Raw genomic sequence first — 72,089 nt, 5'->3', positions numbered from 1 at the left:
GTGTGAATTATTTCAATCAGAGCTGGACTACAAAAAGAACTCTCAATAAGCACCCATTCAATAATCATTTATTTGATACCTAATCTGTGCATTTAAATTTGGGAATATGGTGTTGTAGAAAGAATCAGAGAGGTCAGATTCCATTTTACAAGTGCATATGGAATGGCCAGCTATGTGACAAGCACTCTGGTAGGTGCTAGGGATATGGAGTTAAACAAGGTTTGCCCAGCTTCTGTCCCAGGAACTTTATCAGAGCGTACAGGCAAAAAACAAAACAAAACAAAAAACCCAGGTAATTCTACAATGCAATATGCGCTTTGAGAGGAGGCCAGTTTTCTGTGGGTCACTGAGGAAAACTTATTCCTCACAGAAGAATAGTTTATAAAGCTTCAGAGGTAAAGGGATAAATTACACACCTTAGAAATGAAAAATTTAAAAAGTTGATTATAGACTATACAGAGAAGGTAATGTGAGAGGAAGCTGCCTGAACCACATCATTCAGGACTTTGTAAACTCTGAAAAAGACTTAGGATTATATCAGAGGTCAGTGGGGAGACATTTAAAGGTTTCAGTTGGGGGAGTGATGGGAGTAGATGTGCTTTTTAGAATCACTCTGGCTTCAGTGTGAATATCTGAAGAAGGACAATACTAGATGCATAAAAACCAGCCAAGGACTTTATTTATAATTCTGGCAGGAAATTATAATGACTTGTACTAGCGAATGGTTATAGAGATGAAGAGCAATTTCTCACCTGGATAATTGGTTAGAGTGTGATACAATTCCCTGAGGGCAAAGAATGGAAATCAACTTTGCTCGAGCAAATATTAAGTTAAGTTTTGGAGACACTGAACTGAAGTTCTCTTGGTCTCTCAGATAGAGAGATCTAGAAGTAAAATACACAGGTTTTATGTAGGTTGAGGATTTGGGAATAGTACCTATTTAAATACTTATTAAAGCCCGGAAAGAAGAGATCACTTAAACAGAGGACATGGAGTGGAGAGAAAGAAAGGAACCAGGATAGCATTCCAAGAACGTTTATGTTTAGGTTACTGAGAGAGGAAGAAAAGACTGAGTAGAATACCAAAGAATGATGATAAAGGTGAGATTTGGGGAATAAGAGAAGGTAGAAATGTGGCTCTCAGTGGAGGAGAAAGTTGACATTAGCTGGAGGAGGAATGTGAGAATGAAAAATAAGAGATATTTTTAAAAGATGATTATCCTTACACACTCAAGAGAGGGATCCATTACAACAAAGACCCTGGAGATATAAGAAGGAGAAGTGGTGGTGGAAGAGTTGGTGATTGATGGTATTAACTTACCCAAACAGATGGAGAAGTTGGGAGCCAGAGCACAGGAAGTTCAATTTGTGCAAGAGAAATCATGCTACCTTCCTTGCAAAATTCCCAAAGGGAAGTAAAAAAAAGGTAGATTGGTAGAGGTAACTTGTGGTTGTAACTGCAAAAAGCTGAGAGAATTCTAATCTCATGTCTTCTACAGTCCCTTTCTATTAAGGGGCAAGGGGCTATGAGTAAAGTGGAAGTGGTAGGCTCAGAGGTTGGGGAAGCTTGGGAGATTTGAAATTGTCACTAGGGAAAACTGAGAAAGACTTGACTAAGAAAATATAAATTATTGCTGACCAGCATTAAGGGCCCAGTCAAAGTTAGAAGCCAACTATTTTCAGGGGCTCAGATATGCTTAGCATAGTGAATTCCTCAGCAGCATTCAGAATCACAGGATAATCAGATGAATGTAGATTTGTAATTTTGCCAGGCAAATATCACAGATGTACTATGAGGTAAGGTAGTGAAGCAAATATCTTGACCTTAGTGTGTTTAAAGTGATGGACTATTAAATCTAAGTTCTTTACAGACAGAAATTAATCCAAGAAGATATTCAAAACTTTAGGGAGAAAAGTAGGAGCTAGAGACCCTGTGAGGAGAAAAAACAGGTACAGAGAAAGAGATGGGGGGTGCCTGGGTGGCTCAGTCGGTTAAGGGTCTGACTCTAAACTCAAGTCATGACCTTGGGATCCTGGGATCAAACTGTACATTGGGCTCCACACACAATGGGGAATCTGCTTGAGATTCTCTTTCTCCTCTCCCTCTGCCCCTTCCCTCACTTGTGTGCATGCTCTCTCTCGCTCGCTCACTCTCTGTCTCTTAAATAAATAAATCTTTAAAAAAAAAAAAAGAAAGAAAGAAAGAGATGTAGTGAACAGGCAGAAAGGCTATGAGATCTGTTGATTTAAAAAAAAAAAAACAAAAAAAAAACCCCAAACAAACAAACAAACAAACAAAAAATTCTATATAAATGGTGGCATATTACATAGTTAAGAATATTTGACTTTATATCCAAAGATGTTATGGAGTTTGTCATGAGAGATACAAATAGATCAGATATATAAATAAATGTATTTACATAGAAAAATTTACTTAATAATGGTTTTCTTTCTAATTTTCTTTAGAAGTTCAGAGGATCATAGGGAAAGAGAGGAAAAACATAAAAGAAGATGAAACCAGAGAGGGAGACAAACCATAAGAGACTCTTAATCATAGGGAAGAAACTGGGGGTTGCTTGGTGGGTTGGGGGGGTAGAATGGAGTAACTGGGTGATAGACATTAAGGAGGGCATGTGATGTAATGAGCCTTGGGTATTATATAAGACTGATGATTCACAGAACTGTACCTCTAAAACCAATAATACATTATATGTTAATTAATTGAATTAAATTCAAAAACAAAACAACAACAAAAAGTTTGAGGTTTCCTGCTGAAAAATTGCATTACAAGCTCTCCATAATCCTTTGAAAAATTTCCCAAGTTTTAAAATCATCTTTATCTTTTACTTAAAGGTCATACTAACAAGAAGGTGTTATGGCAGGGGGTAGAAGGAAAATCTTCTGCTTATCTGAGCAAGAAGACTTCATTGAGTCATTTCTCAACATGTGGATCCTTTCATGAATGCAAAAAGAGAATCAGAACACTAACAAGAATTTTGGCACTTTACGAGCACTTGAAAAGTGTGGTAACACCTAACCAATTGCTTTTACTTTTTTAATATATATTGCACAAAATCCAACTTATTTGTAATGAGTTTCTGTATGGTGGAAGATTGCTATTGCTACTGACATCCATCAGTATCTGCTCATTTGACACTAATAGAAAAAGGATCAGGACATTAAATATAGGATAATTTATTTATCTACTTTACCACTGGTGGCATTCAGTGTGTTTCAGGTGGGGAGTGTTAAACTACTGTGTGGCTATGGACATTATTTTATACATCTTCATTATACATACAAGCAAGATTTTCCCTGGGGTAAATTTTTTTTTTTTTTTTTTTTAAATTTATTTATTTGTTAGAGAGAGAGAGCGAGCGAGCACAGGCAGACAGAGTGGCAGGCAGAGGCAGAGGGAGAAGCAGGCTCCCCGCCGAGCAAGGAGCCCGATGTGGGACTCGATCCCAGGACGCTGGGATCATGACCTGAGCCGAAGGCAGCTGCTTAACCAACTGAGCCACCCAGGCGTCCCACCCTGGGGTAAATTTTTAAGAGGGATGATACTCCATTTTGGAATATAAACATGATCAGCTTTCTAGTTAATGTCAGTTTTCCCTAATAGTTGCATGAGTTGCATCTCAACAATGAAGGCTCCTATTGCTCCTTACTCTTGGGAATCCAGTGTTTTAATTCAAGACATGGATCTGAATTTCCATCCTGCTAGAGCTAAAGGTGTTGCATCCTGTCACTTATTTGTAGTTGACAATTTAAAATACAGCTTCTTGTCTCTAGGGTTGGCTGGTGTCTCAAACAAAAACAGATTATATGGTTTACTACTTTGCTGTCATGCTTTCTTGTACTTTTTGGCCTCCTCTTGTTTCTATTATCTTACTGAGAGCCCAGGTAGGCTTTATAAAAGTTTTTAGTGTTGCTTGTTTGTTTTTAATACAGAGTTTTAGATGTTCTGGATGAGCAAATAAATAATGATCAACATGAGTACAAAGGATCATGAGAGACTATTATGAATAACTGTATGCCTATAGATTGGACAACCTAGAAGAAATGAATATATTCCTAGAAAAATACAACTCACCAAAACTGAATCATGAAGCAATAGAAAATTTAAACAGACCAAAGTGAGTAAGGAGATTGAATCAGTAATCAAAAACCTCCCAACAAGGAAAAGCCCAGGACAAGATGGTTTCACGGATGAATCTTATTAAACATTCGAAGGAGAATTAATGCCAATTCTCAAACTCTTCCCAAACAATCGAAGAGGAAGGAATACTCCCATTCTCTTTTTACAAAGCCAGGATTTTTCTGATGCCAAAGGCAGATAAGGATGCTACAAGAAGCAAACAACACACGCACACCCCCTACCCCACACACACACCCACCCCACAAATGACTATAGGCCAATATCCATGATTAATATAGATCCAAAAATTCTCAACCAAATACTTGCAAGCCAAATTCAACAGCATATTAAAAGGATCATACACCAAAATCAAGTGGGATTCATCATGGGAATGCAAGGATGGTTCAACATACCTAAATCAATAGATGGGATTCATAACATTAATAGAATAAAAAATAAAAATTATATGATCATCTCAATAGATGCAGAAAAGGCATTTGATAAAATTTGATATCCATTCATGATAAAACCTCTCAACAAACTGAGTATAGAAGGAACATACCACAACATAATAAAGGCTGTAAATGACAAGCTCTTACATCTAACACCATACTCAAAGGTGAAACGTTGAAAGCTTTTCCTCTAAGATCAAGAACAAAACAATCCTGCCCACAATCACCACTCCTATATAACATAATATTTGGAGCCCTAGTCAGAGCAATCAAGCAAGAAAAAGAAATAAAGTCTCCTGAATTGTGAGGGAAAAAGTAAAACTGTCCTGTTTGTAGATAAAATGATTTTATATAGAGAAAATCCTAGACTCCACCAAAACAATGTTAGATCAAATCAACATATTCTGTAAAGTTCTAAGATACAAAATCAATATAAAAAATCAATAGAGTTTCTATGTACTAATGAATTACCTGGAAAAGACATTTTAAAAAAATATTTATTTATTTATTTTGGATGAAGAGAGAACATGAGTGGGAGGGGAACAGGGAGAGGAAGAGAGAATCCCAAGCAGATTCTGCACTGAGCATGGAGCCCTTGAAGTGTTTGATCTCATGACCATGAGATCACAACCTGAGCCTAAACCAAGAGTGGGATGCATAACCAACTGTGCTACCCAGATGCCCCTGGAAAAGAAATTTTAAAAATCATTTATCATAGCAACAAAAACAAAATCTTAAGAATAAATTTAACCAAGGAGATGAAAGATCTGTACACTGAAAGCTATAAAATATTCATGAAAGAAATTAAGGGAGATGCAAATAAATGGAAAGATATCCTGTGTTCATGGAACAGAATTAATATTGTAAAATGTCTGTTCTACCTGAAGTCATTTATACATTCAGTGCAATTGCTATCAAAATTCCAATATCGTTTATTACAGAAATTGAGAAAAACAATCCTAAAGTTCATTTGGATCTTCAAAAGACCCTGCATAAACAAAACAATTCTGAGAATGAACAAGTCTGAAGGCATAACACTTGCTGATTTCAAACTATATTACAAAGCTATAGCAATCAAAACAGTATGGTATCGGCATGAAAGTAAGTCAGACAGAAAAAGACAAAATACTGAATGATCTCTCTTCCTGTGGAATATAAATAAACCAAATTCTTAGAAGAGACGGGTGAATGCCAGGGGCAGGCATAAGAGGTAGGAGAAATGGGTGAAGGTGGTCAAAAGGTATTAACTTCCAGTTACAAGATAAACTGGGGATTTGACATAGAGCATGACTACTTTAGTTAACAATAATGCATTATATATTTGAAAGTTGTTAAGAGAGCAGATCTTAAAAGTTCTCATCACTAGGAAAAAAACAATAATTATGTAACATGATAGATATTAATTCAAATTTTTTTCATAATAATTTTATAATATATATATTTAAAGTCATTATGTTGTATACCTTAAACTTATACAATATTATATGTCAATTGTATTTCAATAAATTGGAACAAAATAAAAATCTTCCAGGTAACTTTCATTTCAGTCAAGATTGAGAACCATATTCAATGTCTGTGACTACTTTGTCTGACTTCATTGTTCTCCAATTCATCTGACATTATCTTTTATTTACCGCTATCTAAAATATTTTATATTTATTCATTTGTGTATTTATTTTCTATTTCTGCTCCTTGTAATGCATGATACATGAGAGAGAGTTCTTAACTCATTATTCATTTATTTTATCCCTAGAGCCTGGAGCAATAAACAGCATAGTAGGTACTCAGTGAATATTTGTTGAATGAAGGAATGGGGAAATATATGTTAATCAATATTTCATGCATAAATAAGTGAATAAATGAATTTCCCTTTTGTCACTGAACAACTAACTCATGCTATTTCCCCTGTAAGCCTTCTGGATCTTGATATTTAAAATTAATTTCTTTCCATACTACTATTCTTCAGCACTATTTTTTTATTATTATGCCTCAAGAGGTGATTCAATTAGTACTATGTCTTTCAAAATATCTATCTATTGTGTGTCAATTTTACACACAATACTTTACACACAACTTTACACTTGTACTACTTTACAAAGCAGTCAACATGTTGTTTTGAATTTAATTGTATGTTACATTCAACTTAACTGGTACCTCACAAAATGAATTTGGAAGTTCAAATTAAATATTAATGTAGTTCTAAAACTTACAGATAATGCTAAAGGTAACACAGGGTCAAAAATATTCTCATGTTAACTGTGACTAGACTATAATACAAGAACCAGGGAAATCTAACATATTTAACATACCTCAAGAAAAAGACATTGAAGAAGAGAAGATTTCCATTGAAACATAATGTGATTGTATTGGATTCATGAACTTCTTGAACTTCATGGATTTATGATACTTCTTTAGGAACTGTGTTGTTTCATTTCAGAGAAACTGTAGGACTCTGGAAAATATTAGAGTTGGATGATAACAGCAGATGTGACTTGTACAAACTGAATGACCATGAGAAAAATCAATCTTTACTTAACCCAGTTTCTTAAGTGGTTTGTCTTATGAGATTTTTGAAGAATAACATAAATTAATATATGTGTGTGAAAATACTTGTAACTGCTAAGATGTTGACTTTAAAGTATTAATGAAAATGTGAGATAAAAAACAAAGATATATTTTATATCTTCAAATATATATTGATGATTCTTTTAGACTGGGCCTTATTTCAAGGATATATTCAAGAATATGTATAGAATATATTATAATGTCATTGTATAAAAGTAATGAATGCTACACATGATACCAAACAGGATTAGTTAATATACAAGTTTATTCACTCAATCCTGTGATGTAGTTAACATTATACTTATAACATTATACATTATAATTATGGATCACATTTTATAGAAGACACTGAAATTTAGAAAACTTCAATGACTGAACTAAAGACATTCAGTTAGGTTTGGATTCTGGATCTGCCTGGTAAATCTGCAGTGCCACAGGCAAAACCCGAAGGAGGGTTCAGTAGTGAAATTTTAAAACAGAGCTCACTAGTATTTGATGGTACTATTTCCATAAAGCACTTTCAACTGATATATGATTTACAGAGATACTTTAACAATGATGAACAAGAACTCATTATAAATATTGATATAATCAATTTATACAAATTATATTCAGTACTGTCCTATACAGGATTAGGATGGCAGAAACGAAACTCGAACAATTATGATTCACTAAGGGTGCTCTGGTTTGTTATAAATTTCTCTTTGTATCCTTTTAATATCATTCTTTTAGGGAAAAAACAGAAAGAGAAGCAATGGTAGAGTTGAACGATCGTGCTGCCCTACAAGTAAGCCCACTGTTCTCTACCGCTATGCTTTTCAGTTACCTAATCTGGTGTGTCAGAGAGATTGTTGAGCCAAAGATGTGTTAGGGATGGGCCAGTATACTGCTTCTTCCAGCCTTGGTGCACCTGGTTGGAAGCTGCAGCTCCTGGAGGAGCTCCAGCCCGGTCTCCACATGTGCCATATTAACAAGATAACTTTCTATGGGAGCTATGACATGACAAAAGGTTGTGCACGTTGAGCTAGACCTTATGTCATTCTTAACTTACTTAGAAGGCTGAACAAATTTCACAAATTAAACACAGGTTCCTGGGGATATTGCTTCAGTAGGTCTGAGGTTGGATAACACGTATTTTAAAAGAGCTCCCCAGATGATTCTGATTATCTTTCGAGTTTAGAAACATTAGACTAAATAACCCTTCCAAATTATGAAATTAAATTACCCTAAGCCTATTTCAATTCTTTTATGGGTTTACATCACATGGGAACATCACGTTTTAGAAATAGTTCACTTGAAGCTGACAAGGTTGTTAAAAGACGTGGTCCAGGTGATTCTTCCTTAGTTAGCACCCGCAGAAGAGTATTCCTGGTAGCCATGTGGGAATGTGACTATTGGGGATGGCATTGTATTTGGCATTGTATGCATTTCAAGAAGGATGAAGCAGTGAGGGGCTTCCCCATATAGTCTAATTTAATGCCTTTCCTTCGAAGAGGTATATTAGCAAGAAGGATGATGGAAGAAGCAAAAGATAAATAAAAATAAAAATAAGAGTTGCTGGCTACTTTTACTTGGAAACCTCAGAAAAAAACATTCCTGTTATGGTATTTTTTTTTTTCTTGTCAAAACATGAAGACAGAATTTATCATATTTTACTAACAAATGAGTCCTTCTTATAGTTCCAGTCTTTACTAAAAGAGAAAAATATAAGTCTGAAAAAATATCAGTTTCTTATACTATTTGGAAACTTAGATTGATTTCTGAGATCAAGAAAATTTGTGTCAGTGTTGAAGAGGTAGATTCAGTCTGACACATGAAATGTACAATGGCAAGCAGCCTGAATGAAAGATAGCCATCTTGGCAAAAGAATAGGTGTTGCAAGATTAAACACCAAAGCTCTTAGGGATGCCTCCTTCTTCTTCTTCCTCCACTACTACTACTACTACTACTACTACTACTTCTTCTTCTTCTTTTTGGAATAACTTCCTTTTGTCCAAATGGGTACTCCTAATGAAACATTGCCAAACAAGGTTATCTAAGGCATGGAATGAGGTTGCAAGTAATCTTAAAGGGCTATCTTTTATCAAAACTTCAAGTTATCAGATTCAAGTGAACCTAATTCAGTTAGACTAAGTACAAGTCAAAATATAACACCGATGAGAGATAATTAATTCCCTAGGGCAAGTACTTCAGAAGATGTCAAAGTGTTTGTATTTGAACTCTATAAAAAGAAGGCAATAATTCTTGGTGTTTTCAATGCCTATGTTAATTATTAATCAAAACCTCACAGTTTAACATAATGTTACTAATTAATTACTCAATGTTTAATGCAACATTAACAAAAACAACTTACTTCATTGTGCATATTCTGCCTATTGTATTTATGAAAACATATTATTAATGAGCTGAGAATCCTATATGTCATAAGTGCAGCAATGGTCAAGATATTAGCCCTTTAGCAATGCTTGATTTTATTGGATTAGTAGAAACAATAATGCAAATAAATAACCTTGAAGATCATGCTTTCCACAATAACAGCAAGTAAGAGCATATAAAAAAAAACCTGAAAAATGTCTTGTTAGGAAGCAAAAGCACACACATAATGAATTCCAAATTTCAGATTATATTAAGGCTTGGTTTGAAGAAAGGAGGTGAGGATTCAAAAAATTAGTCTTGAAGTACAATGTATGACACTAAAATGAGATATTTCACCATGTAACCGATATTTTTAATTTTTACTGTTTAAACAATACAAAAACTGAAATGTGTAGACAATCTGGTAGGTGCTGTGCAACAAACTTAGAATCTAGATAATATTTAACTTCTTAACAAACACACTTTGTCAATTAGACATCATCTTAACTAGGTAATCGATTTAATATCGCATCACCAATGATGGGTTAGATTGACATCATGTGCTTCCTGAATTAATGCACTGAGAAAGATGGCAATACCACTTTGGTAGGTTTCTGCCAGAAAGATTTAACCTGATGGTAATCAGGAGGAAAAACTCAGACAAATCCAAACAGCAAAACAATCTAGAATCATGAAGGTCATGAAGGTCTTTAAAAAAAAAAAAAGAAAGAAAGAAAGCAAGGAGAATTCAACTAGAAGCAAGAGGACTAAATAGAAATGATAACTAAAGCAATTTTGATTCTTGATTGGATCCTGAATTGCCTATGCTGTATACATCCTGTGTTTTATTTATTTTATAATTGGAAGATTGTACTTCTTAATTCCTGCCACCTATTTTGCCCATCCTTCCCATCCTTTCCCTCTGGCTACCATCAACTTGTTCTATGTATCTATGAGTCTCTTTCTGTTTTGTTTGGTTTGTCTGTTTGTTTGTTCTGTTTTTTTTAGATTCCACCTTATAAGTGAAGTCAGATGGTATTTGTCTTTCTCTGTCTGACTCATTTTACTTAGCATAATACCCTCTAAGTCCACCCATGTTCTCTCAAATGGCTGGGGGAAAAAAAAAAAAAAATATATATATATATATATATATATATATATATATATATATATATTTCACATACAATCCAACAATTGCACTTCTAGGTATTTAACTGAAGAAAAGGAAAACAATAATTTGAGAAGACACATGCACCCCTATGTTCATCAACATTATTTACATTAACCAAGATATGGATGCAACGATAGACCTTTATATCATAAAAGATTTGATAGTGAGAACAGGACCTGAGCTGCAAGAAGGGCAGGGGTTTTGAAGAGGTAACATAGTATAACTTGAGAGTCCAAGTTCAAGTTCCAGGTGAGCATTGGCCAACTGGGAGGTTATGGCTACTAATTTTATCTTTCTGACCATCTGCTTGCTCATGTCTAACATGGTGGAATTGGACCAAGATGAGTCCAGAAATCACATATAATTTAGGTTTAGTGATTCTCAGGCAGACTGACAGGAAAAAGACAATTCTATAAATGACTTGAAAGTAATCAGCAAGCTATGTAAGATACTAGAAAATGCTATAACTCAGGAAATGGGCAGGACAGTCTGGTGCTTAATCAGCTGGGAAACTGTGACGTTTCTATTCTCTATTATGATTCCTCAAAGAAAAGCAAAAACTGGAGTTAGAACATCACCAGTCTCATTAAGTTATCACTATTAGCATCTGGTAGAGTACCTGGTGCTGCTGGGATTTCTACAGAAATCTGAAAACAGAAAAACTAACAAATTACATAATAATTGACATATTCAACCATCCACACATGGCTTGGAAAAGCATATCAGTTGGACATTTTCACAAACTGCTATTTGAAAGCCATTGAGGCAGTTTTTTTTTTTTTTAATTCTTTTTGGGAAAGATTTTTTTAACATAGAATGAACTACATTCGTCAGATTACATATATGAATCACTAGCCGAGGATTCTGAATTGAAAAGTATGACAATTTTCTTTATGTCCATTTCTTTCTGTTTATCAAATCCACTTCTGGAAACTTTGAAAAAACTAACTGTTTTAAGACATTCTGAAATGCTGTAATTACCATAAGTAAATGTGCATATGAGATCTAGAAAAAGGGGAGATACTGAGTGACTTGAAATCCACCAAAAAGGATAATTTTAATACTGTTTTTTTTTTTTCCATATGAAAAGAGTCTTAATGTACATAGTAAAGTCCAAGCTTCCTTTTGGTACTTGAGTCTCTGCCAGTCTAGCCTTATTCTTTATACTGCATGTTAAGCATATACATTATTTGTCTTGCCCAAAGTCATTCACGTGACACTCTGAGCTTATTATACTGTTAGTATTTCCTAAACAAACACTGTTACCTCATACTCATGACTTTGGAGAACTCCCTTATCCTCATCTTTATATGAGGTTATAATTATACCATCTCCATGAAACTTTCCCCTAGGAGGCAGTATAGTGCAGTGTTTAAGAGGACCTTTTAAAGTCAGAAAAATCTGAGTGTGTGAGCTTTCCATTTGGAAAGTGTTACTTAACCCAACTGAGCCTCATTTTAAAAGGTTTTTCATTTTAAAAAATGATGTAACAATAGTGCTTATAACACTATTATTTTATTATTTTGTATTATTTAATTAATAAAATTAAATGAAAATTAAATGAAATAATGTGTATAAAATGTTTAACTCAGAGACTGCCCCAAAACAAAAGAATTCTCCATTCTCTTTCCACAATTTCTCTCTTACCATTACTTTTACTACTGTTTGTGATTCCAAACATTTTATTTGCCATCTTATGGGACTTATCACATTCTGCCTATCACTCAATAAGCTAAACATTCTGTCCCCATCATTAGATTGGAAACACAAATAGTATGTTTCCCATCTCTGTTTATCTATAGAAAAAAAAAGTGATTTATATAACACAGATGCTTAACAAATATTCACTTAAATGGATTGAATTATTGAATTTTTTTAACATGAACACTTTATCTTTTCTCTTGCTATTAACATTGAATCTACTAAATCTATTATATTAACACTGAATATTTAAAAGAGAATATCCAAGTTACCATAAATTGACATAAAAGCAAATTAACTTTTGAGATTCTTTAAAAGTATGCCTTCAATATTGCACGTCTTATTTCAAGTCACAGGAACTTACAGTTTTGTTAACTCTGTGTCCCAATAACTAGAGCCTGAAGAGCTATCTTTAAATTTCCTTTGAGACTTCCAGTCTTTCCTCCACTCACCTCACATTCTATCAAAATATTAGGGGGGGAAAGCCTACTAGGAAAGACCTGCCTGCCCATCATTTACTGATTTAATGATTTATCTTAGGAGATTCTGATGAGTCGGATTAATTTTGTGAAGCATCTTGTGTAATCATTGAAAATAAAACTCCAGTGTTCCAGAATGGACCCAGTTAAAAATGGCAATGACAAAAGACATCAAAAGATGTCTGCTCAAGAAGATAAGATTCAATTTTTTCCAACAAGATCACTCTTAAATATTAGAGTTTTCATAAATAGAAAGTTTTACAATAGTAAATATGATGAAGGAGTTACCCCTTTCCTTCTGCGAACTGTGTTTTGGGTTTTTTGTTTGTTTGTTTGTCAAAAAGTTTGTGAAATGCACAATCCAGCCTTTGTACACATTTTCAGTTACATACTGTAGTATCTTGCTTTCCTTTCCTTGATGGGCCCTCTACAGTCAGCGAAGATTACCTACTCATTTTATTTTCTCTAAACATATTCCTTCTCTCTTTGTTCAAGCTAAACTCCCTCATCTGACAATTATTTCCTTTATTCCAGGCTTTTCTTCCCACCAATATATGTCCTTCAAGACCTAGCTAAGGTCCAAATGATCTCTCAGTATTCCCAGGTTCTATTGTACTTCTTTCTACATTTTGAACCTTGTATATTATTTGGTATTAAAATTTTCTTGTTCATTTCAATTTGCTGTTTCTGCTGTAAGTGTAAGTATGTGCAGATCAATACTTTTTTTTTTCCTTCACAACTCCTAACTGAGGACTGTGAGCATAGTCAGTATGAAATATATTTCTAGTATAAGCATATAGAAAAGTGTGTGAACATGGGCTAGAGGAGCACTCTGTGGATTCTGGTCTAGTTTAGAATAGAATTATAGATACAGGTTAAGAGTCTTGTAGAAACAGAACAATGTAGGAAACTGAGGGTGCATTTGTCAACTTTACCTTCCGTTCATATGTTTCTGATGATGATTATTGTTTTTTAAAGGTAAGAGTCTGAGATGATAAGGCACAATAAAAATATTATCAAAATCATGACTTGTAGCTTTATGTGGAAGGAAATAAAGAATACTTTCATTTACAAAACAAGGGAAATAAGTTTGAGATCAAAGGTAATGTTAGGTGGCAAAAAAGTTCTGCGTTTATTGGATGAATCTTCCTCCAGAGTTTGGATATTTTTTAACAAAAATAATTTTTGTCATAGTTAAATATTTAATAATCAAACTAAAAGGGAAACACATTCAAAGCTCATTTTGTACAACTATTTGATTCTATCTAATAATTTATGTTATGTCTTTTGAATTTCTTAGAATTCTGTTTTAGTTGCCATAATTTGTTTAATAATTTGTTTTCTACAAGGAAAAGATATCTTTTTAAAAATCTCCACTCAAAATGCTTAACAAAGGAGATATAAAACCTTGCAGTATTTTGCATTATAATTTCACTTTTTATAATTAGTTACAAAATATATATTTTGTAACTAGAACTTGTTTTGCTAATAAATGAGGGCAATGATACATAATACAACTTATTTATTTGAAGTTACTATATTTGGATTATACTAATTTGAATATTTTTGCATTATTGTCATGATAAAATACTTCCAGTGGTGGCCAGAAACTTGAAAGGTTTATACTTTTGAAAGAAGAGATTCCTGGGGGAATTCCACATTTACAGAACTTTTCTCCTGAGTACAGTCCACAGTCCATATACTACAGTTTGACTTGAACTCAAAAAGAGAACCATGGCTTTCTGGCTCAGTCTGTCAGAGAATGAATTTTAGAGCTTCCAATAAAACCTGAAATAGAGGGGGAATAACCAGGAAAGAAGATAGCAATAGAGTGAGAGACCTGAACATTGCAACTTAACTCCCATGAATGCCTTGACAGAAATGAAAGTGTGGTTGCATGTATGGAGGGAACGTTGAGGAACCTAGTGAATAACAAAAGTTAAAGGGTCACAAGACAGAATAAAATTAGAGTTTAGAGTTTGAGGCCTGCATTGTTAGCCTTGATAAATAACTGTGACTACCTATTTAAGCCCCAGAATGACTTAGTTCTAAACAAGTTGGAACTAAGGGATTCATCCTAAAAGTAAGAAGAAAACCAACAGATCTATCCTTCACAAGTTTAATGTAATCAGGCAGCAATTTCTCTTTTTCTAGAACAAAAATCTACACTCTTCATAAGAAGAAAATCAAAGATGGAGGCATTATAATTCAAGACTTCAAGGTATATTACAAAGCTGTAATCATCAAGATAGTATGGTTCTAGCACAAAATTTACACATAGACCAGTGGAACAGGATAGAAAACCCAGAAATAGACCCAGAACTACATGGCCAACAAATCTTCAACAAAGCAGGAAAGAATATCCAATGGTAAAAAGGCAGTCTCTTCAACAAATGGTATTAGGAAAACTGGAGAGTAATGTGCAGAAGAATGAAACTGGATCACTTTCTTACACCATACACAAAAAATAAATTCAAAATGGATCAAAGACCTAAATGTGAGACAGGAAACCATTAAAATCCTAGAGGAGAACACAGGCAGCAACCATTAAAATCCTAGAGGAGAACACAGGCAGCAACCTCTTTGACCTTGGCCATAACTGCATCTTACTACACACATCTCCAGAGGCAAGGGAAACTAAAGCAAAAGTGAGATATTGGGACTTCATCAGGATAAAAATCTTCTGAGCATGGAAGGAAACAATCAGCAAAACTAAAAGACATCCTTCAGAATGGGAGAAGATATTTGCAAATAACCTATTGGAGAAAGGGCTAGTATCCAAAAATCTATTAAAAAACTTAGTAAACTTACCCCCAAAATAAATAATCTGGTAAATAGTCAGAAGACATGAACAGACATTTCTCCAAAGAAAACATAAATGGTCAACAGACGTATGAAAAAATGTTCAACATCACTCGTCATCAGGGAAATACAAATCAAAACGACAATGAGACACTACCTCACACCTGTCAAAATGGCTAAAATTAACAACTCAGGGAAAAAAACATGTTGCTGAGGATGCAGAGAAAAGGGAACCCTCTTACACTCTTGGTGGGAATGAAACTGGTGTAGCCACTCTGGAGAGCAGTATAGAGGTTCCTCAAAAAGTTAAAAATAGAACTACCCTATGACCTAGCAATTACACTACTAGGCTTTTATCCATAGGATACAAAAATACTGATTTGAAGGGACAAATACACTCTGATGTGTATAGCAGCATTATCAACAATAGCCAAATTATGAAAGAACCCAAATGATAAAACGCATAAAGATGTGAGAGAGATATATATGTGAGTGTATGTATATATATATACACACACATATATATCTCTCAGCCACCAAAAAGAATGAAATCTTGCTATCTACAATGACATGGATGGAGCTAGAATGTGTTATGCTAAGCCAAATAAATTAGTCAAAGACAAGTACCAAGCAGCTGGGTTTGCTCAGTTGTTTAAGTGTCAGACTCTTGGTTTCTACGGAGATCGTGAGCCTTGAATCAAGCTCCACATTGGGCTCCATGGTCAGTGGGGGTCTGCTTGAGATCCTCTCTCTCTATTTCTCTCTGCCCTTAGCCTCTTCTCTCTCTCTCTCTCTCTCTTTCTCTCTCAAATAAATTAATCTTTAAAAGAAAAAAGACAACATATGATTTCACTCATGTGTGGAATTTGAGAAAAAAAAACAGATGAATGGAGGTGAAATTTAAAAAACAAAAACAAAAACAGAGAGGGAAGCAACCCATAAAAGAGACTCTTAACTGTAGAGAACAAACTGAAGGTTGATGGAGGGTAGTGGGTGGGGAAGGGTTTAAATAGGTGATGAACACTAAGGAAGGCACTTGTGATGAGCACTGGGTGTTATATGTAAGTGATGAATCACTAAATTCTACTCCTGAAACTAATTACACTATATGTTAACTAAAATTTGAATAAAGACCTGAAATATAAAAAAACTATAATGTATCATATCATGATCTAGTGGGATTTAGCTACCCTAATTGGAAGGTTTTTAAAATATTAGCAATTTAGCATATAACAAAATGAAGGAGAGTATTATATGATCATCTAAATAGATACACAGAAAGCATTTGATAAAATTAAACTTTAATTTATAATTTAAAATAATGTTCCTTGCAAGCTAGAGTTAGAAAGAAATGTTCTCAATATGAAATCACACATGAAAAACTGCAGCCAACATGAAATTAAATAAAGAAATATAAGAACAAAGCAAAAATTTCTTTTCTACACACTTCCACTTAAAATTTACTAGTAAATCAAATAAAATAAGAAAAGAGAATGATGTAAATATTACAATTAAATAAATAAAATTGTATTTAAACTGAATGTATGAAAAATAAACTCTAGAATCAACCAATTTGGCAGTTATTAGATAAATGTAAATATACAAAAACAATCATATTTGTAGATGGCAGCAACAAACAATTGGAAAACCAAAATGAAAATTGATTTAAAATTTCATCATCATCAGAAACCTAAAATGTTTAGGGATAAATTTAACAGAAGATGTGCAAGTTCTCTATTCTAAAAATTTAAGAAAAAGAGAGAAAAATTAAGGAAGACTTAAATAAATTGGGAAATATGTCATGTTAATGACGTAGAAGAAGCCTTCTGATTCTGATATCAATTCTCTCCAAATTGATCTTTAGGCCAATACAATCCAATTTAAATCCCAAACATTTTTTTTTTTAACAAATTGTCAAAGTGATTTCAAAATGTATGTGGAAATGCAAAAGATCTATAATAGTTAAAGCGATACTGAAAAAGGAGTACAGAGAATTCAGGTTACCTTATTTAAAGATTTATTATGCTATAGTAACTATGGCATGTTTATAAGTATAGACAAACATCTCTGTGACTAATTCATCCCATAACTGGAAGCCTATTATCTGCTACTTCCCATGATCCATTTTGCCCAACCTTTTCCTCTGGTAGCTGTCAGTTTTTTCTCTGTATTTATAAGTCTGATTCTGATTTTTGTTTGTTTATTCATTTGCTTTGTTTTTTAGATTCCATGTATGAGTGAAATCATATTTCACATATTGGTCACATGTCAGTGTGACTTATTTCACTTGGTTTTATACACTCCAGGTCCAGCTATGTTTTCACAAATGGTAAGATCTCAGCAAAGGGAATCTAGTCAATGATATTGTAATAGAACTATAACCATATAGTTTTGTCTGTACTGTCTATTGTCTGTACTGTTCTATTGTAATAGAACTGTAACCATACAGTTTTGTCTGTACTGTCTATTGTCTGTACTGTTCTATTGCAATATAACTGTAACCATACAGTTCTATTACAGTATCATTGACTAGATTCCCTTTGCTGAGATCTTACCATTTGTGAAAACATAGCTGGACCTGGAGTGTATAAAACCAAGTGAAATAAGTCACACTGATATGTGACCAATATGTGAAATATGATTTCACTCATACATGGAATCTAAAATTTGTATGGAATCAGAAGAGACCCCGAATTACTAAGGAAATGTTGAAAAACAAAAATAAAACTGGCGGCATCACGTTACCTGATTTCAAGCTTTACTACAAAGCTGTGATCACCAAGACTGCATGGTACTGGCATAAAAACAGACACATAGACCAGTGGAACAGAGTAGAGAGCCCAGATATGGACCCTCAACTCTACGGTCAAATAATCTTCGACAAAACAGGAAAAAATATCCAGTGGGAAAAAGACAGTCTCTTCAATAAATGGTGCTGAAAACTGGACAGCTATATGTAGAAGAATGAAACTCAACCATTCTCTTACACCGTACACAAAGATAAACTTGAAATGGATAAAAGACCTCAACGTGAGACAGGAATCCATCAGAATCCTCGAGGAGAACATAGGCAGTAACCTCTTTGATATCACCCACAGCAACTTTTTTCAAGATATGTCTCTAAAGGCAAAGGAAACAAAAGCGACAATGAACTTTTGGGACTTCATCAAGATCAAAAGCTTCTGCACAGCAAAGAAAACAGTCAACAAAACAAAGAGGCAACCCACGGAATGGGAGAAGATATTTGCAAATGACAGTACAGACAAAAGGTTGATATCCAGGATCTATAAAGAACTCCTCAAACTCAACACACACAAAACAGATAATCATATCAAAAAATGGGCAGAAGATATGAACAGACACTTCTCCAATGAAGACATACAAATGGCTACCAGACACATGAAAAAATGTTCATCATCACTAGCCATCAGGGAGATTCAAATTGAAACCACACTGAGATACCAACTTACACCAGTTAGAATGGCCAAAATTAGCAAGACAGGAAACAACATGTGTTGGAGAGGATGTGGAGAAAGGGGAACCCTCTTACACTGTTGGTGGGAATGCAAGTTGGTGCAGCCACTTTGGAGAACAGTGTGGAGATTCCTCAAGAAATTAAAAATAGAGCTTCCCTATGACCCTGCAATTGCACCACTGGGTATTTACCCCAAAGATACAGATGTAGCAAAAAGAAGGGCCATATGTACCCCAATGTTTATAGCAGCAATGGCCACAGTCACCAAACTGTGGAAAGAACCAAGATGCCCTTCAACGGACGAATGGATAAGGAAGATGTGGTCCATATACACTATGGAGTATTATGCCTCCATCAGAAAGGACGAATACCCAACTTTTGTAGCAACATGGATGGGACTGGAAGAGATTATGCTGAGTGAAACAAGTCAAGCAGAGAGAGTCAAGTATCATACAATTTCACTTATTTGTGGAGCATAACAAATAACATGGAGGACAAGGGTAGATGGAAAGGAGAAGGGAGTTGAGGGAAATTGGAAGGGGAGGTGAACCATGAGAGACTATGGACTCTGAAAAACAACCTGAGGGTTTTGAAGGGGCAAGGGGTGGTAGGTTGGGGGAACCAGGTGGTGGGTATTAGGGAGGGCACATATTGCATGGAGCACTGGGTGTGGTGCAAAAACAATGAATGCTGTTATGCTGAAAATAGAAAATTAAAAAAAAGAATAAGAGAAATTGAAAAAAAAAAAAGAACTGTATGGTTACAGATGTTAGCTATACTAGTGGTGAGCACAGAATAACATATAGAGAAGTTGGTACATCTGAAACTAATGAAACATTGTGTGCAGATTATACTCAAAAAGATTTAAAGAAATATATAGACAAACAGATGAAGAAAACCAATTAAACTGTTCAAGTAATTCAAAACATCTATGAGTAGTTAATGTTGACAAAGGCCCCAAGGCTATTCAAGGAGGAAAAAAAGTCTTTTCAATGAATTGTGCTGGAACAACATGAAAAAATTTGAAAAAAAAAAATGAACCTTGATAATTAAAAACTATTTTGGAGCAGGTGATAGGCTTAAATGTAAAAGCCAGAAACAAAGTTTTTAGAATAAGATGTAGGGTAACACCTTCACAGCTTCAATGTAAACAAGGAATTCTTGAACAAGATACAACAGCATAAACCATGAAAGACAAAATGATGATTGACAATCATAATGATTACATTTTTTTGTTCACCATAGGACACTGATGAGAAAATAAAAATTAATCCACAGACAATGCACAGACTGGAAGAAAATATTCACCCTATTCATATCAAATAAGAATTTATGTCCAGTATAAATAAAAAAAATCTTAAAAGAATTTATGTCCAGAATATATAATGAATGCCTACTAAAAAGAAATACATCTAATTAATGATCAAAATAACAGATTTTCAGAAGTGCATAAAAACCTTGATATATAATTCGTATGTATACAAAAAGATACAGAAATGACTATTTAGTCCTCATCATTCTTACTCCTCATGTAAGAATCTTCATCATTATTAATCATAGGAAAATATAATTACAACTTCCCTAAAGACCCCTTAAAATGGCTAAATTTAAATGACCTGAAAACATCAAACATTGGCAGGATTTACAGAATCTGAAACATTCACACATGGCTGATATGAGTACAAGATAGTTACCAGAACTTTGGAAAACAGGGTGTTTCTTTTAAAATTAAATGTGTGCCCATCGCATGACTCAACAATTCTGCTCCAAGTTTGTTCCCAAGAGAAATAAAAGACCTGTATGTAAATATTATAGCAGCTTTATCAGTAAACAGTCAAAAGTTTAAAACAAATATATAAGTGTTGAATTACTAAATACTATATCTGAAACTAATATTACTTGTATGCCAACTAACTGGAATTTAAATAGAAACTTAAAAAAAAAAGAATAAAGACAGTCTTACTTTACTCAAAAAAATTAAACAAGTCACATATCCATCATTGAGGAAATGGTTTAACAAGTTACAATAAAATCATACAATACAATTCTAATCAACAATTAAAAAGAATAAACATTTAATTGCACCAAACATATGAAAGAATATCAGAATTTTATGTTAAGCAAAAGAAGCCAGACTCTAAAAGTATCCACTACATAATCTCCTTTACAGGGTTCAAAATAGGTGAAACTAATCTACAGTAATTTCATTTTAACTATGGTTGCCCAATGAGACAAAGTTACGATTTACTGGAAGGGGTCATAAGAGAACTTTCTGGCGTGATGGAAATGTTCTGTCTTGGTTGCACGGGTGCTTATATGACATATCCACTTTTAAAAACTCAACTTATGTACTTAAAACACTTATGATCTATATAATTTGAAAAGTTTATCAACCACATAAAGTTGCTATCATAAAAGGACACATGTTTAATATATGAATTCAACAAGTTTTTAAGTGCTGGACTTTTAAATTGGCTTTGCGGACATAACGTTTTAGTTTCGATCCCTCACATTTGTAAGGTTTATGACTTAATAGACACACAAAAAGTGCCAAATCTAGCAGAAGAAAAAAATATGAAAATAATTTCAATTTACAATGTACTTATTATAATAGTCAAGTTTTGGCACAAAGGAAGGGATAATCAACTTTCATGACTGAATCAGTGAAGGCTTTCCTAAAGTAAAGAATTCCTAAACTGGGACCTGAAGTTTATGTAACAGGATTTTGTTAGTTTTATTTTTATAAATAAAAAATAAAGTGGAATGTACACACACATACATCCTTGCTCTGTCAGTTGAAAGAGCCTGGAAGCAAGGACATCCCAGTAGCAGTAGGCATGCTAAGTTCCCAGATCTTGGTTTCTAAAATCATTTTCCAATAAAAAGAGTCTGGGCTCCTGGGAGAATGTCTGATTCTAGTATTGGGAGCAGGAAATAGACAAGATGAACCTTAAATATCTTGTGGGAAGTGTTAAAACAAACAAACAAATAACCAATAATAACAAAATACAATGATGGGAAAATGCCCAAAAGACAGAGGGACCAGCTGACAGCTCAGGTAATGAAAATGATACTTTACTTTACTTCTCTGGACTTCTTTCCAAAACTATATAATTCCAGCCTCATAATGAAAATACACCAGAAAAATCCCAATGGAGCAACATTTTACAAAATACCCTCACCAGTACTCCTCAAAACTGTCAAGGCCATCAAAAACAAGGAAAGTTTGAGAAACTCTAACTGCGAAAAGTAGTGTTCTATCTTGGATGAGATCCTAGAGTAAAAAGAGAACACTAATAAAAACTAAGAAAATCTGAATAAAAGACAGATTTCAGTTAATAATGTATCTAAATCAGTTTGTTAGTTGTAACAAAGGTGTCATACTTATGTTAGATATTAATAATAGGAGAAATTAGATTTGAAGTATATAGAAACCCTATTATTTACTCATTTTTTCTGTAAGTCTAAATCTGTTCTAAAAATAATTTCTTAAAAAATGAATGCATAAAGTCATAGATATATGAAATTTTAAGTAGTTCCGTATGTCTGGAAGGTGTAGTATGTTAAAGAGAGTGACAGGAAATGAAGTTAGAAGAATAACCATGGTGTTATTCCATCCCTTGTTGATTCTATGTGCCATGCTAAAGAATCTGGACTTGATTCTCTATAAGAATTTAATTGGACAATAATATCACAGAAACAGAAATAAGGAAGTTTGTAATATTTAACCTCAAGTTGATCTTCATAATAAATCTATGCCCTGATGCTGCCTTTCTACTAAATAATAATTTTGTAAAATTGTCTAGTCCAACTGGAAGGGTATAAAGGCTGGTGAATTAGGTCCCAGCTATAAGATGAAAGAATGAGGATGCATTCAGTATTCAACACACAGTGATTCTTGTTGTTTTATTTTGTTTTTTTTATGTCTTGTTTTGTTGTTGATGACATTCCAGGCAAACTGTTAAGCTTTTAAGATATAACAACCAATTTAGAGCTCATGTGCTAAGTGTTATTACTTTTTAGTAAAAGTAAAAGTTAAAGATTATGAGTTGAGGGGCACCTGGGTGGCTCAGTGGGTTAAGCCTCTGCCTTTGGCTCAGGTCATAATCTCAGGGCCCTGAGATAGAGCCCTGCATCGGGCTCTCTCCTTGGCAGGGAGCCTGCTTCCCCCACCCTCTCTCTGCCTGCCTCTCTGCCTACTTGTGATTTCTGTCAAATAAAAAAAAAAAAAAAAAGATTATGAGTTGAATTCATAATCCTTGTCTAATAATTATGAAAAGTATCTGGCGTTTAGTTAAATATCTATTATGTACTAGGCCTTGGTACATATTTTTTTTTTTTTACTTATTTTGACAATCTCCTGAAGATTATTTCTATTTTTTAAGACAATGAGACTCAGACTCAAAGTGGTTGAGTTGTTCAAAATCAAAATGTGAATCAGAAGGGCTCTGAAAAGAGAATCAAGAAATCAATAAAGGGAATTTCTCTGCAGGTGCACCCTGATGTGTTCCCAAGTCAACTGAGTAGATAAGTGATGTCCTTGTACTTCAGCCAACTCAGTGCCCATTCTGCACAAAGACTGAACCAAAGAGTGGCTGTGAATTTTTTGTAGGTTTTAACCTGATACCAGAAAGCTACAGACAAAGTTTTAGTTTGGAAATTCCCACTTGGGAGAGCCCTTGATTTTAATATCTTATTTTAAAATAATGTCTCCTTGACCTGAGAGTGAGAACCTTATCTGGACTCCCATTGATCAGAATGATGGCCAGACCAACACTAAAAGCCAGGTAGGTCATCTTAATTGGAAGATACAGTCATATTGACTTTTTTGGTGTGGATTTGGAGGCAGAGGCTCTGTACAATGCAAGTGAGAAAAACCAGTCTTGTGAGCTCAGTGTGGGAGAACTATTTTTGGATAACGTAAAATAAATTTCACTGCCATGGCCACACCACCAAGAGAGCGTTTCTGAGAACTGACAGAACTTTGGGGTTGTTGACATACTTTGCTGGGAGGTATACAATTTTAAGGTCATCCCCTGCCTCCCATGTGAAATCTTCGGTAACATGTACATCACATGGAATTGATGGCGTGAGACTAGATTCTTAGAGTAGACTTGGAAGGTGTTTTGAGCTCTGATGTATTTACATAGAAATAGAACATGGAGGCAAGAGCAGTTGGGCAGCTGGAATTCCTGATTAAAATAAAAAATGATCTTATGCTGAGATTTATCCCAGGCAGCAATTGAAACATCATGGAACAGTTCACAGAACTGGTACTTCTGATATAAAATATTCTGTAACATAAGTCAGTTGGCTTTCATGGTTTCCCAGAATAATATTTTCTCCATGCACACCGAAAACGGACCTTTACAGCAATATTTCCAGATTTCACATTTTATTTTTAAATTTGGATCTTGTGAAGCACTTGCATCTTAATTTCCTGTGATATTTTTCTTGACACTTGAAACTGAAAGTATTTTGGACTTATTTTAAATATATTTTTCTGAATACGAAGTCAACTTTAAGAATAAATTAAACACATATATGAGTTGGACCACACTAAATTTTTATCACACTTAAGTAGTCTTCTTCTGTATATGCTCTAGAATGTTACAATTCTAGGTGAATTTATTAAATGCCTTTGAAGCATTTTTTTTAAGATTTTATTTATTTATTTGACAGACAGATTACAAATAGGCAGAGAGGCAGGCAGAGAAAGAGGAGGAAGCAGGCTCCCTGCTGAGCAGACAGCCCGACTCGGGGCTCCATCCCAGGACCCTGGGATCATGACCTGAGCAGAAGGCAGAGGCTTTAACCCAATGAGCCACCCAGGCACCCCTTGAAGCATCTTTTGTTGTGATTTATGGACTCTTTTCCTTAATTCTTTGGTTCAATAAGGTATGCTTATAGATCTAATACCAAGTTACCCTTGAACTACTGAAATGAGCACTATTTAAAGTATTATTAGCTTGCTATACTATATAATAATATTTTATTTGAAAAATTCCTTTTTATTTATAATGGGGCTGGTATGTAATTTTATTTTCGTACATGTGCTAGATACAAAATTTTTCTATTCAAATTTTACAAGCTTCATAAAGTAAATGCAGAGTATGTAAGTCAGTATAGATGAATTGATATTCTGCAGAAACAAACAGAAGTTTGGTGGATCAAAGTAACAAATCTGAATCTGAAAATAGTGGCCCAATATTTTACTACATTTTAGTATTACCTATGCTCTTGAAGAGTTGTGTGTGTATGTGTGTGACTCAAATTCTTAATTTGTTTTGGGAGCTTTCTGTTTCATGGCATCTTGGATAGTTTGCCTCATTATAGAGAAATATATATGTATTTTTCTAAGATACAACTGCAGGTCTCTCTCTGTATAGGAAGCTTGGATTGCCTATCTAAGCAAAAATTGAGCTACTATGTGAAGTTTTCTGTCAGAAAATGTCAATTTTGCTTCTTATACACCTGAAACCTTCAGCCCGTGGATCTCCTTTCAGTTGGCAAAGGGAATGTGGCTACGTGATGGAGGCAGCTCGTGACAACGTCTAGCAGATGATTCCTGATGCCAGACTGGCTGGGAGCAATTCAGGCACCATCACCTACTTACTATGAGACTTTCAGCAAGTTTTAATGAGAGGGGACTTAATTCAATCAATAATTTAGGAGAAGAGTAAAAATTTCCCACTTTATGTTTTAGGTTTCACAAGCCAGAAACATATCTTTTCATAAAATCTTTAAGTCTGTAGTGAAATTCATGCTTCTCTGTGTTTTAAGCTCTAACTCCAGCAAAGAAATGTCTTCCAATATGTTAAAGAAGTTACAGCTTGTGTTTACACAGAAGGTATCAGAAAAAAAAAAAATCAAATTAGCTGTAGTTTTCTTATGAATTTATTGATTCAAAGAATATGTATTTGGAGGCCATATATATACTGGGTTTTAATCCAGTGCCCCTAAAGGCTTACAACATTAAAACATTTAATTTAATATCTATCTCATAATGGCCCATAAATGCATCACTCTTTGTATTCAGTTGCAAGAAAAATAAGTGTCTCTCCAGATAAAAAGCACAGCATAATTAATTGAGTTCCATTTTTATTTTGTTTCTAGAAAATTTGGAACTAAATCAGTACATACAAGAATTAACCTGTTCACATTGCAAAGTGACATCCACAACTTTGCTTCTAATAATCGACTTTATTTTAGTTGTATTTTTAATTTTCTCATTTTATATTTTCTTAAATTTTGTATTCTAGAATAAAGGGGTTCAGTAAGATAAATCAGTCACAGAATTCAGCTAAAAGGTGTAGTGGTATCAAAGTGAATATACAAGAATGACATTGTACAACTGATAAAATTGCTGAGAGACGTTCAATGTCTTCTCTTTTCCTTACCCGTCTGTGTTCCGGGTTTTTTAAAATAAAGTCATTTTATAGTCTCCTCAATAGTGGTGTGATGGCAAATGCACAAGGACCAGCTTTGGAGGGACTATAGAGCCCTGCTTTGTGGCATTTACTGGTTTCAAGCTATGAACATGAAGTCACTGAATACAGCCTTGGAAAGAAAAGCTCAATAGCATATAACAGTTTATAGTATTTCCACCAATAGATACAAATAGTCTCAAAAGCATTGATAATAACAAAATGTAGTAAAATAATTAGGAAATGATGAATTTTTAGAATGTATTGTCTTTGTTTTAATGTAACTATTTGCTAGTTCATATAATTCAATATTTAATCATTGGTGTCTCTAACTGGCGTGCAAAATTTCTGAAAATTTAAGTCTTCACTGTGCCCGTCTTAATGCATAAAAGCCCATAAATACCAATCTAAGTGTTTTAAAGACCTTCTGAATAACTATGTTTACACTTTTGCAAGTGTCATTCCAAATTTCCAAAATTGCCTTTCAGTTCACTTGCAGAGTGACTACCTCAGTTGTTAATTAGAATGAAACTTAATGACTTATCACTCTCTAGGTATGAACCCCAAAGATCTTCTCTGCTCTCTCAAGTAATTTAGAGAAGGTAAATGAGCTATGGATAATTATCAGCTTGTCATCTTGTATCCATTATGAACAAACTGCAGTTAATGGAGTCTTTGCACGCAGGCCAGGGAAAACACAGTGCTAACAATAAAAGAAAATCCACCTTTAAATGATGATAAATATAATAATACATTCCCATTGACTTCTTTCAGGGAACACTACAGTTGGAAAAAAGGAAGAGGGCAAGATATTTTCAGTATGAGGGCGATGCTTCACTGTCAGCGACTGAACTTGGAGAAGGACAGAGAAGCGGGAGTTCACTCTTGGCAATGTTCTGCCACTTTGCCACATTTCCTTCAGGTTGGCTCCATACAATTCAAATCCTCAGAATAAGGAAGAGGGAGTCTGTTGGAGATGGGTGTCAGGCAGGGAAGCTGGTGGAACCATGTTAAGGAAAGAAAGCTTCTTGTTCAACATGATTAGAGACCTCCTTTGAAGCGCGACTAGATTAATAGCTTTTTAAGGATGTGGTGACAAGTGTTATCACGTGAAACTTTCAAAACCAGACTTACAGTGTTAGAAAATATGCTGTAGGGAACTGTTCAGATTTAGCAGGGGAAATACTAGGTGACCTAATAGGCCATTTCCTCCTCTGGATTCGATGGTGCTATAATTTATGTATTTGGCTCAATTAGAGGAGAAGGTCACATAAGGTTTTTAAATCGTGTATTTTTTCCTAGGTTCCCATAATGTTTGCTTCTAAACACTAAATATTCTCAGTGCTAAAATGTTCAGCACTACAAAATGTCTACTATTTGCTTAGGGTTTGAGGCCTCCTTACAGCTTACCATTATTTTTATTGACACTTTAAATGAGGGGAGTACAGCTATAAGATTTACAGTTTCTAATAACAGTGCTTTAAAACTGTTGTTAAATTGTACAGGAAAAGTATCCCTTTTTTGTTTGAATGTTTTATTTTTAAAACAAACTGCTTTTTATAAGAACCGTTTATACAAATGTCAGGTCCACAAAAGCAAAGTAAAATGTGGAAGTGCGGCAATAATAACATCATTTGAAAATACAGTTTTCTCTTGTTTATATGGCTTAAACATATGGCTATAGAAAAACATATACTTTTGTATATGAAAAACATATAGAACATATTTTGTATAGAATATATATATATCGATATATATAGAATATATATATATAGAACATATTTTGTATAGAAAAACATATACTTTTGTATTTCCACCTTAATTTATCTGAATAATAACCTCAATTGTATTCTTTATTTAGAATGGATAGCATGAGAAGGAGTTTCCAAATCTTGGGAGGAGAGAAGGAAAGAAGGAAGGTCACTCTGTGTCTGTTCTGGTTTTTTGTTTGGTTGTTTGTTTTTTAAAGATTTATTTATTTATGTACTTATTTGACAGACAGAGATCACAAGTGGGGGGGGGAGCAGGCTCCCTGCTGAGCAGAGATTCCCATGGGGGCTCGATCCCAGGACCCTGAGACCATGACCTGAGCCAAAGGCAGAAGCTTAACTCACTGAGCCACCCAGGTGCCCCTGTTCTGTTTCCCCCCCCCCTCCTTTCTACCAGGAACATGCAAAAGTTATGTAAACTTCTTCTCCTTTCTTTTTTTTTTTCTTAATAAACCCACAACTAAATTATTTTTCAGTTTACTACAATCTTTCTGTCTCTGCCATTCACTAAAACTGCTTCTGCTAAGATCACCCATCACTTCCTGCTTCCCAAATCCAGTGGACCCTTTTAAGTTTGATTTCTTTGCGGTATTTAATAATGATGGTCCTGTCTCTCCTTATTGAAACCCATCCTTCCCCCGACTTCCTTTTCATCTTTGTATTCCTAAAATCTACCCCATATTAGCAAAGAACGCGCTCTATGTGACTTCTCTCTAAATAAAGGAAGTGCTCAGAGTCCCTTTCCTTCCCCCTAATTTAGTTTTGGTCACATCATCAAAGATATACTTTTCCCAAACCTGACATTAATATTCCACAATTATATCCATAAGCTAAAGAGTAAGAAGGTACCTAAGTGACCTTTCTGGTTTTGCTTTTTATAACTAGGGATTTGGATATTTTTTTCCTACCGGCTCGGGCTCCACCTTGGCTTCCTCTCTCTCCAGACTGTCCCAGACCTGGCATTGAGTGTGGCTGCTCAGCTTTCATCATCTGTCCTGGCCAGCGGAATGTTCCCTCTGATGCTCCTCCCTTGGCTGGCTGTGGCTCCCTACTTTCATTTTCACTAGGGGCACAGCCATTCACCAGCTTCTACTGGAAACACTTTTCCAGACATTCCTTCAGGGTAAGTGCCATTTCCATAACTGGCCACTGGATTCCGTCATTATTTTTTTATACTTCACTATTCTCAAATTTGTCTTTTTCAGCTTCACAATCACAGTAAAATAGGTTCCATTTTCATTGCTTTGTTTTTCCCTTTGTATGAAGCAATCCTTTGTATTTTATTTACTTTTATGAAAGAAAACATGCACATTTTTTTCTCAATTACCTGCTCCTTCTCCTATTTTCCTTCTCTTTATATTTCTCCTCCTTGTGATTCTTCATAGAGATGTGTCTTGATTGACAAAGTCTTAATCACGGACTTTCAATTTAAAAAATAAATTTACTTAGTTTGCCACCATAATGATAGAATCTTCTTTCTTTTCCAGTTGAGATATTTAATTTAAAAAAAAAAAAAGTTCAGCTCTAAGATTTTTGTGAAATTTCTTTAGTATTGAAGACTGATCATCTTTTATAGCAATCTGAGCTCAGTGTTGTCCTTTGATAACCTTCTTACCTTTTCCCACATTTTTATGCCCACCCAGAAGAAAACTAGCTGGGGAATAAAGTTGGAGTCACCCCTTCGCCCCATCTCATTTGAGGGGTCTGTAATTCCCTCTCTCTGACTTAGAAACAAACCCATATTTTGTTGAATAAATTGTCTACTGAAGAATCATTCAGTAAACCAAAGGAGTTAACTTTCGTAAACCAAAAAGAATTGTAGAAAGGATTAGAAGATAGTAAGATATCCTTTGATTTGGGTGTCTAGGGTTCTTGATGCAATGAACAGTGTAGCTCCAGCTGAATTTCTCTTGCTGTTTCTCCTGCAAGAAACAGCAAAGAGCTTGAGGCTCTCTCGTAAGGTATTCATAGGAACATAGAGTTTCTGTTAAATATTTAATTTCCCTGGTGATATTCTGAAAGAAGTTTTCAATAACATGACATTTTAAAATCAGCCATTTTGGTTTATAAAAAGGATGCTCAGTTATGAGACTGTAACATATCTTAAACTTCACAAAGAAAGGAATTGCGTATTCAAATCAGAGTGTTGTAGAATCACACTTTTGAGTGTCACTGTCCTCTATTCCTATAAAGAATACTGCTGCAGAAAGTCTGCATATTTTCTGAATGTAAAAATTCCTTCTTGTTCTGTTTCCATAATGTTGGTCGGAGTAGTGCTTTATTTATGGATATTGGATTATGTTCTAACTAAAATCTGTTCCTTTCATTTACTCTGCCCTACTAAAGTAAATTTCAACCTTAAAACTCAGTCCATTTCAATAATGTAGTTGTTTTTGTATGTCTTTCTTCAAAATGGTAATGTCTCAAACAACTTCTATGAAGAATTTAAATAGTCCTATGAAAATGAGGTCAAATAATTTGCTGAAAATTCCATTTTGCTGCTTTTTTTTTTTTTTTTTCTAAAAAGGTGTTACTTTATGGAGTTCTTTCTTGGCATCAGTGGAAGACCGTGACTCATAATGAGTAGACGTCTGTGTGTCATAGGGCTGTGAAGAGGTCATGCTCTGTCAAAGTAGGTAGGCGGAAAGAAAGGGAGCTGTCCTCTTGTGGAGAAAGTAAAATAAAGCTTATATATTTTTTAAGAGCCAACTCACTCTATGTAAAACTTGGCTATACCTGTGGTTTTCCTGTGAGACTAAACATCTTTATACAGATCTTCCTTCACTTATGGTGGGGTTGCCTCCTGATAAACCCATGGCAAGTTGAAAATAGAGTTAAGCTGAAAATGCATTTAATATATCTATTCCACCAAACATCATAGCTTAGCCTACTCTACTTTACATGTGCCCAGAGAAATTACATTGGTCTATAGTTGAGCAAAATGATGTAACACAAAGCTTATTTTATAATAAATAAATTGATCAAAAGCTCAAAAAATGATAGACTACTGACTGAAAGTGAAAAATAGGTACAGAATGGTTGGAGGTATGTCACTTGTTTACCCTTGTGATCAAGGGGCTGACTGGGAGCCACTGCTATCCAGTATCACAAGAGAGTGTCAGGAAAAGATGAAAACTCAAAATTCTAGAATAGCACAGTTTATACTGAATGTGAATCACTTTTGTTTGATCATAAAGTTGGAAAATTGTAAGTTAAACCATCATTAGCTGGGGGCCACCTGTGTTCAAAATTTTTAGATAGGAGTTTGGGTAACCCAGCACATTTTTATATTTGTGTATGTGAGAACTTCTGCAGCCATTAGCTAAGTGGTAGAGGACAGTGGCAAACCTGGTAGGCAATGCAAGACTGAAAATGAATAGTGACCCTCAATCTATAGAAGGTTTTGTATCCCAGAGCTCAGGCAAGTTGGGGTTACTAGACGTGACAATGAGTCCAGGACCTAAGTATAGGCTGAAGTTTTTGCAAAATCCACAACCAGAAGTGAAAGGTAAGTGATGATTCAGAGATCAGCAGACCTAAACTTGAGGCAATGCTGCCCCACCTCTGGGCAACTGGGAGTGGATCAGTTAAATGGTATGATTCGAAATTCGGGTAGATTCTGAAAATAAAGAGCTAACAGTTTGTATTGTTTGTAGCATGATATGCGCGGAACTTGCCAGCACTTGGAAAATAATGGCTATCTTACCATACCAAACGCTGTCAAATTTTGTGGAGGTGAAGAGTGAGTCTGAAATTGGTATTGTATGCATTTGTATGAAGTGAGCACGTTCCTCATGTTCACATGTGAGAACTTTACAAAATAATAACTAATGTCAACATTAACATTATCTTGTAAAGCTATCAGACTACTATTTTACTACCACTTCCACAAGTGTATTATTATTTTCCACATTTATGAACATGGAAAACAAGGCCAAGCATGGTAAAAGAACTTGTCCAAGATCCCACAGCCAAGAAGTGGCAACATTTTTACAGAAATCAAGATTTTCTGGTTCGAGGCTTCTGTTTTTTCCACCATCCACACTGCCTTTGGGATAGGCACGCTGGATGACTTTCAAAATGCTGAGGGTGCCTCAGATGTCTCTTCTTACTTTAATTAAAATAAAAGACATACATAGTATATGTTTTCCTTCCTTGGAAATAGCTGAAGTAATTTTGTTTTTCCTCCCTCACTAGCCCTGAAGACGGTTTGCCCTTGGTCTGACCACACAAATAACAGTTCAAGAAAAACAAGCATTTTTAAAGAAGTTGAAGTAACTAAAAACAGGGATAAAAATGGAAACTCTTTTTGGAAATAAGTGTATCACTTACCCTTCGGTCAGCTAGACTATGGGTACCTATATTCACTGCATTTGATGGCTTTCCGGCTTAATAGAATCGTTAAGCAAAGCTGAGATTGTAAAGCAAAGCTGAGGTCGAAAAGCAAGTTGGCGCACACAAGTTATGATAATGTCTAAGTTCTACTTTAATTTTTTCATTTTCTTATTGCCCTGTAAAATGTTGGCTCCATAATTGAACTTAAAAAATAATGAAAAGTGCCATTCATTGTGTCTTGTGGCTTCCTGAGAGAACTGTGCAGCTCTTTTATAAATCACTGTTGATTGAAAGAGCATGTTCTACACAAGTACCTACTACAGGAAGACAGGAGCTGCAAAGCAAAAAGAAATATAAAGCATTTGATATAGAGCGCACATATTTTCAAACACTTTCTCGTAGTTCTTATCCCCTCTTGGTAAATGAGTAAAACACTTTTGTTGCATCATTTCTTGGTCATAGATATTTATTGAGACCCGATTATGTGCCAGGGACTATTTATAGCCACCAAAGGCCCAGTTAGGAATGATGTAGGTAAGGTCTTCGCGTTCTTAAAGTTCACATAGTAGAGGAGAAAAAGGCTTGGTGAACCAAGGCTCACTATACGTATAGTAACCACAACTCAAGCTCTTTTGACTGACTTCCTGGATTATCCACACTCCTCATCCTCTCTGTAAAAATTCAGTGGTATCTGCCCGTGGTGCCCAGAATATGGTGGGAACATGTTCCTCAACGTACTCACCCGCCTCTGCTTCAAGGTCTGGGCTGCTTACCAACAATCGGTTTCGTTTCTTTGCCAAGCTACTTATTGTAGTCACATGTCTCTATAAACATGTTTGTTAACATATATAAATATGCTTAAATATTCTAATTAAATTCTATGAAAATGAATAAAATGAAATTGCAAAAAGAGTGTTGTTCATATTAAAAGCTCACTGGATGGCTTTGGAATGATTGCTTCCAACTTTTTAGTCAAACTATGAGTGAGCAAAACAAGTGTAAAAGATTGGCAGAAAGAAAATATTTAGAATGATTTGTCAAATTGCCTCCCAAGTTTCCCCGTTTTTTCCCATTATTTTACAAAACACAAAGCTACCAGTTGAAAGCAATGCATTATGGTTTTTTTCTTATATTTCTTTTTGTTATGGTAGAATACATATCACATAAAATTGACAATTTTAACCATTCTAAAATGTACAATTCATTGGCATGAAGCGTGTTCACAGCATGTGCAATCCTCATTAATATCTAGTTTCAGATGTTTTTCATCACCCCCCAATGGATAATTCATACTATTAAGAGGTAACTCCCCATTATATTCCCCTCCCAGAACCCAGCAAACATTAGTCTATTTTTTGTCACTGTGGATTTGCCTATTCTGGATATTTCATACAAATAGAATTGTACAATATGTGGTCTATTATATGTTGGCTTCCTTCACTTTGCATAATGTTTTCAACATTCTTTCATGTATTGCATGTATCAGTACTTCATTCTTTTTTATAGCTGAATAATATTTTACGGTATGGCTATATACCACATTTGTTTATACATTCATTTTTTGATGGACATTTGGTTATTTTCCCCTTTTGGCTATTGTGAATAGTGCTGCTATGAACATTTCTGTACAAATTATTTGTTTGAGTACCTGTTTCCAAGCCTTTTGGGTGTATTTCTAGGAGAGGAATTACCAGGTCTTAGAGTAATTATATGTTTAATATATTGAAAAATGATTGCTTGTGTTTTGATGTTATAGCTAAGGAACAGTTGTCAATCTAAGTTCATGAATATTTGTTCCTTGGGATCAGAATAATACTGGCTATAAGGAATATTTTAAGAAATGTCTCTTTCTCCTCTATTTTTTGAAAAAGCTTCAGGATGATTTGTATTAATTCTTCTCTAAATATTTCATAGAATTCAATATAGGTATTTTCAGATCTTTTTAAATTTCTTCTTGAGTCAGTTCTGATAGTCTTTGTGTTTCTAGGAATTTGTCCATTTCATCTAGGTTATGAATTGGTGATGGTATTATCTCATAATTCCTTTTATTTCTGTAAGGTTTGTAGTAATGTTCCTACTTTCATTTTTAATTAGTTACCAGTGCCTTCATTCCTTTTCTCTTAGTTGGTCTAGCTAAATATTTGTTAATTTTGTCAATCTTTCAAGGAATCTAATTTTGTTTTCCTTCATGTTCTTTTGTCATTTTCCTATTCTCTATTTTATATATCTCCTCACTAATCTTTCTTATTTCCTTTCTGCTGCTAGTTTTGGGTTTAATTTTCTACTCTTTTACTCATTCCTTAGAGTGTAAATAAAGTTACTTTATTGATTTGAGATCTTTTATTCTTTTTTCTATAGGCATTTACAACTACAAATTTCATTCCAAACAGTGGTTTCCCTGAATCCCCTTAAGTCTGGGTATGTTGCATTGTGCTTTCATTCCTCTCAAGGTATTTTTTTACTTTCTTTGTGATTTCTTCTTTGATGCATTGGTCATATAAGAGTGTATTTTATTTCCACATATTTGTGAATTTTCCAGTTTCCTTCTTTATTGATTTCTAATTTAAGTCTATATAGTAAGAGAAGATGCTTTGCATAATTAAATCTTTTAAAATTTACTGAATTTTATGTTCCATGTGCACATGAAGAGAAAGTGTATTTTACTGTTGTTGGTGAAAGGTTTTATATAGACATTGTTCAAATCCTCTTATTTTTTCTTTCCTTTTTTTTTTTAAAGGATTTTATTTATTTGAGAGAAAGAGAGAGAGCACGAGTGGTTTGAGGAGGGAGATGGAGATGGAGAGGGAGAGAGAGAGAAGCAGACTCCCTACTGAGCAAGGAGACAGATGCAGGACTTGATCCCAGGACCCTAGAATCGTGACCTGAGCCAAAAGGAGACGTGTAACTGACTGAGCTAATCAGGTACCCTCTTTACTTTTTTTTTTTTTTTTGATTTATTTATTGGACAGAGATCACAAGTAGGCAGAGAGACAGGCAGAGAGAGAGAGGAGGAAACAGGTTCCCTGCTGAGCAGGGAGCCCTATGCGGGGCTCGATTCCAGGACCCTGGGATCATGACCTGAGCCGAAGGCAGAGGCTTTAACCCACTAAGCCACCCAGGCGCCCCCCCTCTTTACTTTTTATCATACTTTCTTTCTGCTCCTCAAGCTGGATAATTTCATTTGCCCTGCCATCAACTTTGCTAATTCTTTCATCTCATTGCTCAAATCTGCTGTTGGACCTCTTTAGTGTATTTTTCATTTCAACTATTGTCGTCTTCTGCTCCATAATTTCTACTGCATTCTTTTTCATAATTTCTCTTTATTGAGTATTCTTTGTTTGCTGAGCCATTGTTTTCCCATTCCTTTAATTATATGTGCATTGTTTCCCTTAGATACTTGAGCATATTTAAGAGAGTTGATGTAAGTAAAGTTTTTATCTACTACATCCAATATCTATTCTTACTCAAGACAGTTTTTGTTCAACATTTTTTTCCCCTATGTTCGGTCCATATTTGCTTCTTTGCATGTTTCACAACTTTTTGTCAAAAAGTGGACATTTATGATGTGCGAACAAAAAAGAAAAAAAGGAATTAAAAAATTACTGTCCAAGTCTTCTCCTATTGGCTCTGTGTTGTAGCATTCCTTAAATACTTCTCCAGGTCATTTACAACTTTCTTAGTCTATACTTCCGGCTTGCACTATCCTCAAGGTCAGCTACAGTTAAAAGTTTATGATCTTTTCTGAGGATGTGTCTTATTCTGCGCATGCTGTACATTTGTACGTCCCTTCGTATACACGGAAATTTTTCAAATGTCCTTTTCTCCCCAAAACACCTCACTGTTCAGCTTTTCCTCCCAAGCTTTTGGCATGTCTGTTGTTTATCCCTACTGTTCTTTTTCATACTAGGCAGCAGTGGCTTGTTCATTTGGCTTTTATCGTTTTTGAGGGCTGTGTTACTGTTCAGCCTTGTAGAGTTCCGAGTTAGGCAAAACAAAGGGAGACTCCCAGTCAGGTAAAACCAGATAAGCACAATTCCTTGGGAACAAAGCCTCCTCTGTTGCCTCTGGAACCAGGTGCCTACAGTCGGGACAAGTTGTCATCTACAGGATCACTGGTGCACCAGGGCAGAGGGTGGATCGAGGTTAGTTAAACTATCTGATCTTGTTTCAGTGACCTTTCTCCTGGTTAAGCATCCTCTCAGTTGTGCAAACCATTGACTATCTTCCTGCATTCCAGTGAGGTTAGTTTTGACAGTTTTTGACAAGTGTTTAGGTGTTTCTGGGGAGCAATGGTCCCAAGATGTCCCTACTCCAACATTTTCACTGACTTCACCCTGTGGGTATTTTCTACACAACAAAGACAGTCTGGATGCCAAAGTGGACCCTTAGCCAAAGGAAAAGTCCTGACCTGAAATTAAAGACTGAAAAATAAATACATATTTGAATTTACATTAAATAAAATGTTGATATATAATTTTTAATTCCTTCCTGGATCTAGCTTTTTCTATTTCCCAAATGTGAGTCTTTAGGCATGAGGTAAGAGAATTTTTGTTATTATATTATCAGTTAATCCTCACAAGGGTTATATGAAATTGGCAGAAGAGATAGAATTATGGCCACTTTAAAAATAAAGAATTACAGGCTCTAAATCCTTAAGTAATATGCCTAAGGATATATATCAGGAAGCTTCAGAAAGTAGAGCAGTAAGAATAAAGAATTCTGAGACCCTATTTTACCTCAGGCTTTTTGCATACATTAACTCATTTAATTCTCACAACAATTTGAAAGTTAATTTGCATCAAGTACAATGGTGGTGATCAAGAGTGGGGATGCAGGGTTATAGAAAAGGGATTTGAATCCAGCCTTCCCTGACTCTGAAGTTCAAGTTCTATCTATGTGTGAGGCTGCTGCTCAAGGAAGAATATAGGAATGTGGGGGGCAGGGCGTGGTGGTGAACAAGAAGGGGGAGTCTCAGATCAAGATATGGCATTTGTGAGTTATATGAATTTTAACAAGTCACTTTGTCCCTGGGTCATCTCCAATTAATTAATATAAGGGGTTCAATCTATATATATGAGTTCATAAGAACCCTTAAATTGGTAACATTGATTAACATGGGTTTTTTCCTAATAAAAATGCAGCATCCATTAAAACTACTGTTTGATGTTATTTACTAAGATTATACCTATATCTACCTATGACGAAGAAATTCCACTCCAAGTGATGTAAGTGGTATTCTACAAAGGACCTGTCCAGGAATATATATAGCAGTTCTTTTTAATTTTCATATTTATATGAATGAATTTCATGAACATAGTGACAAAGCCAGACACAAATATAGGTCAATATGTGATACTGCATGGTTTCATTTATATGATGTTCAAGAACAAGCAAAATTAATCCACGATGAAAAAAGTCAGAATGATGGTTATCATTATCTTGGTGGTGTTGCAGGTGGGTATCCATTAGGAATGGGCCCTAAGGAAGTTTGTATGGTGCTGGAAATATTCTACACATTGATCTCATTGGTGGTTCTCTGTTGTATCCATATTTAAAAACTCACTATGCGGTATGTTTAAGCATTGAGCATCATGCTCTATGTATGCTATATCTCAAATTAAAAATTTTTGAAAAAAATAAATAATGTCTTCCTTAGATTATGATAGGAAAAATCTAATGTCTTTTACTATCTTGCCCGATAATCTGGGTAGTATATCTAACTGTATTTTTAAATATTATTCTTATTTGGATATTTATTACTAATGTATGAAATAGTGGACCATCAAAACAATAACATTTGTGACTTCTTGAACTGGCAATTGATTCCTCTCTACCTCTTCTGCTCCAATAGAATTCAATTCACAATCATAATAATTTATGCTAGTTTAGATAAAATTATGCTGTTGCATACCATATATGCAAGAAATAAGCTTGATTAACATAACCTGCAATTAGACTAATAGCTAAATGCTTTTAATATTTTCAAGTTGAGAAGACCAATCAATACTTTGTAGAAACCACTAATTAATGAGATTTTCTTATCTGAAGCCTTTAGTTGATTTTCCTTTATTAAGGAACACATATCATTTCTATGGCAACTGAGTATTTTTCCTGTCTGTAAATGGATTCCATTCCTATTATTAAAAAGACATGACATGAAAAGAAACTCACAATTATTTGTTCAGTCTATAGTCCTGTGTAATATATTCTGCATTAAGTCATCTTTAACCAATATTGGAAGCTTCTGTGTCAGTATGTCAGGCAGTATTTGGCATGGACGCTGTAGCAAGAACCCAATATATCCATGTCAGAAAATAAGAGAATGTAAAGTTCACTAATGTTCTGGATGATTTCAGCATGTATTGGCTACAGAGTCAGTGGAAAATAAAGTATCTTCTTTCTGCCTCACTTCTATTTCCCTATGGCAGCATGTTTCCATAAATGAGTAACAGATATGCTAAAATGAAGCTCTGTCATGTAATAAGACTGGGGAACTCTGTATTGAACAAAATATAAAAGAATTACCAGGGTCTTTAATCAGTTAATGTCCACTGTAAATCTGAAGGAGATTTATAGTGCTTTCTAAGTTTATTGGACCATGAAAACATCTTATGGAATAAAATTTTCAGAAAAATAAATATTTTAAAAGTTTCATTCTTCATTTATATTCAAATGGTTCTTTACCATCTCCCTTTGTCTGTTCTACCTTCACAAAGTTTGTGTCTATCACATATCAGCCTTGTATGCTAATTAATAAAGGTAATTGTAAACTAAATTTAAAGTATGAAAAGAATTGTGGTTTGTAAGCAGTTTTTAGTGGGGTAATTGTTTTCCCCAAAAGAATCATAAGTGAAGTCCCAAAATAAAAGGACAAAGTGGGGCTGCCTTTTTTGATGTGACGGTTGAACCCGCTATTCAACCTGCCACTCCTCCCACACACCACCATTCACCATTCTGACACTCTTATGTGAAAACCTACACTTCTAAACACAAGGCCAAGAAAGCAATGACTTCATCCAAACTGTTCAGTTTCAGTTTAAGGAGCTGATGTGTTGAGAGTGACCTGCAACCTGAAGGTTGCTGAGGATGTTGATGGTAGTACAGGGAGGAGAATCCAAGAGCTCCATTGCACTTTTCATCATCTCTTCCTGGTACATCATTTTATATAAAGCACCATGATATGTAAAACTAAATGCAAAACATATTCTTCTTAGAAAAAGAAAGAATTATTTATTTTAATATGTAATTTTACATTCTTAAAGCATTTCAATAGAAGTAATTTTTCATAAGACAACTTTGTGGTAAGCAGTTTACAACTACTTCAATCCTTGTGATTGCTGGAAGTTATTTTCTACTTCTTAAAGTCTGTATTTCAGGAAGAGCTACATTGAAACACTAAGTGAAGATAACTTTTCCAATCAATTCAATGGTTTCAGTATTAATAATTAGAATATTTTATAACCATCTCAGAATTACTTAAATAATGGCTGAAAGTTCTCATAACTATTTTCTCTACCCAAAAGGGACTGCAAATAATTTTTGTTTAATCGCTGTGGAATTAATAAGACATGTTGGGTAATTTTTTCTTCCCATCCTGGTGCCTTGGAAGTCCTGTCCTGTACAATGCTAAAATAATAGAACTGAATCTGTACTGTAATGGAGAAAAGCAAGGAAGACTCAATTAGCATAATTATACATTGCAATTACGCCATGAGAGTAGGCAGTATTAACAAGGAAGCGTGTGTTAGCTTTGTAAATATTTCACTCTGATGTTGGAGGATCTGAAATATCACCAGCTCCATCCCTTCCACATTCTCCTCATGGACCTCCAGTGCCAAATGGAAATAATTGACTCTGAGAATCAAGACCTGAGGGAAAGGAGAAAGCCATCTATTCATAAAAATACTAAAATTCTAACAGTATCTTGCTGTATGTGGCTGAAAGTTTTCAGTTTGACAGAAATGGATATTGCTGTCTCTAAGAACTCATTATTTTGATACTATATTTGCTTTCTCTCTGACAATTTGACTTTTTATAACCTTGTTCTTCTGTGGTATTTCTCTTGTTAATTGAATTGTGCACTTTATTCCTCACCAGAAACAAACTCTCTATCACTTGGGATATCATTTAGCTACCATCTCTAAGTATGTTAAAAAATTAATGGTCTTGTGTTTTCCAAGCACTCAACTTCATTGAAATAACTGCATAATACTGGTTTCTCACCAATAGTGTTATACAAGTTTATGGTGTCTAAAGCAAATTATCTTTAAAGGAATAGACACAGTGGCATGATTTATATACTATCTGGGACGATGAAACACATTTCCACTTCATTAATGAAATCTCAATGCATATGGACTGGACTAATTTGTTTTGCTAATGAAAGATGAGGGAATTAAAATCTCTGTGGGGGTAACGTAAGAGACTGTCAGTTAAAGTATTAAAAAAATAGTCAATATTTTAAAGAAATCATTCATTATAAGTCTGGAACTAGAGAGATAAAATCCTATAAGTTAAAATGTAATGCTTAAAATTTAAACCCATAACTATAATAAATTGTCAAAATTTATACAGCTGATTTGATTTTGTGTTATATTAAATTTCTCAGTATAACAAAATAGCAGTGATTAACCTAACACTATTCTGATCACCCAAAATAATTAATGGAATTGAATTATTGTTCTTTAGTTGTATAGAAAAACAATTCATAAGGAAAATAAGATTCATTTAAAGGCCATGGGCAAAAAGTTCTTCCACAGATTAAATTCCATTATAAATGTATCATTAATGTATTTTCAAATTCACTAATGTAAGATAGTGTTTCATGAAATTTACCCTATAAGTTTACTTTGGATTGAGATATTTTCATAAAATTAAAACATGATCGGATGAAATAGGATGTGATCATTTATTATAGCACACAAAATACTGACCTTTAGGTTATTTGGGGAAAAAAAAACACAATTCTTACACAGAATCTTCTCAATTCTATGAAAGATTTTCTTTCACACACTAATACACATTCTTAAAAATGAAGAACAGATTATATTTGAGCCCTTAGTCTAGAATCAAGACTCTAGATCTAGACTCTTGATGGACATTTTCCTGCATTCAGTGGCATTAGCTATTATGTTGTCTTCATTTTGAGCTAAACTGAAAAGATTTTTCATTCTTTCATTTACTCAGAAGCATTCATTGAGTATGTATTAGGTTCAACATACTGAAAGAAATCTAAAGGTAAATAAAGCAGCTTTCTTGACTTGATAGTAAAATACCTGAGTCATGAACATAATAATTCTGATAGAGAGTAGATGATCTTTGCTGTAGGAGGGATGCAAAAACAGAACACTCTTGATGTGGGGATTGCTTCTGGCTGAGAGTTTCAAAGTCGACTGCAGTGGAGGAGGTGTGTTTGAGGAGAACCATTAATGGAGATAGACATGGGCATCTTAACTGGATGAAATGTCTTGAGAACAGTCACATGGGCAAAAGATCTGGGAATGTTTAGGAAAAAACAAATATTTAAATTTAAATAGTTCTCTGAGATTATTGATAGCAGGTGATAGATTAGAGATAGGTTGTGGAAGTCCCTGAGAGTTAGCCTGGAAACAATGAACATTTATTCATTTATTTTTTTAGTAGTAGGGAATTACTAAAGGTTGGAGAAGAGGGGAGAAGATCAGAGCTCTGCTTTAGGAAGATGACTCTGGCTGCTGATGTCACACATAAATAAAATCCTATCAATCCTCTGATTTGAACCCTCCAGTGGCCTCCCTTCTTCTACCACTCTCTTTACTCATAAACTTGACCCATACTGGAATCCATACCAATCCATGGTTTGGATGACATACCAAAGTGTGTGACATACCTGTCACAATTTCAGCTTCATATCTTTTGCTCTGGCCACTTCTTCAGCCTTGAATGTTCTTCTCTCATACAGCCACATGGCTCACTCCATCCAATTATAACTTTCTGCCCCATCACTTTCCCAATGAGCTAATTTGACCACTTTATTAACATTATAACATTCTTTCTCACAAGGATCCCTATCTTGGAATCACTACTGTAGAAGGCCTCACATATCATAAACACACTCAAAATAGATTTTTTAAGATGCCCATGGGTTCTCTGTCACTTGAGAACCAGCACTAGTTCTTGTACACTACCTTAAATGTCTAGTCTTATGACAAGCACCATTTAGACTAGTACCTGTGTCTGAATGAGCTTAAAATATATCTGTTGATTTGCTTGTCATCCCTCATCTCCCTCCCTGACATTTCCATCAATAAAAGATTCGTTTGAAAAAAAAAAACATATATATACACATATTTTTTTTTTCAAAAAAAAAATATATATATATCTGTTGAGTCACTGAAAATATCAGATACAGATGTTGTTTCAGAATAGAAGATGAGCAGAACACTCAAATAAGAGAAAAGACAAATTCATTAACTGGGCAAATATTTTCTTTTAAATACAATGAATATTGTTTCTGGTATAAAGAAATGTATTTGTCTAGTGGTGGCCAGCATCCATTTTTTTTTAACTTAAATCCAATTATCCAACATATAGTACATCATTATGTTCAGACATAGAGCTCAATAATTCATCAGTTGCTTATAAGATCCAGTGCTCATCACATCAAGTACCCTCCTTAATGCCTATCACTCAATTACCCCATCCCCTGACGCACCTCCCTTCCAGCAGCCCTCAGTTTGTTTCCTATAGTTAAGAGTCTCTCATGGTTCGTCTTCCTCTCTGATGTCTTCCCATTCAGTTTTCCCTCCCTTTCCCTGTGGAATATAAAAACAATGCAGAAGCATCCATTTTCTTGCTTTGTTTTCTAATTTGTTGTTCCAGAGATACTCACAAATTGGCAAATTTTACAAATGGCAGTTCAGAAAGTCTGCAATATTAAATAATTCATAATACTCTAAAATTTTGTGTATTTGTATATATCTATATATATTTACGTATATATATATAATCCTGACAACATTTGTGAAGTGTAGTATGGATGGATGGATGGAGAGATTGCTTTAAGAATTTATGGAAGTTAGGGGCACCTGGGTGGCTCAGTGGGTTAAAGCCTCTGCCTTCAGCTCAGGTCATGATCCCAGGGTCCTGGGATTGAGCCCCATATCGGACTCTCTGCTCTGCAGGGAGCCTGCTTCCCCCCCCCCACCTGCCTCTCTGCCTACTTGTGATCTCTGTCAAATAAATAAATAAAATCTTTAAAGAAAAAAAAAAAAAGAACAAGGATTCTAAAGCAATTTAAGTGCTATGATAGTGTGTGCAGAATACAGTGGAGGAAAATCACTGTGGGACTAGTTCCACCTGAGGTAGGGGAGCAGGAAAAACTCACAGGTCATTGGTATTTAAAGTGAGTCTTCTTAAAAAAAAATAAAAATAAAAAAATAAAAAAAAAGAATTTATGGAAGTTAAAATACAGAAAGTTATATGATGAAATCAAAATATCTCATAATATTTTTGCTTACCAACAATTTACCTTATATGTCCAATTATTGTGTTTGAAATGATACCTAAAATTTTTTTGTTCATTTCAGATTTAAGTGTGGCTTTAAGTTGGCTTTTGACAAATCTTGCTGCTCCTGTCTGAACAAAGTAGTTTCTCCAAACTTAAGATCATTAAACAAAATTATCTAAAAATTTAAATGGCTTTGTAATGGTTGCCTAATTAGGCATTACTATCAGTAGAACACAAATTATATAAAAATCTTTATTTTTACCAAGACAATTAGTGATTTTGTTAAAATGAAGGCAATAAAAGTAAATTTTATGGAACAAATGTGTAATAAATTATGATTATGTTTGTCTTTTTGAAGTTACTCATCTCAATATCAGTGCCTCTTCAACAAAACATCCATACATATCAATAAAAATTAAGTATTTTTATTAGTTTTAATAAAGTCAAAATCATTGCTTAATACATTTACAATTTTTTTATTATGAAGATATTCTGTCAAGAAGAGAAGATAGAACATAATTCATAAAATAGTTTGTTTGCTGTCTCTTTTTTTAAAAATTTTGGTTTGTTTGTTTTTTTCTGATTTTTAAGTATTTAAGTATAAGGTATGAGAGCTTCCATTTGTACCCTTGCACTGGTCTTTCAGAAAAGAGAGATTAGTCTATGTACTTCCTAAAGAACTGCACTTCTTTCCTAAGAATCTTGAGAGATATGGGTATATGTATATGAGGCCTTGAGAAACAGTCTTTTGGAAGCAAAACAACAGAGGCAGTCTATTATCTGTTTCTGTGTTTGCTTTGAAATAAAGACAAGTCACAAGACTCCACGAGGGCCTGAGCTTTAAAATAAGCAAGTGTCATCACCACAGATCAGCAAATCAAAAAATAAACATTTACTGTAGAGAAGGGAAGTAATATTTACGGACTGTACCAAGCCCAATTCTACTCTGAATTATAATGTGATAGGAACAATTCTAGGTACAATATACATGTGATCTAATTAACAGTAAGGAAACACTAGGAGTGATTGCTCCCATTTTAAAGAAGAGAAAACACAGTTTTAAAAATGGCAAGTAATCTTCTAGGAGCACTGCCTGCTTGTCTCACCTGAGCCTCGTTATTTCTTAGTCCTCTTTCTTCGTTTTCCTTCTGTTCCTTCCGTCTTAGAGTTGTCCGCTTCTCTTCTCCTCTCTCTAGATGTCTCAATCCCAAAAGATCCTTCTCCTACAAGTTTAACTGTATTGCAATGGCAAGAAGCAATGTTTCTGACTCCCTTTGTTCTTTCTGATCCCCCAAAAGACCACTTTCTTTTCAGATTTTAAGGGCTTAAATGTGAATCATGAAGGAGAGGTAAAAAACTGATAAAATGGATAAAAGGGGACAGTCTACAAAATTTCTGAAAATTTTTGCTGTCTTCTTGCCAAAGTGCCTGGTATATAGTTATTTTCTATAAGGCACAGCATGTTAAGCTTCTGTTCTTTTTTTTCCCCCTCTCTTAATGAGCTTCAACATTCTTGCCTTTCTTGACACTGTTCCCTTAACCTTCAATCATCGTTTTTAGGAAAAGGCCACTACGTAACATTTCTCTTTTTGGTGGATCTTCTACCTAGGGTGAAAAATTCCATCAGAGAAAACTACATACTAATCAATACTGGCAATATAATCAGTGTTTCTGTTGTCTCAGGTGGGCTGTTTGCATCTTGGTGAAATTTTAAGCCAAGTGATTTCAAGTTCACCAAGCCTCCATCTTGTCTGAGAATGAGCCTTCTGAGCATTTCCTGTCACACAAAGAATCTGTGGCAGCTCTGGGGTCAAAGTTGAATCTATCAAATCCCAAGGCTATTCTCTTTCTACTACAGCCCAAGCTCTCTTGTGTTGATCCTCTTCAGTCCCTCAGTCAGCATGAGTGTCTGTGGCCCAGGTGACTGACCACTGCTGACAGTCTGTATGTACTTTGGTTCTCAGGTCTACAGCGGGATACACTGGAACACACAGACGGTCTCACAGAGGTCCTCCCATTAGTCAAGGTATACTGAAGGATAGTCACCTATGAATGCTCTTAGGTTCACATGTAGGAAGCCAGCTCCTAAGCATACAGAAAGCATGAGGGACAGATGGATAGACAGCAAGGGGGCAATAACAAGTCTTTTTGAGTATCTTCTATTTCTAGCATATATCAGAGTGCCGTTCCATGGTGAAATTGAAGGTTAGGGAGTTTTACCTGTGCTGACACCGCAGGGATGGTTATGCCTGAGTGTGTGGGCAGGAGCCAGCCCACTAAGTTACGATGATCCTGTCTTGGGCTCAGCCATGGAATTTGTAAATGTTCAAGTAGCATTTCTTGAGAGTCTGTTTTAATTTTTGAGCTTTCTCAGAAACTATGGTTTGAGCATTAACTTGAAAATCCAATGTTTCAAATTTATTCAAAAAACTTGAAGGAGGGGTGCCTGGGTGGCTCAGTGGGTTAAAGTCTCTGCCTTTGGCTCAGGTCGTGATCCCAGGGTCCTGGGATCAGGGAGCCGGCTTCCCTTCCTCTCTCTCTGCCTGCCTCTCTTCCTACTTGTGATCTCTGTCTGTCAAATAAATAAATAAAATCTTAAAACAAAAACAAAAACAAAAACCTTGAAGGATACTTTGAACTGTTAATTATTTTTTCTTCTTTTTAAGAGATTAGGTCATAAGGTATTCATGTGGGTAGTCTTTTTCGTAATAAAATTAAACTGTAATATAGTTAAAACAAGAAATCACAGGCCTAGAGAGGCCTGGGTTCAAATTCTGACTCTGTTTTATTATGTGACATTGTGTAACTTATACCCTAAAGATGATGTTTCTTTTTTCGTTTGTTTGTTTTGTTTTTGTTTTTTAAGTTATTTTTATTAACATATAATATATTATTTGCCCCAGGGGTACAGGTCTGTGAATCACCAGGCTTACACATTTTGTAGCACTCACCATACCCTCCCCAGTGTCCATAATCCAACCATCCTATCCCTACTCCTCCACCCCTCAGCACCCCTCAGTTTGTTTTGTGAGATTAAGAGTCTCTTATGGTGTGTCTATCCCTCCTGATCCCATCTTGTTCAATTTTGTCCTTCCCTACCCCCTCAATCCCCTGCCCTGCCTCTCAAATTCCTTATATCAGAGAGATCATATGATAGTTGTCTTTCTCTGATTGACTTACTTCGCTCAGCATAATACCCTGTAGTTCCATCCACTACATCCAAAGACAGCATCCAAAGATGCTGTCTCTTTAGCTATAAAATAACAATCATTATATAACTTCTAAGAATTTTGTAAAAATAACATATCCAAGTGCTTAGTACAGTGTGTCTAGTAAACAGCATCTAGTAAATATTAGTCAAATCTGAATCTGACTCTATTCTGGAGATGAATCAAAATAAAACATTTATAAATAACCCACAATGAGCTAGACATTAAGGTTCTAAAGATGAAAATGTGATGTTTAATAACTTGAAGTTAGTCTTCAAGTTTAATAACTTGAAGTTTACAATGGAAGGCCTGTAACTGAGAATAACGAAACAATTTAACCCATGGTTAGGTGATATTAAGAATTACCTCACTGCAAGTAGTTAGCAGTCAGAACACCAGCTCCCTTCCCTCCCTTCCTCTTGCAGTCTTTAATAGAAATATGCATCACATAGTGAGTTAAAGAAATATGTTTTACTAAATGTAGGACCCTAGGGAGTTTGACTGAGTTTCATGGAGAATTACTTTTGTCTGGAAAGACAAGTCTAGACTGCCTCTTTTCCCTGTGCAAAGACCATCCCTAATCTCATACTTAAATCTTGGATTTTTTTCCCCCATGTGTTTAAGAAAACACAATCCTGTATACACTAACTAATGTGAAGCAAGAGAGGGTTTTCCACATGCTTGAGGCTGTTCTGGCTGAGATCACAAAACTGAAAGTCACGAAGGTAGGATTTTCGAGTGGACGGGCAGACAAGTCAGTCTTGAGAATCTGAACAATACTTAACATTCTTAAGGTGACAAATTTAGCAATTTGCAGATTCAGGTTTATCTAGTTCCTACATATTTTATGGGCAAAGGTCTGTTAACATGAAGTTTTCAAGGGTGAATCAACATCATTAAAGATCCAAACTGCGGTGGACTTGACCAAGAAAGAGTGGGGGAGAAGGTAAATTAGTAATTGAGCGTGCACTGCAAACGTGCAAGGCACCTTTGACTTCTTCCTCTACTTCACTGCAACAGATCAGTTCCTCTTTCCTATTAAGTTTATCTGAGTAATGCTAAGCCCTATTTTCAGAGAGCAGATAATTGCTTTTGGCCCTATAGCTGAGGAATGATCCCTTATCAGATCCAAAAGAGACAGAGGCAGCAGCTGACCTTCCTGGGGATCTAAGCCTTTGCCCACACTGTGCGGACTCCTCTCTCTGCCAGCTTAAGCTAAGTTATGCTTGATAATAAACAATACCAATGTCCCACTGCCTTACAGAAACAATGCTTTTTTCCTCACTTGTGTCTTTTTGGGTCAACTTCAGCTCTAGTCCATATATTTTTCACTCTGGGATCCAGGGTACATTCTATCTGTACATTCTGGTCTTGAAACAGAGGGAAAATAGAGCTGACTCTTCAAACTTCTGCTCTGAAATAGCACAAACAATTTCTTTTTTTTTTCAATTTAATTTAATTTAATTTTTGTGTGTGTGTTCCAAAATTCATTGTTTATGCACCACACCCATTCTATTAAGTTTCATTGGCCAAAGCTGGTCACATGACCAAGACTGCCATCAAAAGGATACCTTCTGATCGTATCCTTTTGATGGCAATATGATCCTCCCACGTAGGAAATAGGATCCTCCCGCAGGGACAAGCCCAATAGAGAGAGGCCAAAATGGAGTGGTGGTAAATATTTTCCAATATTCATATACTGAAAATACTGTAATCAAGCCCTGCTTGAATATTTCTGGATATTCTAAAGTGGGTCGGTTTACCAGGGATCTGTTTTCCTGAGGAATTGTAAGAGAAGAGAGATCTCTGCAGAGAAACTTGGTTCAGTAATGGATTACCTGGAAAAAAGCAGCATAATTGTTCAAACACTGACACTCCTAATTTGGACGGCTAGTTGTAAATCATATTTCTATTACTTCCATATTAGGTGACCATTGGCAAGTTCTTCAAATTTTACACACTTCTTGTCTGTAAAATGGGATTTTTTTTTTTTTTTTTTTTAAAGAAGGAACCTCTTCACATAAAAATTTAAAGATATACAGGACTAGGGTCCATAAAACAGTCTCTCAGCAGTATCAGAACAAAAGCATGTGACAAAGTAGTGTCCTAAGCTCAGTGGTGACAGAGGTTGGGGGTGTGGCATTCTGGCCCTGCACAGCTCCAAAAACCAGCCATGCTGCCTTCTCCTCTGCCAACACTTTCTAGGTTTTAGCAGAGCTGCGTACCTTGGCAGAGTAGCATTGTGGTTGCTGTGGTCATCACGTGAGTGGAGGCTGTGTCTGCAGAGCAATGTGTTAACAATGGCATGGCTGACACAGACAGGGGACTTGCTGTGGAGCCTATAAAATACATTCCTGGTGCTGCAGAAAGGGTGATGAGCAGGCACATTTTGGTAGAGATCACTCATGGAAATTTCAGTGAGAAAATCTTTCATGTTCTTGAAAATTTGAAATCCTTGATGTTACCGCAACATTGTACTCTATGGAAGTGTTTATCTGAAACACTGTTTAAACTCGTTTATCTTCTGTTTGAGAAAAATGGCACCTGCCATCTTTATAATAAGGGCACAATTGAGCTGATAATTAGTTGGAAGTAAATGAAGACCTGATGTTAGAAACAGCTCAATCTCCACAATCAGTAAAGCAACCATCAATCATCCCCCATGAAGGCATCTAAAGAACAGACTGTTTTAAAACTGCATTCTTCACTCATAAGCTGCCAGCTTCCCAGGGGTTGGGCCTTGCTTAGGTCCCTTAGGGTCAGGCTACCCTGAAAACAGGAAAGACAGGTTTTGAGAGCCTTGCCTTCAGAGCCCTGATCTGTCCATCTGGTTTATCAGCCCTTGTAGGAACATCAGTTCTGAGTTTGGAGGTCACACCCTTTGATGATATTCCCTCTGAACCTGTCCTGACATTAAACTCATCCTGGTTTAACTCTCCTCCCTTCCACCCAGTTTTTGGACATTCTTTGATAGACATCTACTCTGGTCTCCTTCCCATTACTAATTGGCCAGCTGTTTCTTGGGCCCCATAACAGAAATCCTGCTCGGAAAGCCATCAGCTCCCCTCTTCTGAATTTTGTCTGCTAAAGTATCTAGGCCAGCTCATTCTGATATTAACCCTTTTGAGTGGTGACAGTCCCTGGAATGTGCCTACAGAAACTGTAGAAGATCCTGTTGGTTATCTATTACAATTTCTAATATTATCCACTTACAGGATTCTAAATGCATGTATACCTATCTACATATATATATACACACACATACATGTATATATACATATATTTTATTATTTATATAATATATTATGTATTATGTATTATAATATGTATATGATATTATTTAATATTTATATGTAATGAATAAATATACATGATAACAATTCTAAAGAGATGGATTTTCAGCAGAAATACAAGGATATTTAGGGTGAATACAGTGAACATGAAAGGCAATTTTACTGTTAACACCTCTCAGGTGCCAATCTGTGATGCTACTCAGTCCACATGAATACATAGAATATGTAGAGGTTAGTGATTAAAATGATTCTATTCTCTGGAGTGGTCTGAACCAATTGTGTGTTTAAAGTTTAAAGGCCTCAGGCTGTAGTAAATGCATAAACACTAAGAGGCAATTATGTGTAAGATAGTCATTAGTATTTTATGAGCTAGTAAAGAGTTACATTAGGCTTCACTTCATGACCAGCTTTCAATTTCAATATGATGATTATACACACACACACACACACACACACACACACACACACATCCTTTATGATATGGAATGTATCATTATATTTGTTTGTGTTTATTTAAGATTATTTTTTGTTTTTTTTTATTTTTTAAGATTTTTTATTTTTTTATTTGAGAGAAAGTGAGAACACAAGCGGGGGAGAGGCAGAGGGAGAAGAAGGTTTCCCTGTGAGCAGAGAGCCCAATGTGGGGCTGGATCCCAGGACCCCAAGATCATGACCTGAGCCGAAGACAGATGCTTAATGGGACTGAGCCACCCAGGCACCCCTAAAATTGTTTAAATTTAATGGTGAAGCTTGCTTTGATTAAAATACATAAATTATTTTTTAAAACTTCAGCTGATATTATTAATCCCTTTTGCAATGCCACTAAAGCTTAATTTATTTGGTTATCATCCTTAGACATTAAATCCCTAAACCTAAGTGACCATTTTTGTTCCATTAATTAAGTTCTTTATTAATAGGAAACTGCTAAGGCTTAAGTTAATGAACTAAGTCACTTGGAGAAAACTCCCCAAAAGTAAAAGACTAATGAAAGGCCAACATAATCATATTTGGGGTTCATTATAAGTGTAATGCTTATAGTTAATGATCTGAACTTTCATTTGGAATTAAACATTGGATTACTGATATGTCCTATTCATCTAAGTCTTGAAAATGACCTTTCTCTTGAAAAAGCACAGCCAAATTACTATTTCCATGTTTGTCTTTGCTCATTGTGCCGCAGTAAAGTAAAAGTTAACAGTACTCCTTATTGGGGAACTCTATAATCTAGCAACTTAAACTACATTTAATGCAATAATGCTTTTAGCATCCCGTGAAATGAAATAGGGCCATGATCATCAATGTTGAAAACAACCTATTTGATACTCTCAGGAAAATACATTTAGACTAGTCTTATTTATAGACATTTTATAGAGGTATCTGTTCTGATAAAACAAATGAGAACAGAAAAGGTATCCCATACATAAAACTTAAAAACATGTTATACTTAAAGACAATTCTAAAATGTAGTGATTTATTTAGAAAATATGTTACAAGTACCTACTACCTGTGTTGTGCTATATTAAGGAATAAAAGTAATCATAAGCTAGTTGAAGAGATAGAAAATAACAAAGAAAGAGTCTGAGCTGGAGCTACTCTCAAAAATCACACTTGTCTATGAATAAAAGCATTTTCCTTTGGCCATAATCAACAGGAGTCTATCAATAGGAGTCTAATAAGATCAATATATGAGTCTATCATACATGCTAATGACACCATGGTTTTCTTATTAATCAGAAATACTCCTAATGGTATAAATGTGTAACTACTAACAGAAAGAAGAAATGAATAAAACTCAGAAATGAAAAAGGAAGGAAGAAATGGACACTCTACAGCACATTTTCTCATGCTCATTTTTGCTTCCTACATACAAATATTTCCAAATTACATCTCCATATGTGTATGAGTTTACCAGGACTGTTCTTGTTTATAAATATCTAGAAGATGTTTATTTCTAAATATCATGGAAAAATGAACTTTCAATAATTTACCCTGTGAAATTTGCTTCTGTTTTTTAAATGTTGATGAGATTGTTTTTTAAAATCACTCCATATGCCCCATAGAAAGTCATATGTTTGAAATTTTAATACTTAGAAAACGTTTCTTCAAAGCTATGAAAGCTCAGTTTTGCTGGTAATCTCTTTCACTCTTTCTCTTTCTGCCTTAAATTCAAGGAAGTTGAGTCAATGTAAAGCTGAGTCACAGAAACTCTCACCTAGGCTTAGCATATTTTCTTCTTGTGCCCATTCTAACTGGTTCCCTCCATTTCTTTGTTACTGACCTGAGGTGTGCTTTCCATTGAATATTTCCCTTCGGAAACTTTTTTTGAAGTAAATAATACACATAAACTAAAGAAGAATAGATTTTTAAATGGATAATATAGTAGAGCTCAGCAAGTGTATACAGTGGGTCACATTCAAATTTAATTTAATGGTAGAAAGAAGGGAAGAGGAGAAGAAAGAAAAAGTGAAATAGCCAAGCTATTTTCCAAGAGACTGAAAAACCATGAAAACTATAACTTATAGTGGTCGATGAAATGCTCTTTTAGGTTCTTACTTTCGGGGGAACAGGGGGTTCTGCTAATATTCAGACCAGCTAAATTCTTTGAAATGTCACTTACCATGAGGACTTTTTTTAAACATCCCATAAGACATGGGATATGAAAATGTTTGATTTTATATCATGCTTTCTCAAGTATTATTCAAAATCAAAATCATATTGGAAGATGATGAAATCTCCAAGTTATCTAGTTAGAAATCCAGAGAGTAAAGCATTGCACAAAACAAATTCTAACAGCAGAAATTAGCATCAAAAAGAACCAAGTGTCAAAGAAATTTATCTTTCTCAAAGACAGAGCAATAAGGCTTCTATGCGCCAAACCAAATCATTCCCCTGCTCTAAACCTCCATGACTCTCCATCATGGATATAAAAAAAAGCACTAAATTCTTTTGCTTGATATTTAACAAGGTCTATAATCTGGCCTACTTTGCATTCTAGTCTTTCTGCTTTCCCGTCACCCCTTTCAACCCTTTCTGTGGATCTTATGCTCTAGAAACACCACAGGACAGGCATTTCTCTGACCACACGGTTTTATCTGGATGCTTTCTCTAATGCCTTTTGTTCTTCAGGGAATGCTCTTCCACACTCCCTCCACCTTTGGTTAACTGTGGCCACTCTTTAGATCATAGGGCTTCTGAAAGCCCTAGGAATCTTCACAAGGGGCTAGTCTCTGCCTTTTTAATCTGTGGATACCGATGCAAAAAGGTGGAACGAGAAGGAATTTTCTCTGGTGGCAGAGGTAGCAGGAGCAAGAGAAATTCCCAAGGTTGCAGTGATGGTAGTGTACTGTGGCATGAACAGGAGCTCATTCTCCAAGCATGATTGGGGGTCTTCCATTGGGTTGCATTGCCTCGCAGCATGATTCTCTAGCCTTCATAGAGATCACTAGGCTCCTCAATATCCTTCTAGCAAGTTCCTCTTTTGATCAAATTCATGGAGTAAGTGTCTGAAGCTAGAGATCCTGGTTTGTAGGAAGTCCATCAAAATCCTTTCCAAAATTATTTAGGGCCTAAGTCAAATTTCACCATTAACTGTGAAATCTTTGTTTTATACTTCTAAATGGAAAGAATGGTCTCTATTCCATAAAAATCCTGTAAATGTAATGTGTATATGTCTTATAAAGCTAATTACCTTCTGCCCAGTATATATTTATTTAGAGGTTTTATATTTAGAACTATAGTGTAGACTCCTCAAAGGCAGAAACTATGCCACATTCATTGTATAACCCACCCACAAAACTCACATAGTAACTCTTAGATAGCAAACTTGTTACTGATTGAAGTGATAGAATAACTCAATACAGGATAAAAGTATTTATGAAACAGTTTTGACTGGACTTATTAAGAGAAGGTTATCCACATAAGTCATATGTATCGCACATAGTAAACACCAAATAATACCATTTTATTAAGATGTTGCATATATATGCACCTATATAGAGATACATAAACATTATATGTATATATATTAATAAGAGTTGACTTCCATACTTGACCTACACAGAATATATATATTATATACATATATACATATATACATATGTGCAGATATTAATATACTAATGATACATTATATATTAATAATTAATATGTAATATATTAATACATGTTAATAAGAGTTGGTTTCCATACTTGACCTACACAGAAACTGGCGCAAAGAAAATTTGCTCTCATCCCATGTGAAGAAAACATACAACCTTAAGTTCTCCCGTTGAGAACAAGGGAGGAATGACTGCCTTTTTAAGAAACTGCAGAGGTGTAGGTCAGCATATTTCTGGTGACCCTAGAGAGATGAGGGAGTGAAGAAAATGTGAAAGTGGTGTTTGTAACAATGCCAAGAGACATTAAGGTGTGGTGGTTAAGAGCATGAATTTTGGCCTTAGGCTGTCATGAATTGAATTATAGTCCTACCATTTTAGAGATACGCAGTCTTGGGTAAGTTATTTAACTACTGGATGCCTCAGTTTCCTCGCCTGGAAAATAAGTACACTGATGGCATCTACTTCATAGGAATTTTATAACAATTGAATATTTTAGTGTACGTTAAACACACAGAGTCACCATAAGTAGCACCTAAAAGATTAAGTATTTGGTAATTGTTAGCTCCATCATTATGTCAAATGCTTTACCTAATCTGGTTTCTGTTCCTTCATCTTTGCCACTTATTACCCCAACAACAGCCTCCCAATGCATCCCTTCATCTTGTAATTCTGCTTTTGGGACAGCTGCTATAGCTTCGGGAGTTTATAGTCCTAGTATATAACACTGGTTCCATAGATGTTGGTGACCTAACCTGGAAAATTAATGGCTATTATCTTCGTGAAAAAGGAACTCATGTTCCAAAGTATTGCTATAAAACTTCATTTTTTAAATGCATTTCATTACAATTAAAGTGATGTGTAGTGGGGTAAAGGAGAGGGACGTGTAATTACAGACGCCAAGTATGGTATGGTTGAGAGATTAATGTGTTTCTCTCCAAAAATGCATAGGAATTTAAGCAAAAGGGAAACAAGTTCTTAAAAAACAATATTCAAAACATTCTAAAATGTTTCCACAAACCTCATTTCCTCTATTAAATAACTCTTTAAGTAATTTGAATTACATAAGAAATTATTGTGGAAGTTGTAAGAAGTAAGTTAAGCTGATTTTACTCTAAGTTAAGCTGACTTAAGAGCATTATTTCAAAAAAGAAAATAATTCTGTTTTCTTTTCCTTTTTTTTAAAAGACAAAAGTGAAAAAAGCTCTTAATTCTACCACACTATGTATAAAAGAATCTGTTACACAAAATTAAAGTCATTACTGACTTTTTGATAGATTTACGGATATAAAATTCATTTTCATCTTATGCAAAATAATTTTGTAACACTCTGAGTTCCAGTTACTATAATGGTAGGACATCGTAATTATAAAAGAACAAATAGTAATTTTATCGTTTGGGACTTCATGTGCTCCTTCTTATTTTCCATCAAGCCTTGGTTAAAGATATTCAATGACTTCCAAACAAGTTTGTCCCATTTCTAATTTTAAATCTTGGTGTTCTGACAATGTTGCAATCTGGTTGCATTTATTGGATTATCTGAGATGTGATGAATATATTATTCAGCAAAAACATGAAAAAATCATATTTTCTTGGTACCACAAACTGTTTTAATACAACCATAATAAGGGATTTGAATTTATTTCAGTTAAAAAAATTTAAGGCGGACCTCAAATAATTGCAGTTTAAGCTGCTATTTTCTGAGCTATTTTAAAGTAAGTATATTGAAATGAAAAATCAAATGTCTTTTGGTAAAAAATACACAAAGAGATTCATTTCACTATTCATTTTCATTAACACTTTCATTACGACATTTTCTTATTTCTATGAGTTTTAAGTAATTTTCCCTCATTATCAACAGGAAATATCAAGCAGAAGTAAATAAATAAATAAATAAATAGGGTTTCTTTCTATGTAAATACCCATACTGAGATAATACAGTTGGGGATTTTACCTTAGAGTCCGTAACTATTATTAAAGTTGTTACTCTCAGTTTGAAAGTGTTGAGCATTAACTTTTGAACCAGAAACATTTGTTTCACGTAGATTTTTATATTGTGAAATGAAATATATACCCTCTAAACTAAAGGTTAAATCTTGAGTAAATATTCAACATAACTGTTTACTGAAAACATCAGAGCATCAGAGGAAGGCAAGACACATTTACCAAGTATCTAGTGATTTTAGAAATTTTATATATGCCAGTTAATGAAATCTTCATCAAATCCTGAGACGTAGAGATCACACCTGTTTTACAGAGAAAAGAGAAAGAGAAGGGAAAAAGCTGAGACCATTAATAGGGATAAGAACTATTCATTCTCACCAGGCGGCTGGCAGAGTTAGGAGTGCACATGAGATTGCCTTGATGTGGATTCAAAACTCATACTCTTTCATTTCATTTTTAAGTTTTGTTTACAGCACACTGATGCATTCCCACGTATGAATTGCCCTTGATCTCACTCAGCACAGTATAAGAAAGACTTATCAAGATGAGATTAGTAATACCAACCACATTAAAGATACCTAGGGGAAGAATTCCATAAATTTAACTAAAAGCAGATACTTTATTGGAGAAAATACTTTGTTTTTGGCTTCTATCGTTAGCCTTTAAATCAGTTATAAGGCTAAAAGTCAATAGCCTTATCTACCCACAGATTCTTTTCCTGTTCACCCTATTCCTTATCTCATTATATGCAGTGCCCTTCATTCTTCCTATTTGAATTACAAATATGAGGGGAAATGAGTTCAAGATGGTAGAGAACCAAGATAAGGAAAAACTCACTATTGAAAAATATGGTAGTGATGGAAATTTAATTGTAATGTTTCTGTGTGATTTGGAATTGAGAACTAGGCATCAGTGTTGAAATTTTGACATAAACTAGCTGGTAAACTACCTCTATACCTCTATAGGTTTCCACACAAGAAGCGAGGCCCCAAGCCCCGGAAGGAGCTCCTGGACCCCTCGCAGAGGCCCTTGGGAGAAGCCAGTGATGGCCTCGGAGATTACCTCAAGGGCAGGAAGCTGGACGAGGCCCCTTCTGGGGCAGGAAAGTTCCCAGCTGGCCATAGCGTGATCCAGCTGGCCCGGAGGCAGGACTCAGACCTGGCCCAGTGCGGTGTGGCCAACCCTAGCCCAGCGGAGGCCACGGGCAAGCTGGCTGTGGACACCTTTCCAGCCAGGGTCATAAAGCACAGGGCCACCTTCCTGGAGGCCAGAGGCCAGGGCACCATGGACCCAAGTGGCCCCCGGGTCCGGCATGGTTCAGGCACCCCCGCCTCTGTGGGGGGCTTGTATCGGGACATGGGGGCCCAGGGGGGAAGGCCCTCCCTCATCTCCAGGATCCCAGTGGCCAGAATCCTGGGGGACCCAGAGGAGGAGTCCTGGAGTCCCTCTCTGACCAACCTGGAGAAGGTGGTGGTCGCCGACGTGACCTCAAACTTTTTGACCGTCACCATTAAGGAAAGTAACACGGACCAAGGCTTTTTTAAAGAGAAAAAATGAATTGCTGGGTGGGTGATCCCAGGACGAGAGAGCAGGAGAGAGAGTGGGAGCGCAAACTTGGCATAACGCTTTTTATTTCTCGGTGGGAGGCAGCCTTCTGGCTGGTCCCGTCCCTAACTTCACACGCCCAGTCCTTCCCATTCCTCCTCCCTCCCCTCAGTTTTGGTTGGAAAGATTATCTCTAGAGTTATATTTTCTATTAGATGTAAATATGTTATTTAAGAAAAAATATCTAAATATATACATTTCAACTCTAAAAAAAAAAAAATCCCTGATCTGACAGGTAAATGTTGTCTATAGCTCTTCTTGGTTAATGATTAAGAAGATCGTATTTGGCTTTAACTCTGTTGTCACAGCATCAACAATGGAGATGAAGCTATCACAAAATAACCATTTAAGATAAGTCATTTAACAATCAAAGAGGTGAGTAAAGAAGAGCATATTGGGGATGCCTGTTTGGCTCAGTCTGTTAAACCCTGTCTTTGGCTCAGGTCATGATCCCAGGGTCCTGGGATCAAGTCCTGCATCAGGCTCCTTGCTCAGTAGGGGAGCCCGCTTCTCTCTCTGCCTTTGCCTGACACTCTGCCTGCTTGTGCTCTCTCGCTCTCTCTTTCTCTCTGACAAATAAATAAATAAAATCTTAAAAAAAAAAAAAAAGAAGAACATATCGATGCTTGTTTCAAATGAGAAATAAATGAGAATAAAATCATGATAATATTTGAACAAGCTATCATTTTAGGTTCGGAGATTAGGGGATTGCCCTCTTGGGTATTTGGATTTTTGGATTGGGCAAGAAGAGGAAAGAGGAAGGCAAAAACCTGTGTTAGCGCTTTCTGATGACTTTCGCAAGCAAGTGGAAAAGAGGCAGAAAGAGCGTGAGATCAGCGCCTCCTCATCACACTCCAAGGAAGAAGCACACACCTGCTTCCCTGGGTCTGACCTCTGCTGACCTCTGTCATTATAGGCTGAATTCACACTACTGGAAAAAGTTTTGGTTTTGACTCCAAGAAATCTGTTAGTTGCAGTTAATCCAAGTACTTTTCAACAAGAACAGTCCATTCTCCTTGTTCATAAAATTCAGAAAGTGCTGGGTGTTTTCATAAATCTTTCAACAGAAGTTTTGAATGCCAGTTTTCACCATAAGATGCATTTGGACAGTATTTATAAGCAAAAGATACTTTAGAATTGATAATATTATAGTGAAAGAATATGAATGAAGGAGATAATAATCTTAGAATTTGAAAACTATTGGGTGTGTGTATGTCAGTTTTCATACCAAACAATTGTCTTCAAGAAGCAGTAAAGTTTTCTTTTTAATATAATGAATCAAGGTTAAGCATACTTTCTTTGCTTTAATTTAGAATCACATATTTCACTAACATAATATCAAATACATGTAAAAGACTGATATTTAAAATTTTTATTCTACTGAGAAGCCTTCAAAAGAATATATGAAACCCTCCTTTATACTATGTTTATGTACTTTGAAAAATGAAAAATTTTATTTTAAAATTATTGACAGTAGGCTTAATTTTTACTCTAGATAAATTTTTAGAATAAATTATTAATGGCTTACTACCTCTGAAAAATTAAATCAGTGATTGGGTTTGTGAACCATACAAAAGCTGATAGATCAAAAGAATGCTATGAAATGTAGGATTAGTTTTGGTCACAATGTTCTATTTATTACATGGCAGGTATTTTCTTTAGTACTTTAGATATATTTACTCATTTAATCCTCAAAATAACTCTACCTACACTTTGTTTCTCCTTCTTCTTCTTTTTCTTCTTCTTCATCATCATCATCATCATGATCATTTCTACTTTAGAGATGAAGAAAGTTAATCCAGAGAAGGTAAGTAACAAAGGCAAACCCAAATAGCTGGTAAGAGCCAGAGGCCAGGTTTAAACCCGGGTACTCTGGGTCCTGAGCCTGGTACTCTTAACCTCCGTGCTGTCTATTACCACCTTTGACTCCGCTCCTTGATTTTGCAACCATTTGATGAAGTTCCTTGCAAGGTAGTAACTTAGATTTGAATGATCATACTCAGGTATGTATGTTAATCAGTAACTAGAGAAGGATCTTCCATAATCTGCCACAAGACTTCTATGGACACATAGAATTCCATAGTTTTTCCTCATTTTTCCATGTCTAACTTTCTATCCATGAATTTTGTGAAAAGAAAGAGGCCTTATTTATCAAACTTGCAGAGCTTGAAGCATATACATGGATAGCTAACATACAAGAAAATGTTAAATTAAGATCCAAAATGACTTGACAGAATCAAAATTTTGCCTTTTTAACAAGATCAATTTCTGCTTGGAGATTAAAAACAACAATAACAATAAAAATAAGGAACAAACAAGAACAGAATGAAAAAGACTGTCTTGGCAGCAGCCAACTTGAAAATGATCGGAGTGCTTTAGTTGATTGCAGATTACAGCAACCAAACCAAAGATGATGTCACCTAACAACAGCTACCTCCACCAAACCCTTTCTCCAACATCCCAATTACATGTTTTTATGCTGCATTAACAGAAAAAAACATTGTTCAAATTAATTGAGATTTCTCCACCAATGTATTCAGCACTAGTCAAACAACATCTAGAATACTGAATATAGTTCTAGATATGGTATGGGATACAGTAGAAAGGATTTAGAATAATTTAGGTGGGATAGCTTAGAATCTTATCTATCATGGCATTAAAGAGTGGTTGGAAAACTAGAGAAGGGAAGATCTAATTGAGAACAAAACAGGATTTTTAAATAATAGGAAGTATGTCGTGCACAGGAAGGAATAGACTTATTTTCTCTAATATTTCAAAAGGAAAATATAAGATCAATGGGTAGGAGATGCAAGAAGACATAACATTTAAATTCAATAATGTAAATGCTTGTCTTGTGAAGAAATGAGCTCTCCATCCCAGAAGGTAAGCAATCAGAGGATGAATAAATGTCAGCATATTTTTGTGGAGCTCTCTGATTCGAGAAAGAATTTAAATTAAATGGCCACTGAGGTCCCTTCCAATGTTAAGATACTATTAATTAACCTCTTTCCACATTACATCCCTACTTTATTCTGTACCTGAATTTTTACTAAATGTTACTTCAACTTAATTAAGGAAACTAAATATCTTTTGTGAATTTAGTACCTTTAATCAATACTAACATCAAGTGCTAATATAGTATTAGAGAAAAATTAAGTGAAATAATCAGTGTTCAAATAAACTTTTGTCTAAAAGTAAAACCTTCTGATAATCTCTAGATTTATTTTCTAAATCACAACACAGTGGAAATTTAATTTTAAGATACAAATTTAAGAATTGTTTAAAAAGAAAAGATAATTAATGGGATTTTAGTGTGCTTTTGTATCTCTGAGGGTTTGTCACGGACCAGAAAATCTGTGTAATTAAAACAATTTTCTACTTTATGCTCCTTTAATTTTGTGTTTGACCAGGGCTAAACATTCTTTACAACACATCTTTGAAAATAGATACTTTTAAGAATCTTCATCTCTCAAAGTAGTAGGATAATTACAGCTTCAAATAGAAGAATCAGACTGTAGCCTAACATCGCTGTTTTTAAAGTGTACTTTTTAACAGTCATTGGTATCGCATCTTTTTGAAATTCTTGCTTAATTTTGTAAGTGAAAGATTTTGCTGAAATGAAACTGCCCACTTGATCTTTGCTAAAGGGACTAAAGTCTGTGGAAACAAATGCCAGCTAAACCAATTATTTTAAATGCAAATGTTTGGCTTAATCTACATTGCTCAGGACTGCAAAAAGATGCAGAGCTTTTCTCCAAATGCAAAAGGTGACTGCTTCATAATGCATTTCTGATTTAGCTTAGTTTCTGCAGTTTGATTCTCCTATATTTTAAATGAGATGGGGAAAAGTTGTACTTATTTTTTCCTGAAACCAACACAGAGCATTATGAAGCTTAAAAATTCTAAATCTGATTTTAAGAATGCCCTAACAATCTAAAAAATACAACTACCATAAATAATGCCACATGGTGACATTTCCACATATATTCAAACCAAGGAAGAGTACATGTTTTTTATGGCCCCGAGAAGCATTTAGAGTACTCAAGTTTTATCTTATTTATTAAATCCAAAAATTGCTGAATGGTTTGGGGATGTACATAGAATTATTTCTATAATGAAGAAAATATAACCCAGGGATTTTAAACTTACCAAGTCACTGAAATATTTTTGTTTTGTTTTGTTTTTAGTCTCTCTCTGAATTGTGAGGCCAAGTTTAACTCAGGATGACATGTCAAATTACAAAGATCATCACAGTATACAACTGGAAAAATCCTTCATTAACTCTTCTTTCTGCCCCCTCCCTCTTCCCCAACCCCTGCTCTCCTCCTCCCTTTTCTATTTGTCCTCCTCCTTCCTCCTCTTTTTCCTCTTCTACTTCCTCTAGTTCTTTCTCTTTTCCCTTCTCTGTCTAGTCCTTTTTTTCTTTCTCTCTTCCTCCTCTTTTTTAGTTAAAAAATGCCTGTGGTAAAAAGTTTGAATACCAAAATATTTTCCTTTATAGATGTTTTTTCTCACTACACTCATAAAATACTCTTGTGAAGATGTAATGTTAAAGACAGACTCAGATCAAAATGTGTATCTTATGATCCTAGATCATTGCAGGTGATGCATTTTTGTGTTTATCATTTAAATCTTTTAAATATGAACAACATTATATAATATATAAATGTGAAAACGATTTTAAAGTATTAATTTTAAGTGATCTCTAATTTCAACTCTCTTAATTTTAAAGCTTAATCTGGTATCGAACGTTGCAACCGTATTTTTTTTCTGCCATGAAAAATATTCTGTTACAAACTCTTGTCCTACCACTCATTCTTTGCTGTTTGCATGTATGTGTGTGACTACGTGTGTGTGTACTTCCGCACATATATTGAACACTTAGTGATTAAAATTTCAGCCTGACAGTTGGAGTTCTAAGCTTATTTGATGATATTTTGATAACCTTTTAAGTCTCCGATGTATTGACCACAGACGTGAGTTGGAAAAATGGATGAACCCTAAGTAATTATTACCTGGCATCATTCACTAGACTGTGACAAAGTAAAGTAAAAAATTGAGAAACAAAGAAACAAAGGAGGGAGAAGTGAGCCCCATGCAGTTGAAATACTTCACTCAGGACTTATCCAAGTGGGATCTTTCTCAGTTTTCCTTTGGGGTTGTTCCATGGCAGGAAGAGGCACTGGGGGGGAGAAGCAAAACTCTGTCATTGCAGAGTTAATGTGTGAGAAAGGCATATCCTGCCAAAAGGTCACAACACAAATGCCGCCTTGATTCTCATTTTAATGGCCTAGCCAGTTATTCTTTAAGAACATTTTAGTGACTGGTGGAGAAGAACGGAGAGAAGAAACCCAGAGCATATGCAGGAAGAGTTTGTTTTGTTGTTGTTGTTGTTTTGTTTTGTTTTTTTAACTAATGATTTGATGCTAAAATTTTCTCAGCCAGGAAAATTTTCAGACTTTCCTTCCATTTTTCCTTCCATTTTTCAGTAAAGCATACAAAAAAGCTGCAAAACCAGCTTGAGACTTCCCCTACTGCTGGAGGGAATAATGGGACGCTGGCCATCATTGTGTCTGCTTTCTTCAGGACAAGGTGCACCGTTTCTGAAGCCAACCATCCTAACAGGCCTAACTAAGCCTTTCGTCCGTAGATTAACTGACAGGTGGAAATCTATAGAGTTTAACAATCTCAAAGGTCTGTGTAGAGAGTAAGGGGAGTTAAAAAAAAAAAAAAAAAAGAAAACAGAAAGAAAAAAGAATTTAAAACCTGACACATATGGGTTTCCAAATAAGGGTTTAACCTTTCCAAATAAAAATATTACTCTGGCCTTCTCTCCAGCCACTGAATGCTTCGGCAGGAAAGCATGAAATGTGTCTTTCGCATTCACATGTCATTTTTATTGATAGCTACGTATCTAGAAAACAGATCCTGCACAAGAATATATGCAATAATTGAGAAGAAACTATTGTGGGGCTTGCAATTAAGCAAAAAAAATAAAATTAAAAATATATATATATATATATCCCTCATCTGGCCTCTATGCCAATTATCTTCCACCTTGATGTTTTAACACCAAATGCTGCAATTTTCTCAAAAGGCATTGTGAAATTTTTCTAAAATATTCAGAACAAAATTCTGTTCCGTTTTCTTCATTTTAAATACTAAACAAAATACGGCTTCTAGACTCTTTGGGAACTGGTGGCCATGGAAAGGGCGTGGTAGAGCATCAGAAGAATTGTGCGTGACACCTGGACCTACGTCTGGTCGTCCATGCTCCAGAAGGAGCATAAGACATGTGGGCCTGATGGTTCTTCAGATTATTCCTATCTGAAAAATGAGGGAAAAAACAAGTCCTAAGCACCCAAAAAAATCACTTTATTGATACAATCATTCTTTTTAAAGTGTAAAAGCAACATATAACATAAACACAAAATAAAATAGTGATGTTTGCTTGTAATTACAGGTCACTTCTGTTTTCCTAAAAGACATAAAACACACAGGGCTAGACTGTGGGCGCTTAAGGGAAATTGTGTGGAGCTCTTTGTGGGTGGTATCACAACTAAGCTTGAGTTAATTAACAGAGTCTTCTACAGTTGTTCGTCTTCTTTTTTAAAAAGGTAAATATACTTAGAGGAACACCCTTGCATGGTGGCAGAAAAAGTGGCTGTTTATGTGGTAAGATTTGAAAGACCTCTACCGACTTATCCAAAAATATTTCTGCCACCAGCCTGTGGTGTTCCCAGAAAATTTCTCACCATTCCTTTGGGACATTGTCTCCAAAATGTCCCTTAAAATGCAAGTGGATTACCTCATAGCTCATTCATTATGCCGCATTATCATATTAATGAGAATATATTTGCTCTGCAAGACTGTTTAGATGAGAATGAGAAAACTAGGGTTCAGCAACAAAGAAAACTAGGAGGAGCAAGACACTTTGCAAAAGATCCTGGGCAAGGGTGGGGGCGGGGGGTGCTGTGAGTACCTTGTTCAGGGAATGCCAAGAGCGAGGAGGGCTAGGGAGTAGGACAGGGAAATACAGTAGAAGACCTCATTGTCCCCACAGACTCCTATTTCCAGCTCTATGTTCCTGAACTACACAATGATTTCTTCCTCTTTACAATTTCCAAAGAACTTTGTATTTTACCATCCACGTGAGGGGCATCCTATACTTCCTTGTCTTGATGGTTATGTGTCTGTTTGTCCTCCATCCACTTTTAATTCTCCAGACTCTGTCCCTCAGATCTCAGTAATTCCCATCGCTCTTAACTGAGGCCTTGTACTATGTAAGTGCTATACTGATACTTATTAAATAAACAAATAAAACCAGTGCACTGGAGATGATTGCACTGCGACTCTAGCAAATGCAGGATCAGATTTCCTCATTTCACACAATCCAGGCCATTTGTATAAATTGGTGATCCAATTGCTTAGCTGCCTAGTTATCACAGTTATCATGGCACCTTCTGTGCACTCCCAGGATACCATTACTTTGTCTACTTACAGGCTTTTTGTTTTGTTTTACATCTGTCTCTCTGATTAAACTTTGTATTATGGGATGAATAAGACCAAAACGTCTTCATTGTATTAGTATCTTTTATACCATTTTTAGTATCTTTTTCTCCCTTTCTCGGCATCTCACCAGATACTCCCCACCCCCACCTCACCCTCTCTGATCACTCTTGACTCCTAATGTCAAAGAAGCCTGAGAAGGAATAAAGAGACAAAAGGGAAGGAAGGAAGGAAGGAAGGGAGGAAAGGAACGAGGGAAGCAATAAGAAATGGACTTAAAACCACGTTATTCTTTCATCTAAGGGAAGCTGTGACAGAATCATCTGCACATGCTGACAGCGTTTGGTTGTTTGGCCATATCTGAGGAAGGGTTTGCCTACTTGAGTCTTTGTGCTGAGTTTGACAGGTTGGAGGTGGGGAGAAGCAGGGGCTGAGGGACAGTTTCAGGGTCATGCGCACAGTTTTATGTCTCTCTCCTCTCATTACTACTCTTCCAGAATGGAATTCTGTGTATGATTGTATCATGCCAACTAGTTCTCCTGTTTTGTAGGTTGAACAGGCTAGGATGTGAATATACCCTTCTCCTGGCGTGTTCTACAAAAGATTACTGAGAAACTGGAGCTACATTTTGCAAAGGTCTTAATTCATACCTCTCAGATAACGTTATACTACTTCACATTCTGCTTTTAGCTACAGAAGTTGAACAAGTCTGTCTAGTCTTTCGGAGATACTGTTGAGAAACTTTACTTTGTCAAGGTCCGTGATTGCATGGGTCATTAGCCATGCATGCAGCTACTGAACAAAAACTGCCCAGACAGCAGCTTTCTAAAACAGGTGTCTGGGACAGCCCCATTGTCCTCTGGTCTTTCATCACAGTGTTGTTTCCCTTGCTTTTTAATGCATGGCCTGAAACCCCATGTTTTGACTATGAAGCCCACCAAGCTTCTGTACGCAGGGCCACTTTTGTCAAAATTATTTTTGCTCAGCCTACAAAAGCACACAATGATCTAGGTATTAGGTAAAGTCTTTGTGGTATTCATTTTTCTATTCTTGAGTACGTGGATCTAAACATGATCGGCATTCATAAATGTTGAATGAAGATACTTGTAACTCTAAGTAAACCCAAGCCTATAGACTTTTTTCCCCAGCAGTGTCAGAGCAGAAATTTGCAAGCATGGACATTCCAGTTACATTTGGAAAAGATTCCCAAGAGGGAACTGATAGTTCACATATGAGTACCAATAGTTTCTCAGTATAAGATGTGTAAGAGGGAATTCAGAGCCCAGAAGAGTTTTAAAATCATGAGGTGAACTGCTGGTGTTTTTTTATTGTCATAAAAAGTGTGCTACAGTTTTGGGGGTCTCATGGGAGGCCTTCAGAGCCATTAAATAATTGAGAGCTATCACACAGAGGTGGGAATAAATACAGGACATATTTTCCACCATGATCCTTGGCTCTAGATGGTTTTGGAGAAGTACAATGTTCTCATTTACAAAACCTGTGTTGTATAATCCTCATGTCCCAAGAAAACTAAGAAAAATGAAGTTATAACTGCAAAATAAACAAACAAAAATTAAGTTCCTCAGGAAAAAAATTTAACTCTGGTACACTTTTTCAAATATGCTTCTAAAAATCTGCAAGATTTATTCAACTGCAGAAAAAATGCTCTCCTCTTGGCAACTAGGATTCATGTGATGAGTCAGCAGTTTTCAGTTCCAGTAAAGCCAACACTTCATAGACCTCAGTAATGCTTGTGTTTATAATATATAAGAAAGAAGAAAAATAAATATAGTATGATATAACTATATAGGATTGAAAAGACTTTCTATCATTCCCAGGAGGATGAAAACTCTGGATTTGGATGCAGTAGAATTCTTTGGTAAGAATAAGACTTCTCAGAAACTCCAGTGACATTTCAGTTCTTAGTAAGGAATTGAATGAAGTTGTTTTCCTTTTTCCAACCTGTAAAACTATGGTCACTCCTCCTCAGTTAATTGTCCAACAAATGAAGTAAAGGTTTATTAAAAACATGATTGAAGAAGGCAATTTGGTTTTGTATTTAGTCACAAAGGAAAATGGTTACGATAAAAGCAAAGTTCCCTGAAGTTTCATATGGCCTCCTTTGGACAAAAAAAGGATTGTGAGATACACAGAAGAGCCACAAATCAGCAACACTCCAGCCCTAGAAAGGAAGATTCTAGGAAGTCTCCTTAGTAGCAAATTTGGTCAAGAGCCCATTAAAGGAGTAAGTCAAGATTCTTGGAGAATTCTCACAACATACTTGGAAAAAAAAATAGATTATTGATTTTAAATAAGACTTTGGAATATGCATTTCTACTTCTGAAGATATTTACAGGAAAGCAGTCTCATTTTCTGTCATGGAAGTCATTCATTCTCAACCTACAGAAACCAATTTTTTGACATGTGATTCAAACCCTCAAGATAATTTCATGACATGAACACACAATGCACACACAACTCCAGAGAGACACACAAAAGAAAAAAAGGAAAGAAGGATTATACAAACAAGATATTGTTTAAATAACCTTTCTGTAAACAAAATTATTAATACATGCCAATATAAAAGTATGACAAGAAAACCTGAGAGAAAAAAATGAAAATATTCAACCTATTGAAAAAGTTAAGTCGGGTGATAAAATTAGAAGAAAAATATCTTCTATATCAGCAATATCTAGGTAAATATGTAATAGAAGGTTATCATTTATGCAGAAGCAACAAAAATATAAAACACTTAACACTGGGATGCACAGTTGGTTGAGTGACCACTCTTGGTTTCATCTCAGGTCATGATCTCAGTGTCCGGAGATCAAGGCACATGTCTGGCTCCCCATTCAGTGCAGACTCTGCTTGAGATATTCTCTCCCTCTCCCTCCATCCCTCCTGCTTGTGCTTTCTCTTTCTCTCTTTCTAAAATTAATAAATCAATCTTAAAAACAACAACAACAACAACAACATTTAAGATTACTCTTGACTCAGGGTGCCTGGGTGGGGCAGATGTTTAAGCTTCTGATTCTTGGTTTCAGCTCAGGTCTTGATCTCAGCCTGGTGAGACTGAACCCACATTGAACTTTGTGGTCAGTGCAGAGTCTACCTGGGATACTCTCTCTTTCTCCCTCTGTCCCTCCCATTTATGTGCTCTCTCTCAATTTCTCTCTAGAATAAATAAATAAATCTTTAAGAAAAGAAGAAAGAAGATTACTCTTGACCCAATTAAAATACATAAAGAAAAGTATCACCTTTTGCTGATAAGCTCATAAAGGTATTATTATTTATTGACAGGAAGACTAGTCAATATAAACATGTCAATTCTTTGCAAGGTAATTTATTGGTTTCATGAAATTTCAATTTAAATTCAGGATGGGGAGGAAAGATATGGAACAACTAAGAATTTCTTGAAAACAAAAGTAATTACTGTGCCCTATTCTTACCATATATCAAAGTATCATACAACCCATGAAAATCAAAACCATACATTTTTGGCAGAAGAACTAATGGCCAGATAAAATGAGTAGAGTAAATACAATAGGAAATCACCTATCATAGAGATTACTTTAATATATAATAAAGGTGAAATTGGTGGGGGGGAAAAAGAATCATTTATGAAGTGGTGCTAAGAAAGTGATTCTTATATGGAAGGAAAACAGAGCCTTACTTTATAATTTATATTTTAAAATTTGTATGGACTGAAATGTATAATACAAAGCTATTAAAATCATCAGACTGTGGTTTAGACTAACATTTTTTGAACAAAATAAATGAAAAGAACAATTTACTAAAAACCTCTGGATACCAAGAAACATGATTAAATAAAAATAAAAGAAAAAAATTTCAGAAAAATTTCCAATAAATATAACAAAAACTTAACCAATAGGAAGTATATAAATATAAGTTCAGGTCAGGATGGGGAATAGATAGCTTGAGAAATTGATTTGAAGTTACCTTAGCTTTGTCTAAGACATATCACAGACCAGCTATAAAGGTTCGTATCCTTTCGAAGAAGTAGACATAAAAAAAACCCTGACTACTTGGCCAAAGGAATTCATAGAGAAGGCTGATTATATGCCTTTGTCAATGGTGAGTGAAGGTCTGGAGTTTCAGAGTATACAAATTTCCCCTAAACCTCTATGGTGGAGCAATTTATTGATATATTTTGCCATGTACTTGATACTATAAGAGATTCCAGGGAATGAAAGCATAATATCATCTTTCCACATCCTCCTGCAAAAGCAACATGTATGTTGGATAGGAGGAATCTGCCCTCCTATTTTCAAAAGCCTAGGGTTAGAGTGGTGAGAGAAAAGGCTTTCCAAGAGGTGAGGGCTCCCACATGAGAGCAAAAGGGGGATCATCTGTGCTTCACAGAAAGTGAGAAATGTGTCCTGTTCATATCAGCTCCTAGGAGTAGGAAGATTTTTTTTTTTTTCCTGGTGTGCATAGAGCAGCCAGAAGAACATTTACATGATGTTCTGCCACCTGCTGAAACATCTTTTATCCTAATTGCTAACTTTGTAAGACTCCTATTCACCCAATTTAATTTTCCCAGAATCAGAAACTGGGATGCTATTAAATTTGCATTAAAGAAAATGTCAGAGGGACGCCTGGGTGGCTCAGTTGGTTAAGCGGCTGCCTTCGGCTCAGGTCATGATCCTAGCGTCCTGGGATCGAGTCCCACATCAGGCTCCTTGCTCGGCAGGGAGCCTGTTTCTCCCTCTGCCTCTGCCTGCCACTCTGTCTGCCTGTGCTCGCTTGCTCTCTCTCTCTAACAAATAAATAAATTTAAAAAAATGTTTAAAAAAAATAAAAAATAAAATAAAGAAAATGTCAGAGAAAAAGGAAATAAGGAGGAGGGGGTCTGCTAAAGCTGACACTCCGGTGTGAGTCTGAGGAAAGGAAAGAAGTAATTTGGGTGGAATCAGCCTGGTTGCCTAGCAGTCTAAGAAAGGTTCAGTAAAGTCTTCTGGGGGTCCTTGAGGCAAAGTTGGCTTTCCTTTCCCTGCTGCACCGTCAAGACATTTGCACCACAGGAGCCTGGCCTCTGAAAATGGGGTGAATGATGAATTTCAAAACTCAACAGCTGGGGCACAGGTCAGTTGCCTCCTTGTGCTGGAAGAGGGGTGGGCCCATTCTCATGCTACCACCCTTTCCAAGCCAACACACAATTACCATCTTCCTTAAGCTTCCATAGCACCCATAGATAGAACCAATTCTTCCTTTGAAGCATACAGATACTTCTGGTAGTACATTTCTTCTCCCAGGTAGAAGTATTTTTTTGTTTCTTTTTCTCCCATCAGGCTGTGAGATACTTGAAGAGAAGGTCTATGTGTTTTCATTATCATAGCCTGAGGCCATGCACAGTGACTGACACATAATGGAGACTGAATGTGACTCAGTCACTCATTTGGTGAAATGATCTTACATTGTCCTGTTACCAATTCAATGTACACATTCTTCATGTTGATAGGGGGTCTTGTAATCCCAACCTGACTATGCACTCCTTAAAGACAGCAAAAAACAGTTTATGTATTTATTAACTTTTTGATTTTGAAATAGTTTCAAATTTACAGACATTCAACTAGGAAAGAAACTCCAGTGTACCCTTTACCCTCATGGATTGCTAGCATTTTGTCACATTTGCTACATCATTCTTTTTTGTTTCCATCTCTCATATCTATATATATCTGTGTGTCTAAATACACATATACAGACAAAGGTCATTTTTATATATAGACAGAGATAATCATATACAGAGAGATAGAATAATCATCCTCATCATTATTGTTATTTGAGCCATTTAAGAAAAGGTTGAAGATTTCCTGCCCCTTTTCCCCAACTGTATTCACTTTAGTAACCATAGTAGAGTCCCAAAATCAGGAAATTAAACACTGATACACTATTTATATATTAATTATCATTTAAATTTCACCAGTTGTCCCAGTAATGATTCTTAGAGCAATCATTTTTTCTGATTCTGGATCCAGTCCAGGATCATATGTTTAGTTTCCGTTTTCTGATCTCTTTTAACATGGAAGGAGTCTTCATTCTTTAGAATCAGGTTATTGTGATTCTTCCAATATTTCACTTCACTGTATACAGTGTTATAGCAGGGGCACAATAAACATTAAATATATGTGTTCATGTATGCAGCTATGAGTCATAGAGACATATATGGGGTGTGCCAAAATTATTTTCTTTCTTTGCAGTAAAATAAAGAATTCAATGGTTTCACCAATTTTAAAACCAATAGTCCTACATGACTTT

The 72,089-nt window shown here is 35.3% G+C and overlaps 1 protein-coding gene across 1 annotated transcript; it reads left to right on the top strand.

The window, feature by feature from the left end:
* Window positions 1-31,780: 31,780 nt before the first annotated feature.
* On the top strand, window positions 31,781-58,253 carry LOC308344307 (chromobox protein homolog 8-like; the record flags this gene model as incomplete). Its single annotated transcript, XM_080805887.1, has 4 exons — window positions 31,781-31,841; window positions 31,950-32,090; window positions 36,576-36,681; window positions 57,662-58,253. 4 exons carry the CDS (start codon window positions 31,781-31,783, stop codon window positions 58,251-58,253), a joined length of 900 nt encoding a protein of 299 aa, XP_080662013.1.
* Between the last annotated feature and the right edge of the window lie 13,836 nt (window positions 58,254-72,089).

Source organism: Martes martes (genome assembly GCF_963455335.1).
Source record: "Martes martes genome assembly, chromosome: 6".
NCBI classification, from domain to species: domain Eukaryota; kingdom Metazoa; phylum Chordata; class Mammalia; order Carnivora; family Mustelidae; genus Martes; species Martes martes.
Note: the sequence above shows the minus strand (reverse complement) of the source record. Positions and strands in the feature narration are given on the sequence as shown.